Source organism: Ovis aries, chromosome 22, assembly GCF_016772045.2.
Source record: "Ovis aries strain OAR_USU_Benz2616 breed Rambouillet chromosome 22, ARS-UI_Ramb_v3.0, whole genome shotgun sequence".
Classification (NCBI taxonomy): Eukaryota; Metazoa; Chordata; class Mammalia; order Artiodactyla; family Bovidae; genus Ovis; species Ovis aries.
In genome coordinates, this window is record NC_056075.1 from 2,030,780 (window position 1) to 2,102,868 (window position 72,089).

Here is a 72,089-nt window from a genome sequence, read left to right on the forward strand (position 1 = left end):
AATTTAATTTAATTAAAACAATAGATAAAATACTTTAAAAATAGCATTTACAGACTATTTAAACTAAATTCTCTTATAGATTCTTTAAAATAAGCTTTAAAAATAAGAAATATAAATTTTCAAAGGATATTAATTTATATTCATTGCATGTATCTGAAATTATTGTTATGTCAGGCTGGAAGAAGTACATTTATTATAAAGAATTCCACAAATTTAGCAGCCTACTTGGTAAATGACACTAGCTATTTCTAATTCTTCAAATATGTAAATAAATATATTTAACTCTATTCCTGAAGATTTAAAAATAGAAATATTTTTTTAAAAATCTAAAATTTATTAACTGGAAAAAAGTTATTCTTATTTGCAACTTGTTTCTCACAAACATTGTGAAATCAAATTTTAAGCCTTATCAAATAATAATTATATTCTGCATAAACAGCATTAATTTTAGTAATAAAGGTAAATTTTCCAAACTTCCCTTTTTGAAAATAGGGACATCTCACTGGCTCTGTTCCCTTTAGCAGTTATTAGATTGAGGAAAGCACCATTTTGGAATTCAGAACTGGTGTCTGGGATCAAAATGAACACAGCATAATGATAATGTTGGATAGTTATAGTTCCTAGTGAGTTAGAATGGGGCTTGAATTGCTCTGAGATATGACAGGGCCATATCACCAATCACATTAAAGTTCATGTCACTGGGGCATAATTCGTGAGAAATCCTGGCATAGATTTCAAATACCATTTATAATATCTAACTTCTAGAGATTCAAAATCAAAAACCCTTTCAAAAGTTTTTTTTTTTTTTTTTTAAACAAAATTGTCTTAGAAGTAAGTGATTTATGGGGGTACTCGCTAAGGACCAGTTTGGAAAGAATTTCTTTTAAACACTCTGATGCTAATTATATCATGAATTATATTGTTATGGTCTGATAGAATCTCTCAGATTTTGAGTTTCTGAAACGCTGAATTTCTGTTCAAAAAGATATGACTGATAATTTAGGGTTTATTTCCTAATTATTAACCAGAATGTTTTGTACCTAGCATCCAAAATAAAAACAAACAAGTGAATAAAGTTATAAATTGAAGTTCCTATCAGACTTTGAATTTAATGCCTACTTAGTTATGTTAAATGGAGATAAGTTAAATGGCTGGGATTATTAAAAGTAAACAAAATGATATAATAATTGAAGTTAATGATAAAAAAAATCTTGTAGTTTTTTCATAGTACAACATTTTCATATAATGGAACAGTAAAAATTGAGGTAACTACCTCAAATAATAACTGTAGAATTAAAACATAGTAGAATCAGTGTTAGTGACTATAAAACTCATGAGGAAAAAAAGAGTAAGGAAGGAGAGTCATTGATATATTAAAGTTTATAATATTGATCTAAAAGTATATATTTATGATTCAAGAACTTGGTATGGTATCTGTTCAAGGAGAAAATTTCTTTTAAATAGTGACAGAGGAAGTATTTACTTCTGCTTTCTATTGGCACACATTAATTTATTATGCAACCCAAATTATTTCCCCCAATCTGGGATACAAGTAAAAATGCCATTGCCTACATACTTATATTTTATTCAGAACCACATTAGTGAGTAATTCTCAGATTATCTGAATAATTCAATTTTTTTCAGTAATGATTCATGACATTATGCTCACTGAGTAAACAGGCATACTAATTAAGAAACTATATATGCTATGCGTAGTATACTCATTTCACTATATTGATTCTTCCGATTCATGAACATGGTATATTTCTCCATCTATTAGTGTCCTCTTTGATTTCTTTCACCAGTGTTTTATAGTTTTCTATATATAGATCTTTAGTTTCGTTAGGTAGATATATTCCTAAGCATTTTATTTTTGTTGTTGTAATGGTGAATGGAATTGTTTCCTTAATTTCTCTTTCTATTTTCTCATTATTAGTGTAGAGGAATGCAAGGGATTTCTGTGTGTTGATTTTATATCCTGCAACTTTACTATATTCATTGATTAGCTCTAGTAATTTTCTGGTGGAGTCTTTAGGGTTTTCTACATAGAGGATCACATCATCTGCAAACAGTGAGAGATTTACTTCTTCTTTTCCAAGGTGGATTCCTTTTATTTCTTTTTCTGCTCTGATTGCTCTAGCCAAAACTTCCAAAACTATGTTGAATAGTAGTGGTGAAAGTTGGCATCCTTGTCTTGTTCCTGACTTTAGGGGAAATGCTTTCAATTTTTCACCATTTCAATGTAATTCCTATCAAGCTACCAACAGTGTTTTTCACAGAGCTAGAACAAATAATTTCAAGATTTGTATGGAAATACAAAAAATATCGAATAGCCAAAGCAATCTTGAGAAAGAAGAATGGAACTGGAGGAATCAACTTGCCTGACTTCAGGCTCTACTACAAAGCGACAGTCATCAAGACAGTATGGTACTGGCACAAACATAGAAATATAGATCAATGGAACAAAATAGAAAGCCCGAAGATAAATCCACGCACCTATGGACACCTTATCTTTGGCAAAGGAGGCAAGAATATAAACGGAGAAAAGACAATCTCTTTAACAAGTGGTGCTGGGAAAACTGGTCAACCACTTGTAAAAGAATGAAACTTTGTAACACCATACACAAAAATAAACTCAAAATGGATTAAACATCTAAACATAGGACCAGAAACTATAAAACTCCTAGAGGAGAATATAGGCAAAACACTTTCCGACATAAATCACAGCAGGATCCTCTATGATCCACCTCCCAGAATATTGGAAATAAAAGCAAAGATAAACAAATGGGACTTAATTAAACTTACAAGCTTCTGCACAACAAAGGAAAATATAAGCAAGGTGAAAAGACAGCCTTCTGAATGGGAGAAAATAATAGCAAATGAAGCAACTGACAAACAACTAATCTCAAAAATATACAAGCAACTCCTGCAGCTCAATTCCAGAAAAATAAACGACCCAATCAAAAAATGGGCCAAAGAATTAAACAGACATTTCTCCAAAGAAGACATACGGATGGCTGACAAACACATGAAAAGATGTTCAACATCACTCATTATCAGAGAAATGCAAATCAAGACCACAATGAGGTACCATTTCACATCAGTCAGAATGGCTGTGATCCAAAAGTCTACAAGCAATACGTGCTGGAGAGGGTGTGGAGAAAAGGGAACCCTCTTACACTGTTGGTGGGAATGCAAACTAGTACAGCCACTATGGAGAACCGTGTGGAGATTCCTTCAAAAACTGGAAATTGAACTGCCTTATGACCCAGCAATCCTACCGCTGGGCATACACACCAAGGAAACCAGAACTGAAAGAGACACATGTACCCCAATGTTCATCACAGCACTTTTTATAATAGCCAAGACATGGAAACAACCTAGATGTCCATCAGCAGATGAATGGATAAGAAAGCTGTGGTACATATACACAATGGAGTATTACTCAGCCATTAAAAAGAATACATCTGAATCAGTTCTAATGAGATGGATGAAACTGGAGCTGATTATACAGAGTGAAGTAAGCCAGAAAGAAAAACACCAATACAGTATACTAACGCATATATATGGAATTTAGAAAGAAGGTAGCGATAACCCTGTATGTGAGACAGCAGAAGAGATGCAGATGTATAGAACAGTCTTTTGGCCTCTGTGGGAGAGGGAGAGGGTGGGATGATTTCGGAGACTGGCATTGAAACATGTATAATATCATATATGAAATGAAACGCCAGTCCAGGTTCGATGCATGATACTGGATCCTTGGGACTGGTGCTCTGAGATGACCCCGAAGGATGGTATGGGGAGGGAGGAGGGAGGGGGATTCAGGATGGGGAACACGTGTATGCTTGTGGCGGATTCATGTTGATGTATGGAAGAACCAATGCAATATAGTAAAGTAATTAACCTCCAATTAAAATAAATAAATTTATATTTAAAAAAGAAACTATATATGCTAAAGCTATACGCATGTTTGGAATTCATAGGAATAGAATCTGACCACTAGATCTTTAATTCATAGTGGGCTCTGTTTTACTTTTCTTGCATTTATGGTCACTCAGAGGAGAGGGAATTTTGCCTTTTACTAGCTTCATACTAAATGTTAGACTTGGAAACGTCCCAGTGTTTTAGAATCTCAAGAGTAAAAGAAGTATTTTAGTTTCTCTTGTTTAGGCACTCATACAATGCTTACAATTTTTCTGGTGATTTTATGTAGGTTTCTTGAATATTTTCAGTAATTGTAAACCCATGGCCATCAATGTAAATTCATTGTTTTTCTAAAACTCATATTACTCGAATTTATGCATATTCCATGATCTCTTTTTCTCGATTTTTCTTTTATTGTGTAAAATACACTTCACAAAACTTTTGCCATGTTAACCACTTTTAAGTATATGATTCAGTAGTATGAAATGCATTCATATTCTTGAACAGTGATCACCATCATCCATTTGCAGAATTATTTTCATCTTACAAAACTGAAGCTTTGCACCCAGTAAATGATAACTCCCATTTGACTCTGCCCCATGACCTGGCAACCACCATTCTGTTTTCTGTCTCTATGATTTTGACTATTCTAGGTACTTCATATAAGTGTAATAATGCAGTATTTGTCTTTTTGATTGCCTTATTTCCCTTAGTATGATGTCCTCAAGGTTGTATTGCAGCATGTCAGAATTTCCTTTTTTTAATGTTGAATGATATTCTACTGTATGTTTATACCACAGTTAGCTTATTCTTTTATGTACCTTGTTTTAGCTATTGTGAATAATATTGCTGTGAACATGTGTACACACATATCTCTTGATCATGGTTGATGTTCAAGACCTTGCTTTAAATTATTTTGACTACTTATCCAGAAGTGACATTGCTGGATTATATCATAATACTATTTTAAATTTTTTGATTAACTGCCATACTCTTTCTTATCAATGCTTCATATTTCACATACTCACCAACAGTTGTTATTTTTATTTATTTTTCATAATAACAGCCTAATGAGTGTTAATGGTATCCTTGTTGTTCTGATTTTCATTTCCTTGATGATTAGTGATGCAGAACATCTTTTCACATGTTTATTGGCCATTAATATATCTTATTTAAAGAAATGCCCATTCAAGTGTTTTGTTTTGTTTTTTGCTTCTTTATGAATCAGTTTTAGGAGTTCTCTATATATCTTGGATATTAATCATTTATCATATATATGATTTATAAATATATTTTCTCCCACTCAGCCTTTTCACTCTATTGATATATTTAATTTTTTAATAAATATCAATTTGTCTATTGTTTTTTTGCCACCCATGTCTTTGGTGTCATATCCAAGCTCATGCCCTTTCATTTTAAACCGTGAGACTTCCTTTAGGGCTTCTTGCAAGACAGGTCTAATGATAATATATTCTTTCAGTTATTGTTAATGGGCTTCCCTGGTAGCCCAAACAGTAAGGAATCTTCCTGCAATGTGAGAGAACTGGTTTGATCCTTGATTTGGGAGGATCCCCTGGAGGAGGGCATGGCAACCCACTACAGTATTCTTGCCTAGAGAATCCCCATGGATGGAAGAGCCTGGAGGGCTACAGTCCATGGGGTCACAAAGAGTCAGACACCACTGAGCGATTAAATAGAGCACATCATTTAACAGAGAATGTCTTAATTTCTTCTTATATTTGAAAGACCACAATTTTGCTGGCTATATAATTCTTAGTTGAGATTTTTTTTTCTTCCTTTACCATCTTGAATATATTACCTCACTGATTTCTGGTCTCTAAACTTTCTGATGAGAAAGCTACTGATAATCCTTATATATGAAGAATCACTATATTCTTTTTCTGCTTTCAAGATTTTCTTTTTATTTTATTTTAGTTTAGTTTACTTTACAATATTGTATTGGTTTTTCCTATTCTTTTTCTGCTTTCAAGATTTTCTTGTCTTTGCTTTAAAATACTTTCTTTTTTAACTTTTAACTTTTAAAAATTATTATTTATCTTTTTTTTTTTTTTACTTTACAATATTGTATTGGTTTTGCCATACATCAACATGAATCTGCCACAGGTGTACATGTGTTCCCAATCCTGAACCCCCCTCCCACTTCCCTCCCCATACCATCCCTCTGGGTCATCCCAGTAATGTGGGTTCATTTGAGTTCATTCTACTTGGTGTTCATTGAGCTACATAGATATTTATGTTCACATCTTTCATCAAAATTGGAAAGATTTTGCCCATTGTCTCTTCATATAATCTCTCTGCCTCTTTCTCTTCCTCTTGTCCTTGTGGCAGTCCCACAATACATATGTTGGTCTGGTATTCTATAAGTCCTTCAGGTTCTGTTCACATTTCTTCAGCCATTTTTCTTTCTGCTTCATAGAAAATAATTTCTGAATTGCTATATCAAGTTCATTGACACTTCTTTCTGATCAAAATTGCCTTTGAATCCCTCTTGTGCATTTTTATTTTTGTTATTTACATTTTTCAGCCCTAGAATTTTGTTTGTTTGTTTCCTTTAGGTTTTCAGCCTCTTTATTATATTTGGATTTTGCTCATACATCATTTTCATAGCTTTCTCACTTCGTTCTTAGTTATTTGGATATTTTTAAGAAGCTATTTTAGAGTTTTTAATCTAGTATATCTGTTACCTTGTCTTCCTCAAGGACAGTTTCTATTGGCTTATTTTTTTCCTATGATCGGTCCATATTTCCTTGGTTTCTGGTGTATGTTTTGTGATTTTTCTTGAAAACTGAACATTTGAAACAAGTAATAACCCTGAAGTCAGACCGTCCTCATTTCCCAGAGTTTATTGATTTTAATTTAGTTTTGTTCCATTTTTAACTGATGCAGTTTGTCTCTGTACTGAATAAACCTAAGGTTTTCTTAGATCCTTTCTGAGGTTGTGCCCTTCCCTCAGCATGTATAGTAAACATCGAATTTACCTCATATAGGTAAATTATATGTCCTAATATTTATTGTCTTACCCCCAAAATAGGAAAACCTGGGGGGGGGTGGGTAGAATAAAGTAAGAAAGGAAGGATACCAGCCCCTACATCACTTGGAAGTCACTCCAGTCAAAGGGAAGTGTTTGAAACAGTGAAGGGTGGGGAATGCAGTAATGGCTGCCCACTTCTGTGACTGCATCTTCATGATGAGAATTAGCAATCAGTGATAAGAACAGAGATCCTCAATACTTGTAAGACAGAGTCCTTATTTCACACTCTGCTTCCTGAAAGCTACATGCAAACTTCTCCAGGAATATATGCACAGCTGCCTGCAATTGGACTAGAAGGTAGAGAACACTATCCAAGAGCTAAGAGCTGATATTGACTAAAATTAAGTGAAATTTACCACCCAAAATTTCCTCTAGAAGTTAAAAGTCTTTCAAGGACCCTTGATTTCCAACATAATTACTGCAGACTGTTCTGCCAGTATAGTTGTTGTCTAAATGGGGAAGATGAATTGTTAGTGCTTTCCATTCCACTACCATCCCAGACTTCAAATTGTTTGGAATTAAATTCTTAAGTATATAATGGGGGGATAATGATAGATACTTTGTCCTCCCAGGATTAACATAACGATGAAATGAAGTAATGCATGTAGCACACCAGTTCTTTTCAGTCATTTAGTCCTTTCTAACTCTTTGTGACAACAGGGTCTGTAGCATGTCAGGCTTCCTTGTCCATCACCAACTCCCAGAGCTTGCTCAAACTCATGTCCATCAAGTCAATGTTGCCATCCAACCATCTCACCCTCTGTTTTCCCCTTCTCCTCCTGCCCTCGATCTTTCCCAGTAACAGGGTCTTTTCCAATGAGTCAGTTCTTCACATCAGGTGGACAACATATTGGAGCTTCAGCTTCAGCATCAGTCCTTCCAATGAATATTCAGGACTGATTTCATTTAGGATGGACTAGTTGGATCTCCTTGTGTCCAAGAGATTTTCAAGAGTCTTCTCCAACAACGCATTTAAAAAGCAACAGTTCTTCAGTTCTCAGCTTTCTTTATAGTCCAACTCTCACATCCATACATGACTACTGAAAAGACCATAGCTTTGACTAGATGGACCTTTGTCAGCAAAATAATGTCTCTGTTTTTTAATACGTTATCAAGGTTGGTCATAGGCATTCTTTCAAGGAGCAAGTGTCTTTTAATTTTACGTTTGCGGTCACCATCTACAGTGATTTTGGAGACCAAGAAAATAAAGTCTGTCATTGTTTACCCATCTATTTTCCATGAAGTGATGGGACTGAATGCTGTAATCTTCATTATTTGAATGTTTGGTTTTAAGCCAGTTTTCATTTTCCTCTTTCACTTTCCTCAAGATGCTCTTCACTTTCTGCCATAAGTCCATGTAGTACAAAGAAAGTATAGAATAAAGAGATATATATCTCTATGGTATCATTTTTATTATCTCTAGTGTGGTAGATAGTATTATTATTATTCACAAATATTTGATTCCCCTTTGATATTAGACTTGATAATGTGCTGTCTTTAACCAATGAAATATGGATGGAATTGACATGTGTCTATTCTGGAGAGAATCTTTAGGAGCAGTATGAGGTCCTATTTCCTATTTCTTCCACCATCATGACCATCAATGTTGTGAAGCCTAAGTCCTAGAATAAATATTACGTGAAATAGAGTCACTGCCAACCTACAATAGAATTGTCACATGTGCAAGAGGAAAGCCTTTTCTTTGTAAGTCAAAAAGACTTCAGAGCTTGTATATTATTACAACATAACCTATTCTATTGTTAGTGATACAACTTATCTTTCAACAACTACTTACAACTAACATAGAATTTTTGTTACTCTACGTCTGCCACAAAATAAGGGAGCAAAGTGTCCTCATCTATAGTGGCTTCAGAAAATTTCAAATATAATATGAGATTAGGAAGGACTTCTTTGACGGATTTCAGAATATGTTGACCACAGACACATTGTATCTATGAAATATTCCCAGGTAGAATCTATTAACCACTTACAAATTACAAGCTGGATATTTCCCTCTTGTTGAGAAAGAAGCAAACTAGGCAAATCCAGTTTATGAACGTTCAAACTACTATGGGAAATCTCTTAATGTGTGGTAGACCTCAGCAGAATGAACTTTTAAAGTTAAATACTTTCCTTATGGTAAACTAAAGAATTTTAGAAACTAAAGTCCAACTTTTAAGGTAGCAAGAATAGTTTCAACTTAGAGATAAAACCAGAATATTCTATAAAAAATTTAAGTGGAAGAGATGTAATAACAGAAGAAAAATAGTAATAAATAGCATTTATTGAACATTCAGAATAGCCTGGTTTTGCCTTTCATTATATCATTCAATTATCTCTGGAAGTATAGGAATTAAATATCTTAAAATCTAATTTTGTAGATGAATTAAAGCTTAAAACAGTTATGGAAATTGTCTAAGTTTATATAACTGGCAAGTAGAAGATTGAAGATACGTGCCCAAGGCTATCTTACTTCAAAGTTAAGATCTTCTTTATTTACTTGCTACATTTACTGTTTCTCTAATGTAGGACAGTACGTTAGTCTGATAATTAATGTATTTCCTAAAAAGGATCAGATAGATTAGTTTACCAAAGCTCTCCTTTAGGAGAAAAGTTTATTATAATTAATGGCAACCCACTCCAGTACTCTTGCCTGGAGAATCCCATGGAAGGAGGAGCCTGGTAGGCTATAGTCCATGGGGTCGCAAAGAGTCGGACACGACTGAGCGACTTAACTTACTTTACTTACTTGCATTTTTAAAAGGTCTTTTTCTGCTGCATAAGAGTTAAATAAAAAAGTGACTCCATCTGGTGTGCAAAGAGGAAGCCCATCATTAAATTCAGTATTTCATGAGAAGCCGTATGAAATTTATATCCATTATATAAAAATATTGCTTTAGAACATAGATATAGATGGGCGTCCCACGTGGCACTAGTGGTAAAGAACCTGCCTAACAATGCAGGAGACATAAGAGATAGGTTGGATCCTTGGATAGGGAAGATCCCCTGGAAGAGGGCATGGCAACCCATTCCAGTATTCTTGCCTGGAGAATCCCATGGACAGAGGAGCCTGGCAGGCTGTGGTCCATAGGTCACAAAGAGTTGGACATGACTGAAGAGCTTCAGCACACACGCACACAGTTATAGATATAGATGCAGACATATAGAAAAAAACATGCCCTGGTAGTTTATTCTTCTCTATCAAATACACATTCTATATGGATGAAAACAATGTCAAATAATCTCTTTCAATGTTGCTACACTCTATTTCAACCATTGTGAATTATTCTGATAATTAAAGTATGTTAACCCGAAATCCTTGGAAGAAAAGTTATGACTAACCTAGACAGCATATTGAAAAGCAGAGACATTACTTTGCCAACTAAGGTCCTTCTAGTCAAGGCTATGGTTTTTCTAGTAGTCATGTATGGATGTGAGAGTTGGACTGTGAGGAAGGCTGAGCACTGAAGAATTGATGCCTTTGAACTGTGGTGTTGGAGAAGACTATTGAGAGTCACTTGGACTGCAAGGAGATTCAACTTGTCCATTCTGAAGGAGATCAGCCCTGGGTGTTCTTTGGAAGGAATGATGCTAAAGCTGAAATTCCAGTACTTTGGCCACCTTATGCGAAGAGTTGACTCATGGGAAAAGACTGTGATGCTGGAAGGGATTGAGGGCAGGAGGTGAAGGGAATGACAGAGGATGAGATGGCTGGATGGCATCACCGACTTGATGGACGTGAGTCTGAGTGAACTCCGGGAGTTGGTGATGGACAGGGAGGCCTGGCGTGCTGTGATTCATGGGGTCTCAAAGAGTCGGACATGACTGATCGACTGAACTGAACTGAAATGAATCTGAAGTCACCTGAATAAAAATATTAAAGTACCTTTTAATTTCTCTTTGTTTTGTTCACTCCTTTATCTTCAGTACTTTGAATTGTACCTGACATACATTTTATATATATATATATATATGTGTGTGTGTGTGTGTGTGTGTGTGTGTGTGTGTGTATATATATACACACATATGTTTATGTTCTTAAAAAGTTTGTAATATAAAATTCTGCTAGAAAAAAAAGCTTATGAAAAACTTGATGGATGGAACAGCTGAAAGCATGCATGAGGATATTTCATGAGAGACTGTCTTCCGAGGGAATGACCGATAATTCATTCTTGGAGCAGTTGTTTTAAAAGGTGGGAGAAAAGAGATGGGGTTTAAAACAGCGGTAATCAAAGGTTTATCTCTGGAAGAGCTGTGATAATCAGTCATTTATTCCAGTTGTCCCTTTCTGCTTGTATACTGCAATTTACCTCAGAATAAAACAATGTATAAAGAAATGAAAATAAATACCTTGGGAGAACTAAAGAATGGTGAGTGTTGCCATCACAAAATAAAGTACTCTTTGTGTTGTATCAGAGAAAATAAGGCACATCCTTCCCGCTTGTTCCCTGACCTCAACAAAAAAGTAAGCCTCCTTTACAATGACGTCATCTCATGTGGATAGAGGAGCCATTTAGTTTTTGTATTCATTGGTAAGACATTCTGAGAAAAGGAACTATTATATACCACAGCGAAGGAATGACATTCAAGCTTGCTAGGTAAATCTACCTTTAAATATAAAAGCAATTTAGTATATCCAGGTTAAAAGAAACTCAACAATATATAAAAGAAAGTTAAACTGCTCTGGAAGAAGCACAGGAAGATTAAACAAAACAAAAACCTAATTATTAGGCTTAGAGGAATTTGAAAAATTGTTACATTGTAATAGAAGATAGTAAGCTATGAAAAAGAAAAAATAATACACAATAGGTATGAAAAATTTTAAGTATAATTTAAATATTTTAACTGGGATGAACTAAAGCTAAAGAAGAGAAATTTCTAAGAACACAGATCAAATAACAGCTTAAAATACATATAATCCCCAATAATTACCATTATACTAATAACATTTCTGAAAAGAAAATAACAAGATAAAAAATAAGATAAGAAAATCTAGAGAAACAACCAAGGATATCTACAAAGCCTAAAAAGAGCCATACATTTTTAGATGTAGACAATATAAAAATCACACCTACACTCACTATGATTAAGATTTTCAAACACCAGAGGGGAAAAAACCTAAAACAAAATCTGGATAGAAGTTATACCCCAAAGGATTAGAATTACCCACCTAGGATTTTTGACTGCAATGAGGGCTTCCCAGGGGGCACCAGTGGTAAAGAACCCTCCTGCCAATGCAGCAGAAATTAAACTTGGGTTCAATCTCTTGTTCAGGAAGATCTGCTGCAGAAGAGTATGGCAACCCACTCCAGTATTCTTGCCTTGACAATCCCATAGACAGAAGAACCTGGTTGGCTATAGTCCATAGGGTCATAAAGAGTCAGACAGGACTGAAGAGACTTAGCATGCATAATGAGCTAAATCCTCATAATTCATAGCAGGAGTCAATTGAGATTGTTGAAGGAAAGAGAAGAATAAGTATATTATTTAGTGTATGAAAAGTAATCATGAGAAAAATTATTAATAGTTGCAAGCACTTGCCTCTGAGATGAAGCTATAAGTATGAAAGGAAGCTGACAAGTGGTATTTCTCTCATTTTAAAACCTGTATTGCTCAATTGTTTAAACTGTGATGGGAATGAATTTATTTGTTTTTGTTTTTTTTTTTTTTGCTTTTATTTTTTTTATTTTTTTATCTTTTTTTTTTATTTTTTCTTTTTTAAATTTTAAAATCTTTAATTCTTACATGCATTCTCAAACATGAACCCCCCTCCCACCTCCCCTCCCCATAACATCTTTCTGGGTCATCCCCATGCACCAGCCCCAAGCATGCTGCATCCTGCGTCAGACATAGACTGGCGATTCAATTCACATGATAGTATACATGTTAGAATGGCATTCTCCCAAATCATCCCACCCTCTCCCTCTCCCTCTGAGTCCAAAAGTCCGTTATACACATCTGTGTCTCTTTCCCTGTCTTGCATACAGGGTCGTCATTGCCATCTTCCTAAATTCCATATATATGTGTTAGTATACTGTATTGGTGTTTTTCTTTCTGGCTTACTTCACTCTGTATAATCGGCTCCAGTTTCATCCATCTCAACAGAACTGATTCAAATGAATTCTTTTTAACGGCTGAGTAATACTCCATTGTGTATATGTACCACAGCTTTCTTATCCATTCATCTGCTGATGGACATCTAGGTTGTTTCCATGTCCTGGCTATTATAAACAGTGCTGCGATGAACATTGGGGTACATGTGTCTCTTTCAGTTCTGGTTTCCTCAGTGTGTATGCCCAGAAGTGGGATTGCTGGGTCATAAGGTAGTTCTATTTGCAATTTTTTAAGGAATCTCCACACTGTTCTCCATAGCGGCTGTACTAGTTTGCATTCCCACCAACAGTGTAGGAGGGTTCCCTTTTCTCCACACCCTCTCCAGCATTTATTGCTTGCAGATTTTTGGATCGCAGCCATTCTGACTGGTGTGAAGTGGTACCTCATTGTGGTTTTGATTTGCATTTCTCTAATAATGAGTGATGTTGAGCATCTTTTCATGTGTTTGTTAGCCATCCGTAGGTCTTTATATAAACCATTGAATGGTGAATTTATTTGTTTAAAAATATTATTTATATAAAGACCTTTTGATACTGAGTAGCTTGAACACACTGAGTTAAGATTTCCCACTTGGAAAATAGATGAATAGCAAAATGTTGTTTAAATGTATAAGTGACAGGAAAAAATATGCTGTTCTTTATAAAATCAACTCTGACACGTTCATAAAAAACTCACCTGAACTTAATTACTGCTGACTGGATGATAACTGGCAGAATGATGTCAATCTATATCTTTGGACAAGGCCAGTAATAAGACCAGTAAACCAAGAGGATAAAAATTGTTTCTATGTCAGTGGCTTCTAATAGGCATAAAATTGGACTGAAAATGTTTATAACATTAAGGTCAACACTGTAGTCTGTTTAAAAACAGAAGCCCACAAATTCCTAGTTTAAGGACGTTTTAGTAACCCACTGTGCTAAACACAGTCTTATAATTTAAAGGAATCAGTATTTTTAGACAGATAATTATCCAGCTGTAAAGGGGAATTCACTCAATGCCTTTGAAAAGTTACCACAATCTGAGGTTTTATATTTGTGCAGATCAGAGTTTTACTAGAATTTGTGGGAGATTGTGAAAAAAGCTATGGAAATTAAATCCCAACTGAAATTGCCTTTCAGTTGGCTGAATAAATTTGTTATCAATTTTGTCCTTCTATAAGAATGAAAGGTTAATGTAAACAATCACACAGCTTTCATTTTTAGGTGGAGAATATGTAATACACAAATGCTTTAATATGTTTCTCCCTCAAAATATGATAGTGGTTATATATCAACTTTATGTGCTATTACGATTGGGACTATATTATTCCACAATATTTTTGCTTGCAAGACATTTACAGTACTTTCTATTATGCATTCTAGGCTGCCTTACTTGTATGGAGAACTACATATTTTGGAGGCTAAAGAAGAAAAAAAATCTATATCAACTGACACAGCATGAAAAGGGAGAGATGTAAGTAGTTATTTTTTCTCTTTTATTGAGTATAAAATTAAAAATACATATGGGTAAACTCAAGTTTATTATTAACAGTGCAACAGTAGGTTTTCAAAGGATATCCTGATGAATGATAGCCCCATGTTAGTTAGTTAGCGGTGACAGAACAAATGCAATTCTTAAATTTCTTAAAATTATTATCAATATATTTTACTCATATAAACTTTATCAAAGATTTTCTTCTGTATTTTTCAAGCAACATTGTTGTGGAGTAGGATGAAAACAGAAGGAATTGTTTGAAAACTTCTGTAATGTAATTATTTCATCCATATATGCTCATATAACTGACAAATATTTATTTGTGTGTGTATATACATGTATGCATTCATTAAGTGCAAACTATTATGAATTTCCATTCCAGTTGTAGAAATTATATTTGTAATTATAGCTATCATTAGACACTTACCTGCAATTCTCGAAATCACTAACTGCATTGCCTTTTCTTTCACTAAAGAGATCTACTATAGTAGTTCTCTCAAACATCATGCAATCAGTAATGAATAAAAAAAATATGTCCCCCAAACTCCCACTAATTTGAAATATACATGCACCTCAGCGTTGAGCTTTTCAGTCACTTAGTTGTGCCCGACTCTTTGTTAGCCCACAGACCCCAGCATGCCAGGCTTCCCTGTTCATCAGCAACTTCTGTAGCTTATTCAAACTCTTTTCCATCAAGTCGGTGATGCCATCCAACCATCTCATCCTATAAGGTGGAGTCTAGGAGGAAAATTGAAGTTTCTTCTTGTATTTATAAACTATTATTGATAAGAAAAGTTCAAGTCTATAAAGGTTATTTGTCACTAAACTGGAAAAAATAAAATAAAAACTTTGACCTGGAAGTCAGAAACTTTTTAGGATAGTACTGCCACACTTGACATATATGATTAATGATAATAATGTACCAAGAATTTACCTGAGGGTTCTACACTACATGTGTCATCTCACTGATATGTTACAAATTATTTTTTCTCAGGATGTTTGTTACTAACTTGTTTTACAGGTGACAAATCTAGTTTCATAGAATTAAGCAAATTGTCAGGGGCCATACACTGAGTAGCAGAACTAGAATTTGAACTGGTGTTTGTCCAGTCTAAAAGTCTGCATTCTTAAATAGTACGCTATACTCCCCACAAGGACATATCAGCTTCTATGACGCATTTATTTTATGAACTAGATTCCTGATCTTGGAAAAGCACGTTACCTTCGTTCTCAAAAGTGATTTTTTTTCAATTAAAAATTTTATTTTTTAAAAAGTGCATTTTAATGTATGATACAATCACATACTTCAAAATTGAAACAATAAAAACTTGTACAATGAAGTTTCTCTCTACTCTGGGTTTCATCTGCTCAGTCTCCTTTTCCCAAAGTCACAGGCAGGAAACCAGGAATATCAGTTTCTTATGCATTTTTCCAGAGTTCCTTTACATACATACAAGTAAATACAAATATGTATTTTTATTTTTATCCATTTTTAATAAAACGGTAGTATAATGTATACATGATGCCCGTACCCTGGGTTGGCATGTTTTCTGCACAGAAAACTCAGGAAATAATTCATAGAGGATTTCATGGAAATATCAAAGATTTCTGGAATATGTGTTCTTTATATGTACTTATCTGCTTAACAATTATCTGAGGTAAATAATCTGAGGCTGAACTCCCCCAGCCCCTGAGTAGGCTTCTGAGACTTTCTCCCTTCCCACCAACTTGCTTACATTTCTTGAATAGAGATGAAGTATAATATTAAGCTACCAGGCTGCTCCATCCATGGAATTTTTTAGGCAAGAGTACTGGAGGGGGTTACCATTTCCTTTTCCAGGGGATCTTCCTGACCTAAGGATCAAACCCAGGCCTCCCACATTGCAGGCAGACACTCTACCATCTGAGCACCTGGGAAGCAGTGGAATATTAAGCTGCAGAAACAGAATTGAAGAGGTAAAATTGCAACAAAGAAAAACAAATAATAACAAATTTCTGGCATTAAATATGAAGAATATTTCTATTTTCTGTAACACAGTGCAGCTGTGGACATAATTTAAAATGTCTTCATTCTAATCATGTCAGGATGAATTTTATGAATGTAGGCCATCATCACTCCCACTCCTGTTGCCTGCTCCCAATCTGTGCTGCTGTATAAGACTTTAATGTGGGGGGGCCCTTCTCACCAAGATGCTCCAGGTGCCCTCCCAGTCACGTGCCCTGAGGCAAAGACCCAGAGTAGGTTATAGGAATCAGTACAGATTAGGAAGAGGGCAATCCATTTGCAGTATAAAGTGTGAGTTTTAATCCTGGCTCTGCCTCCTATTAAATAAGTAATCTTGTCAATTCACACAGTTTTATAAAGTTTTATAGGCACCAATATTTTCATTTGTTAATGAAGCTGATCATTTCCATCCTCCCTTCCCTGCTAGGTAGTGGGTAGTACCAAACATGAAGTGTTAAATTACTAGAGCTAATCAATGAATATAGTAAAGTTGCAGGATATAAAATCAACACACAGAAATCCCTTGCATTCCTATACACTAATAATGAGAAAATAGAAAGAGAAATAAGGAAACAATTCCATTCATAATTGCAACAAAAAGAATAAAATACTTAGGAATATATCTACCTAAAGAAAGTAAAGACCTATATATAGAAAACTATAAATCACTGGTGAAAAAGTGAATTTTACAGATTAATTTTAGTAGTGAAATTCCAGATGTTGTCAAGATAGAATATAGTTATTATAGTGAGTATGATTCTAAAATGTGTGGATTTCAGTTATTAGTACAGGCTATAGGAATATACTTGATTCAGTCTCTGTCTGGGTTGTCGGCTCATGGTAGCTCTTTTCAGCTTTTACCAAAGTGCACCTGCATAGGCAGTGTCTCAGACAATACTATGGATTAATTAGTGTGCATTCAGAGCTTCTGAAGACTTTGGTAACCTCTATGATTGTATTGTATATTTCTTCTGGCATTATGAGGTTAAAATAACTGTTAGAAAAAGAATAGTATTTTCTACTTTTCTCAATATTGTTAAGGATGTGCAAATTAAGGTAAGGCCTGGTAGAGCTTTGAAATGAAATGACTTTGGTGAAGTATGCAGCTATCCCCTAAGGTTGCATGGATGTTTTGACAAATACTTTCAGTGTCAGGCGAAACTGGAAGAGTACACTAACAATAATAGCTAATGGAAAAAGTTATAAAACTAAGAGGTAATATTTCAGGTGTTAGACATTCAGGTGAACCTTGCTAAACACCCTATTCCTGGGATCCTACCTCATTCCTGTTTGTTTCTGAACAGCAATTCTCACCCATCCTCTAGCTTTGCTAATAATTTATACTTTCTATGGCTTCAATTATTCCTTAGAACTAATCATACACCACTCAAACGTAGCATACCAAGTTGGCAGTGCTTTTTTTAAACCTTAATGTTATTTTGAAAAATTCACATGAATGCAAAACTTTTGAACATTTACTTTAAGAAAATGCTATACGGTATAGAACATCCCCATGGAAAAGTAATGAAAAAAGCAAAATGGCTGTCTGGGGAGGCCTTACAAATAGCTGTGAAAAGAAGAGAGGAAAAAAGCAAAGGAGAAAAGGGAAGATATAAGCATGTGAATGCAGAGTTCCAAAAAATAGCAAGAAGAGAAAAGAAAGCCTTCTTCAGTGATCAATGCAAAGAAATAGAGGAAAACAACAGAATGGGAAAGACTAGAGATCTCTTTAAGAAAATTAGAGACACCAAGGGAACATTTCATGCAAAGATGGGCTCGATAAAGGACAGAAATGGTCTCGACCTAACAGAAGCAGAAGATATTAAGAAGAGGTGGCAAGAATACACAGAAGAACTGTACAAAAAAGATCTTCACGACCCAGATAATCATGATGATGTGATCACTAATCTAGAGCCAAACATCTTGGAATGTGAAGTCAAGTGGGCCTGAGAAAGCATCACTATGAACAAAGCTAGTGGAGGTGATGGAATTCCAGTTGAGCTGTTTCAAATCCTGAAAGATTGTGCTGTGAAAGTGCTACACTCAATAGGCCAGCAAATTAGGAAAACTCAGCAGTGGCCACAGGATTGGAAAAGGTCAGTTTTCATTCGAATTCCAAAGAAAGGCAATGTGAAAAAATGCTTAAACTACCGCACAATTGCACTCATCTCACATGCTAGTAAAGAAATGCTCAAAATTCTCCAAGCCAGGCTTTTGCAATACATGAACCATGAACTCCCTGATGTTCAAGCTGGTTTTAGAAAAGGCAGAGGAACAAGAAATCAAATTGTCAACATCTGCTGAATCACTGAAAAAGCAAGAGAGTTCCTGTAAAACATCTACTTCTGCTTTACTGACTATGCCAAAGCCTTTGACTGTGTGGATCACAATAAAATGTGGAAAATTCTCAAAGAGATGGGAATACAGGACCATCTGATCTGCCTCTTGAGAAATCTGTATGCAGGTCAGGAAGCAACAGTTAGAACTGGACATGGAACAACAGACGGGTTCCAAATAGGAAAAGGAGTACGTCATCCTGCTTATTTAACTTCTATGCAGAGTACATCATGAGAAGTGCTGGACTGGAATAAATGCTAGCTGGAATCAAGATTGCCAGGAGAAATATCAATAGCCTCAGATATGCAGATGACACCACCCTTATGGCAGAAAGTGAAGAGGAACTAAAGAGCCTCTTGATGAAAGTGAAAGTGGAGAGTGAAGAAGTTGGCTTAAAGCTCAAGATTCAGAAAATGAAGATCATGGCATCTGGTCCCATCACTTCATGGGAAATAGATGGGGAAACAGTGTCAGACTTTATTTTGGGGGGGCTCCAAAATCACTGCAGATGGTGACTGCAGCCATGAAATTAAAAGACGCTTACTCTTTGGAAGAAAAGTTATGATCAATCTGGATAGCATATTCAAAAGCAGAGACATTACTTTGCCAACAAAGGTCCATCTAGTCAAGGCTATGGTTTTTCCAGTAGTCATGTATGGATGTGAGAGTTGGACTGTGAAGAAAGCTGAGCACCGAAGAATTGATGCTTTTGAACTGTGGTGTTGGAGAAGACTCTTGAGAATCCCTTGGACTGCAAGAGATCCAACCAGTCCATGCTGAAGGATATCAGCCCTGGGATTTCTTTGGAAGGAATGATACTAAAGCTGAAACTCCAGTACTTCGGCCACCTTATGCAAAGAGTTGACTCATTGGAAAAGACTCTGATGCTAGGAGGGATTGGGGGAGGAGGAGAAGGGAACGACAGAGGATGAGATGGCTGGATGGCATCACTGACTCGATGGCAGTGAGTCTGAGTGAACTCCGGGAGTTGGTGATGGACAGGGAGGCCTGGAGTGCTGCGATTCATGGGGTCGCAAAGATTCAGACATGACTGAGTGAATGAACTGAACTGAACTGAACTGAACTGAACTGAACTGAACTGAACTGATACAATATAATGAACATATGAAAGGGTAGTTTCTGATTAAATACTATAATTTACTTTCAAGAAATATATGTTATGAATCAATTGGACAGAAGTAAACTTTAGATTAGAATGGTAATTACATTGCTCAGACCATTTGAAATGACTGTCAGGATGTGCAATGAAATTTGTGCATGTCATAAAGGTGATTATCCTGCATCTAAGCTCTAGCAAGTTTGGACTTCAGATGCTCTCTTTGATATTAAGAAATTTTTCATTGACAGAAGATAGGCTAGGAGAAAGGGTCTCAAATGTGCAAGCATGTACAAGATTGAGTTGTGAAAGATTACAGAAAAAGTTAATACTGTTACAATTCAGAGATTTCATTTGGATAAGTAGAAGTTAAAACAATATTTGATAACAATTTAACATGTAGGGAACTATGTAATTTATAATACATAATTTATAAATAACTAAACCACTGAAAGGTTTAGTCATATTCAAGAATGAAATATAATTCTGTACCATCAGACGATGGGACTTTGTACCTCTGCCTATGTCCTCATAACCATTATTTTTCTCCTATATGAGATTGAAGAAAAAAAAACTAATAAAGACTCACTAAATATAATTGGAGAATAATTGAGAACTGGAGTAGAAATGTAGGCAATAAATGTAGGATAAAAGACCTAAGGATGTTTTGTACAAATGGTTAAGAGAGATAGATACAGGCATTCATAGTTAGAGAAATATGGAAGATTTGTGGGACACTGTGGAAATGAACAATATTTGGAAAAATTGTCAGAACTTAGAGAACGACCATAGGTTTAACTTTAAAATTTTGAGCATGTAGAATTTTTGACAAAGCACTAGAAAAGCCTAAGTCTATTAAAATGGCAACTGCACTCATTTCACTTTTTAGCAAAGCAATGCTCAAAATTCTCCAAGCTAGGCTTCAACAGTATGTGAACAGAGAATTTCCAGATGTTCAAGCTGAATTTAGAAAAGGCAGAGGAAATAGGATCAAATTGCCAGCATCCACTGTATCACAGTTACAGCAAGAGAATTCCAGAAAACAAACAAACAAACAAACAAACAAACATCGACTTCTGCTTCACTGACTATGCTAAAGCCTTTGAATATGTGAATCACAATGAACTGTGGAATATTCTCAAAAAGAGGAGAACACCAGAACACCTTATCTGCCTCCTGAGAAATCTGTATGCAGAACAAGAAGCAACAGTTAGGACCAGACATGGAGCAACAAATAGACTGTTTCCAAATTAGAAAAGGAGTATGAAAAGTCTGTATAGTGTCACTATATTTATTTAACTTATATGCAGAACACATCATATGAAATGCTGGGCTGGATGAAGCACAAGCTGGAATCAAGACTGCTGGGAGAAATACCAATAACCTCAGATATGCAGATGACACCAGCCTTCTGTCAGAAAGCATAGAAGAACTAAAGAGCCTCTTGATGAAAATGAAAGATGTGAGTGAAAAGGCTGGGTTAATTCAGCATTAAAAAAGCTAAGATCATGGCATCCAGTCACATCACTTCCTGACAAATAGATGGGGAAACAATGGAAACAGTGACAGGCTTTATTTTCTTGGGCTCTAAAATCACTGCAGATAGTGACTGCAGCCATGAAATTAAAAGAAGCTTGCTCCTTGGAAGAAAAGTTATGACAAATCTGGACAGAATATTTAAAAACAGAGACATTACATTGCCAACAAAGGTCCATCTAGTCATTCACTGGCTTTTCCAGTAGTCATATATGGATGTAAGAGTTGGACTTTAAAGAAAGCTGAGCGCTGAAGAATTGAACTGTGAATTTGAACTGCAGTGTTGGAGAAGACTCTTGAGAGTCCTTTGGACTGCAAGATAATCAAACCAGTCCATCCTAAAGGAAATCAACCATGGATATTCACTGGAAGGACTGGTGCTGAAGCTGAAACTCCAATACTTTGGCCACCTGATGTGAAGAACTGACTCATTTGAAAAGACCCTGGTGTTGGGAAAGATTGAAGGTGGGAGGAGAAGAGGATGACAGAGGATGACATGGTTGGATGGCATCACTGACTTAATGGAGTTGAGTTTGAGTAGGCTCCGGGAGTTGTTGATGGACAGAGAAGGCTGGCGTGCTGGAGTCTATGGGGTTGCAAAGTCAGATGTGATTGAGCCACTAAACTGAACTGAACTGAGTCAGAATTGAACAATTGTGTATAATATTAATAAGTAGACATTAAAGGTCTAGTTTTCACATTTAATGTCATTAAAATACAAACACCATTTTTCAGTTTTCAAATAGTCTCTTTAGGTAAAGGCGAGATTTTCTATAGTATCAGATAATATCACATTTATAGTTTCTCACCCTTTTGAATATTCTTACTCAAAATTTAGTGGCAGCCAACTTTTTGAAAATAGTGATACATTAGCAAAACTAAATGTAGCTTGTCACATTTGAGTTGAAAAATGATAAAGATAATTGAAATAAAATAAAATGGATAAAATATATTTAAAAAACAAATATTTCATTTAATACAGTTAGTGTATATACAGATGACTGAACAAAGAATTTGAGGTACATGTATACAATGGAAAGTGTGTGTGTGTGTGTGTGTGTGTGTGTGTGTGTGTTAATCGCTCAGTTGTATCTGACTCTTTGCAACTCCGTGGACAGTAGCCTGCTAGGCTCCTATGTTTATGGAATTTTCCAGGCAAGAATACTGTAGTGGGCTTCCATTTCTTTCTCCAGGGGATCTTCCCCATCCAGGTAATGAACCAGGGTCTCCTGTATTGCAGGCAGATTCTTTACCATCTGAGTCACCAGGGGAGCCTTAATGGAAAGTATTCAGCCATAAAATGGAATGAATATTAGTCAGTTGAACTGAGGTGAACTAACCTGGAGGCTGTTATACAGAGTGAAGTAAATCACAAAGAGAAAAATGAATATTGTATATTAACACATATATATGGAATCTAGAAAAATGATACTAATGAATCTATTTGTAGGGCAGGAATAGAGGCACAGATACAGAGAACGGACATGGGCACAGTGGGGAAGGAGAGGGTGCAAGAAATTGAGAGATATTGAAATATATACATTACTATGTATAAAATAAATAGCTAGTAGGAAGTTGCTGTATAACAAAGGAAGCTCAGCCGGGTGTTCTTTGATGACCTAGAGGGCTGCTATTGGGTGGGGGGAGGGAAGGCTCAAAAGGGAGGGGATATATGTATACTTATGGCTGATAAATGTTGTATGGCAGAAACCAACACGACACTGTAAAGCAATTATCCTCCAATTAATAATAAGGAAAATTATTTTAAAATTATTAATAAATAAATGTGTATGTGCAAATGTGCTCAGTCATTTTTGACTCTTTGCAACCCCATGGACTCTAGATCACGAGGTTCCTCTGTCCATGGAATTCTCCAGGCAAAAATACTGGAGTGAGTTGCCATTTCCTACCCTGTGAGTTATTTCCAACCCAGAGATTGAACCTGTGTCTCTTTTGTCTCCTGCATTGGCAGGAGGATTCTTTACCACTGGTGCCACCTGGAAGCCCAATAAATAAGTAAACTTTAACTGGGTGAAGGTCAATTTAAAATCTGTGTTAACTGAACAAACACCTCCTAAATCCTTGGAACTAGTGACTGTTAATTTGGAGGGCAAAGAGAGATTTTGCTGAAGTGATTACAATAAGGATGTTGCAATGGAGGATTACCCTGAATTATCTAGTGGACTCTACACATGATCACAAATGTACTAATAAGAGGGAGGCAAAGGAAAAGCTGACTAAAAGACAGAATGCAATGTTAGACCTAAAATGGAGAGAAATTTTAAGATGTTACTCTGTTGACTGAAGATGAAGGTGCCATGAGTCAAGAACCTAAAAGCTTCACTAAGGGCTGGAAAAGGAAGCACTTCTGACCTCTGGAGAGAGCTCGGTCATCCTGACACCTGGCTTTTGGCCCAGCAGAACTGATTTCTGACTTCTGGACTCCAGACATGCAAGATAATATATTTGTGTGTTGTTGTTGTTGTTGTTATTATTTTTGTCACCAAATTTATAAAGAAATTGTTACAATAGCAATAAGAAATTCATAAAAATCCTTGAATATAATTGACTTTAAAAGTCAAAATGTTCTTAAGATTTAAAAAAAAAAAAATAGGTCTTCCAGAGGGCCATTCTAAGTGATCTATAATTTATAAAACTCTCTCTTTTACACATTTCACTTTGTAATCTCAGTTGCTAAAGTATCACTGTTTTTTGAGTGTATAATTTGTTTTATTAATGTATTCCATAGAATGACTCAGCCTTGGAACGGTTTGGTAAAGGACTAAGTCAGAAGCAACATTATCTTTAGCAATTAGCAATTGATTACTGAGTATTTGTTGAGCATATAATATGTGCATAGAACGATCATATTTATTTCCACAAAATAAATAGGAAACTATATAATCTAATTTGAAGGAGCAATTAATGGTTGTTTAATCCACTTCTATGGTCACCTAGAACATGTAAACCTAGTGTAGCCTTATTTCTATGTGTTCATTAAAAGGAAACTCACTACTTCACAGCTTATTTTATTGTTTGTGACCTCTAATTAATAATAAAAATGTATTTGCAAAGCCACATTTTCCTTCAAACACTTTTCAGAGTTTAATTCCTATCTTGTTTTATAGAATTTGCAGAAACCTACTATCTTCTAGGTTTATACCATTAAGTATCTGGAAGAGGACTGTGTCCATGGAATTAATTATTCAGTTTAGTTCAGTTCAGTCACTCAGTCGTGCCCGACTCTATGCGACCCCATGAATCACAGCACGCCAGGCATCCATGTCCATCACCAACTCTCAGAGTTTCCCAAAATCATGTCCATCGAGTCGGTGATGCCATCCAGCCATTTCATCCTCTGTTGTCCCCTTCTCCTCCTGCCCCCAGTCCCTCCCAGCATCACAGTCTTTTCCAATGAGTCAACTCTTCACATGAGGTGGCCAAAGTACTGGAGTTTCAGCTTTAGCATCATTCCTTCCAAAGAAATTCCAGGGCAGATCTTCAGAATGGACTGGTTGGATCTCCTTACAGTCCAAGGGACTCTCAAGAGTCTTCTCCAACACCACAGTTCAAAGCCATCAATTCTTCGGTGCTCAGCTTTCTTCACAGTCCAACTCTCATATCCATACATGACACTGGAAATACCATAGCTTTGACTAGATGGACCTTTGTTGGCAAAGTAATGTCTCTGCTTTTGAATATGCTATCCAAGTTGGTCATAACTTTCCTTCCAAGGAGTCTTTTAATTTCATGGCTGCAGTCACCATCTGCAGTGATTTTGGAGCCCCCCAAAAAATAAAGTCTGACACAGTTTCCACTGTTTTCCCATCTATTTCCCATGAAGTGATGGGACCAGATGTCATAATCTTCCTTTTCTGAATGTTGAGCTTTAAACCAACTTTTTCACTCTCCACTTTCACTTTCATCAAGAGGCTCTTTAGTTCCTCTTCACTTTCTGCCATAAGGGTGGTGTCATCTGCATATCTGAGGTTATTAATGTTTCTCCCAGCGATCTTGATTCCAGCTTGTGCTTCTTCCAGCCATGGAACTTTCTCATGATGTACTCTGCATATGAGTTAAATAAGCAGGGTGACAATATGCAGCTTTGACGTCCTCCTTTTCCTATTTGGAGCCAGTCTGTTGATCCATGTCCAGTTCTAACTGTTACTTCCTGACCTGCCTATATTAGGATAAATTTCTAGATCATTTAACTTCTCCTTTAGGTAATATGTTTTCCAGATCCATCACTATTTCCACTATTATGAAAGCAACATTGACAAGGAGAAGGGCTTCTCCTCTTGTGCTATATCCTTCCCATCTATTCTCCTGATAGAAATTAGACCACAATTTTAAGGAAGTATATTGTTCAATAGGAAATAATAAATATTAGAGTGACATTTGTGAAAGCAAAACTCCTAGTTAACTCTCTGTTACAATTAAAGCCCTTTATGTGGAACAAAAATGCGAATTTATTTTCATGGCAAGGACTTTAAGCATCTCTTACCCCTTACCTTCTTAATTGTATTCCCTGGCACTTCCTGCCAACCATTGTCTCAGCATTGCTAAATTACCTACAGTCTGCCAATAAATCATGCTCCATTACACAAATATATGAGTCATACTTTTACCTGTGCTTGAAACAAATTTTCTCTATTGAATAATTCTTCGATCAAGGTTCATAAAAGGAACAACTGCTCTGTGAAACTTTTTCTGATCCCTCCAGAAGGAGGAAAGGACTTGTTTCTTATACCCATGGGTATATCTCTGATAACACACATGACTTGTGTATGTTTTAATCCTTTCTTAGACTGTGAACTTCTTGAAGGAAAAACCATGCTTTTCTTTTTTACAGATACCCATATGGCCTGATATATTATGCATGTTCAACAAACAATTATTCAACAAAAAAATCTTTTATCACTTACTCAAAATATTAGAGTTGAAGGTGTAGTTCTTCTGGTAATAATTTTCATCTGCCATGATTACAATTTAAGACATTGAGTCTTAAATTTAAGACAAGGAATGAGTACAGTTTGCACAAGTGATTGATTACCTAGGGTAAGGCTCATTTGTTAAATATCATAAAAGCAAAGGTACCAGATACAAGTTATTTGGCCAACCCTGGACTACACAGCTATAGGTTTTATCTCCTCTGAGTCAGAAGACCTGGTTTCTTCATTTGAATTTATTGCCCTCTTAACATCTGCAATTTCTGGTTTATTTTTTTCTGTTCATAGTCTTCTGGCTCCAGTCCCTTGACTTATTTATTTATTATTATTTTTTTTTTTTTTTACTTTCCTTTCTATTGCCTAAATCTGCCTGGTGTTGAAATCTCTTTTTATCATTCTGACTATCTTGATGTTGTCACACTCAAGAATACTGTATTTTGTTGACTTATTCATATTGTGTTGAGTTGTCAGCTTTTAAATTCATTTCAAGAATATTTACTGCATGCTGCTTAGTATCTCATATCCCTGGAGAAGGAAATGGCAACCCATTCCAGTATTCTTGCCTGAGAAATGGGCTACAGTCTATAGGGTCACAAAGAGTTTGACATGACTTAATGATGAAACAAAACGATGACCAGACATAGAAGTAGTAACAAGCATAGTAAACATATTTAATGAGCAAGGATAGATTAACCAAGAAATAGACAGATGAGGCAAAAGTATCTTTCAAGAATAAAGGTACTAATGAAGTCAGGTAGGCAGGCCAGACTCCAAATATGTAAGAAATATTACAGTGAGATCCATAAGCATGTGAAAAGTTAGCAAGAATAGCCATAAGAATCATAATAGCATAATGCCAGAATGCCTGCAAGGTGGTTGGTTTGGGGCCTCTAAGTATTAGGCATTACTTGACAAAAAGTAGAGACTCTATTGACTAAGCTTTGATCTTCCATATTTTGTATATAAATAAATAGTTTCAGCATTACGTGGTAGCTTATAAAAATGCAAATGCTTGGACCTCACCCTGGAACTGAATCACAACAGATATTTTAACAAGATCCCCAGAGGGGTTCTGAGAACGACTGTGCTAAGGTATTTCTGACAAGCAAATTCTAATATGTAAAACTTTCTAGATAACTGAGTGTCTAATTTGGAATATGTTGTAAGGCTTAAACAGGAGTTTTGTCCTGCAGTCCTTCTCCATTAGAAATCTAATTCCTAATTCATGGGAGAAAAAAAGTGAAAGAATAAAAAGCAAGGAATACAATAGCTAACAAAATTCTTGCTTCCATGAAGACTATAGTCAACTGGGAAAAGGTCATAATTAAGTAAACACAGTAGAGTTTGCAAAGCTACGTTGAGTGAAGAACCCAGAATATTTCTGGAGCTCATATCAGTGGCCACCTAGTGTTCTCCACTCTATCTAAATGCTGTGGTCAGGCATGCATTGCAAGTTCAGTTCAGTTCAGTCACTCAGTTGTGTCTGACTATTTACAACCCCATGGACTGCAGCACACCAGGCTTCCCTGTCCATCACCAACTCCCAGAGTTTACTCAAACTCATGTCCATTGAGTCGGTGATGCCATCCAACCATCTCATGTTCTGTCATCCCCTTCTCCTCCTGCCTTCAATCATTCCCAGCATCAGGGTCTTCTTGAATGAGTCAGTTGAATGCATCAGGTGGCCAAAGTATTGGAGTTTCAGCTTCAGTATCAGTCCTTCCAATCAATATTCAGGACTGATTTCCTGTAGGATGGACTGGTTGGATCTCCCTGCTGTCCAAGGGACTCTCAAGAGTCTTCTCCAACACCACAGTTCAAAAGCATCAATTCTTCGGTGCCTACCTTTCTTTATACTCCAACTCCCTTATCCATACATGACTATAGGAAGAGCCATAGCTTTGACTAGATGGACCTTTGTTAGCAAAGTAATGTCTCTGTTTTTCAATATGCTGTCTAGGTTGGTCATAACTTTTCTTCCAAGGAGCAAACATCTTTTAATTTCATGGCTGCAGTCACCATCTGCAGTGATTTTGGAGCCCCCAAAAATAAAGCCTGTCACTGTTTCCATTGTTTCCCCATCTATTTGCCACGATGTGATGGGACCAGATACCATGATCTTAGCTTTCTGAATGTTGAGTTTTAAACTAGCTTTTTCATTCTCCTCTTTCACTTTTATCAAGAGGCTCTTTAGTTCCTCTTCATTTTCTGCCATCAGGGTGGTGTCATCTGCATATCTGAGGTTATTGATATTTCTCATGGCAGTCTTGATTCCAGCTTGTGCTTCATCCAGCCCAGCACTTCTCATGATGTACTCTACTTATAAGTTAAATAAGCAGAGTAACAATATAGAGCCTTAATGTACTGCTTTCCCAATTTGGAACCAGTCAGTTGTTTCATGCCCAGTTCCAACTTCTGCTTCCTGACCTGCATACAGATTTCTCAAGAGGCAGGTCAGGTGGTCTGGTATTCCCATTAGTATTAATGGTAATATTGCCATTAGCTTCTTTTTTTCTGTTCTGCATTTGTGGTAAATATTTCCAGGTGATTAAAGAGTCTTTTCAAAGAGCATGGGCCTCCTGCCATTAAACCCTGTTACCACCAAGTATGAGTTATATGGAATTGGCAAAACACTTAGTCATTCCACCTGAGACTCAATTCTTGTAATAATAACTATGCTGGGTTTCTGTAAAGGTTAAATAAATTAATCTTTTAGAAGAATTTAGTAAAGCAATGTTCAATGCAACCACTCAAAAATGTAAGCTATTGCATTTTTAGTGGTAAGACAGAATTATAGTATATAATATTAATAATAATGATAGGTATCCCTTATCTCCTATATTTTAGGGGTCGTACCTGTCAAAGATGTCTCATAAATTAAGTAATCATGTGCCATGTATATAATTCTTAATCAGCTATAGAAATTAAACTCTTTTTAGGGTCCTTGGACATACTAGGGTCATAATATTGTGTTTCTGAGATCAGTTTATTACATATGAAATATAGCAATTACCATCTTTTTTATAATCTTACTTTAGCATTAACTAAGATATTGTATGTAAGCACAGAGCAATGTATATGGGAAGCATGCAAATGCCTAGATGCTATCATCAATCATCATCATAATCATTGTCATATCTCCTCTCTGGCAGTCTGGCTCCTTGCACTATTTCATTTTAAGAATTTCTTGTATGGGACCTCCCAATAACCCAATCAAGTGGCCCATTTTCAGTCAATAGCAGTGGTCTACTTTTTGAAAAAATCACTTATAGCTGGTTTCAACTGTCAGTTTATTTTTACTTATTTTCTGACTCATCATCCTCCTTCATCTCTTATGTAATCGTTTCCTATAATTTTTCAACTTTTTACCTCAAAAATACCACCTATTTCCAAGGTATTAATATTTATTATATATTATCCACATGTCTAGAGTAGATCCATATGCTAAGGACTGTAAGCATTTCCAAATCCATAAGAGAAAATTTCCTCCTGCACATCCAGTAAGTACTTTAGACTAAATATACCTTATTTTACTAACACACACTCTCCTTGGAAATTTTTTTTTACTTTTTCAATACCACCATTATCTCAATACACCCAGCTTTTCAACATAATTTAATCATTCAATCAATCCTTTTGACTATTCTTTAAAACTAGCTTCCATATATATCCATTTTCCTCCAGTGTAACTAATAGAAAATAGAGGATTCCCACCAGTCAGACGACGGGACATGGAAGCAACAGCATGATTCTCAAGACTTCCCACAATGTATCACTGTGGTTGAAGATCACATTCTCCAAGGGAGAACTGCCTACAGATGAAAGGAAGAGGTGTATTGAAGCAATAATTGCATATCATAGCAGATAAAACTATGAATCTAAAATAAAATATACATCACTTGAAATCCTAACTCCATTCCCCACACTGCTTAAATATGTGGCATCATTAGAAAGTTACTAATCTTTCTGATTCTTATTGGAAATTGGGAATTCTAATAATGCTTATCTCACATAGGTTTTGTACCTATTAAACAAAATAATAAAGGGTTTATTGCATAACATACATTCAACAAATGATAGCTATTATGATTACTGCCACACATTTTTATTGTTTGTTTAAATAATTATAATTAGTGTTTACACTTTTAACCTCTATTTTAATTCCCACCCTCACCCTGATTAGAAGAAGAGGGGCTTGGCTGCCCTGTTTCTGTGGGTATCAAAAGTGGTGCTCTAACTCTTATTTACTTTTTGATCCAAAAAAACTTCCAAGACTACCAGATGAAACTCCCTAATGACTCTTTTCACAGATATCTATTCTCATTTCCAGGCATGTAAGGAGAATAGCACCTTCCTAAAACAGTTAGGGCACCAACAGTTCAGTTATAAAAACCTTCTGCATAATTTCACCAGTAAATGAGACTTTGAACTGAGTGTTGGTGAAGTGGAAGCATAAATGTCAGTTTTACTTCAACAGTTAAAGCGTAACGACACCTCTGAAAGTAAACAATGTGTGACAGAAGGGAAAGTTTATTTTCCTGAAGGCAGACAGTTGATAAAAATAAAATGCTTTTTGCAGGTCTAATGATTTTTCAACTCACAAAATTCCACGTGCTATACAGACTTGTCAAACACATGACTAAGTCACTTTTTTCAAATTTCCAGAACCATATAAAGCGTCACCTAAGGCATCTGGGTTCTAGAATCATCTGGGTTCATACCTTGATGTCTATTGTGTATAGAAAAAGCTATCCAACTATGATTTGAACACAGCTTTTACACACTTGGCAAAAAAGGTGTCCCACTTGAATTAGCTATTTTTCAGACTAGTAACAATTTTTTGCATCGATTTTCTTAATTTTTATTTTATATTGGAGTATCATTGCAGACTAATAACAATCTTAAACTAACCTATAGATTATGATAAACAGAAAATAGAAACAAAAATAGCTCATTTGTTCTAAAAGTATAAATGGCTAATAATTAATTTATTTAAAGCAATCATTATTCATAGTATAAAAAATAGCCAATAAATTGGCATATTGAAACACAGTGACAGGAAGTAATCTATTTGGAATAGCAATATTCTTATTTTTAGATTAATTTAGTAAAACATAGCATATGGATAAAATAAGCAAGAAGTCTGTACCTATAGTGAATGTGATAACTCATATAATGAAATTTTTATTTCATTTATTTTGGGAAAAATTCAATAAAATGGATATATGATTTCACAAAGTTTAAAAACTATAATTAGGTGATTTAATATTAAAGTATTTATTGTGTCTATGCTGAGTACTTTATGGAGGTAAACAACATACAATTTTGTCTTTGGGAAATTTTAGTCTATTTGCAACATCAGATACATATATTCACAAATTAATAAAAGGAAAAGTAAATAATATTTGGCAGTAATTCTATAATACCTGAGTAATGAAAAATAAATGCTTAATGAAAGGTAAAAGTCAGCATTACTATTAATACATTCAAGATTTCAGAGAGGGAATTTTTGTCTTTTTCTTGGCAGATAGAGCCCAAGTTGTGAATTAAATGAGACAAAAAATTTGGATAAATGGATAAATGTCAAATTTCAGAATAATATTTGGGATGCATATATGACTCTGTTTTTCTCTTACTGCCTGTAGAATTCCAGTCTCTTTAGAATTTTCTAGATCCTTATTGAAATTCTGGGTTTATCTGTTCTGGCGCATTCATTGGATTCATGTGGGGCACATATCATGGGGTCATAGAAAACAGGCCAGCATGTAATACAATTTTCAATCAGCCTTCTCTGTCCTTCTTTAGGAATAAGTAAATGTATGTGCTCCTCACGAGTGGAGTCATCTTTCCACAGTCCTTCTGTTAGTCACACAGGCTTCCAATCAGTCAGGGGATTTGACTTCCCTGTCAGATCCTAAAGCCAGTGCACCCAATATGTGACTCAAACCACTGACTTTCCAGAGAGGGTCTCCATCCTTGTAATCTCCCTCTTCCTCTGAATCCCCTCACAGGGGCACAGGTCCTGAGCAGATCACTTCTCTTATCTTCGAACAGAATTCCGCATGGATCTTTCCTACAGCTTTCAGTGCACAGGAATCTTCCTGCCAGTTCCCAGTTGTTGTCAGTGACAGTTGTTCATCTACGTAATGTATTTTTGATGCGTTAGTGGAATAAGGTGTGTTCCTGTCCTCCTACTCTACCATCTTGATCTCCCTTCCCTTTTACAGCTTTTTTGAAGAGGATTTTCAGAGTCCTTTATCTTAAAATTTTATTGACCTTAAGTGAAGAGAAGTCGCTTAGTCATGTCCAACTCTTTGTGACCCCATGAACTGTAGCCTGCCAGGATCCTCCGTCCATGGGATTTTCCAGGCAAGAGTACCGGAGTGACCATTTCCTTCTCCAGGACCTTACAGGAACTTTTTTTTTTTTTTTAATGTAGAATTTTATCTTACCTCTTACTTGGCTTTGGTTTGATACCAGCCTTATGGTTGAACATAACTTTATCCATCCCAATTTATTTTAAAGAGCTTTAATCATGTTTTTTTTCTCAAGAAATTTGCCAGGATTTCTTTTTTTTTAATTTAATTTATTTTAATTGGAGACTAATTAAATTACAATATTGTATTGTTTCTACCTTCTTAAGTAAACAAAAACCTCTCTTTTTGCTATATACAGTGGTCCATTCTTAGTTTTCATCTTTCTTAATCTATCACCAGCATTTGATAGTCAATCCCTCTTTATCCTCCTTAAAAACTTTTATTATTTGTCTTCCAGTCCACCAAGCTCTCCTATTTTTCCTTTAACAAACTGCCTTTTCCTTCTGCCGTTTCTGAAATGAGTTTTCTTCATATGACATTTTAATCATGAGCTTTGATCTATGAATCTCTTCATTTTTCAGTTTCCACTTATTATTTTGGGGATCTTAACTAGTTCTATGATTTAAATATTATAAAGGCATTTTATACTTAATTTGTTCTAAACTAAGAATGCTAAATTCCCCTCTCCATATTTCTTATTCTTTCAGTTTCCTTATGGTAAATGTATTATTTCTGCTTTTTGGACAAAATCTTTGGAGTCTTGATGGCTTTGATAGGTGTAGAATGAAAGAAGAGGAAATAAATAAATTATCAAGTGATTTTTTTTTTCATCTAGACCCTGGTGAGATCTAATGATTAATTCTTATCCTACAAGAGAATTCTTTCTTATGCTTGTGATGTTTCATCCAGTATTAATGTCCCTCATTCTTAAGGATGCCATTTAAACTACTGAGCTTCCTATTCCCACATCTCCTAATAACAATTTCCCTCCTATTTAGGCAACATGTCCCAATGTAGAGTACAACATAAATAATGTTTTCAGATAATTACAAGTGCATTTCAATCTGCTTAACTGAGATAATAACCATGTCATTTTGATTGATGAGCTGAGATATTCATAGAGCTTTAGTCACATTCATTACAATTCCTCTACTTTATTCTAACAAAGGATTGGTCTTACTTTTTGTATGGAATTTGTTCATAGTGCCATTTCAATCCCAAATTCTTTGAAATTATCATTCTTTTTCACTTACATAAATCTGACATTATTCAAGAAGCTCACTAACTTGTTTTGTTTCTTTTTAATATAAAATTGGGCTTTAAAAAATCGCATGACACATTTCTTTTAAATTTATTTTTAAAATTAATATAAATCAGTTCCTCTGGGTAAAAAGATATCATTCTTTCAGTAACTCTATTTATAATAATAAAATCCTACTTAGTATTTTTGACTAGTTCTACAATATAGCATAGACAGGAAAAGAGCAGTAAACAATGACTGCAAAGCAAGAGCAATCAAAATACTGTTTTCGTTGGGTGAATTAGAGTTTTCATTTAATCTGCAGAAATATCTCGCACACATTTCTGGTTTTTCTATTCATTTTAATCACCCATTTTGAAGGCAAGTAGCCATGGAGTCTGCTGCAGTAAAATTGCTAAGTTATGTATGTAGGTATGTATATAAATTAAGCAATGGTATATAATAAATCTTATTTGAATAGGACACTTAAGCCTAAGTTCTATGGATATGTAATAATAAAATTGAATAACACCAAAAAAAAAAGGATGTCTTTTCTTTTCTCAGTTCCTCACACAAGTGGGGGCCAAGTCAAAAGAATAGCTATAATATTTTTATACATGCTGAACTCTAATTTTCACAACAGGAAATTTGAGCATCAGTTATAATCGCACAGAGGATAAACTCAGAAAGATGGCAGACCCAACTACTCATGATTATGAAGCAGGAATAAAGGACAGAATATACTATCTTTCAAAGAATATCAGTTCAGTTCAGTTGCTCAGTCGTGTCCAATTATTTGCAACCCCATGAATCGCAGCACGCCAGGCCTCCCTGTCCATCACCAACTCCCAGAGTTCACTCAGACTCACGTCCATTGAGTCAGTGATGCCATTCAGCCATCTCATCTTCTGTTGTCCCCTTCTCCTCCTGTCCTCAATTCCTCCCAGCATCAGAGTCTTTTCTAATGAGTCAACTCTTTGCATGAGGTGGCCAGACTACTGGAGTTTCAGCTTCAGTATCATTACTTCCAAAGAAATTCCAGGGCTGATCTCCTTCAGAATGGACTGGTTGGATCTTCTTGCAGTCCAAGGGAATCTCAAGAGTCTTCTCCAACACCACAGTTCAAAAGCATCAATTCTTCAGTGCTCAGCTTTCTTCACAGTCCAACTCTCACATCCATACATGACCGCAGGAAAAACCATAGCCTTGACAAGATGCACCTTTGTTGGCAAAGTAACGTCTCTGCTTTTAAATATACTATCTAGGTTGGTCATAACTTTTCTTCCAAGGAGTAAGCGTCTTTTAATTTCATGGCTGCATCACCATCTGCAGTGATTTTGGAGCTCAAAAAAATAAAGTCTGACACTGTGTCCACTGTTTCCCCATCTATTTTCCACTAAGTGATGGGACCAGATGCCATGATCTTTTTTTTCCTGAATGTTGAGCTTTAAGCCAACCTTTCCACTCTCCACTTTCACTTTCATCAAGAGGCTTTTAGCTCCTCTTCACTTTCTGCCATAAGGGTGGTGTCATCTGCATATCTGAGGTTATTAATATTTCTCTTGGCAATCTTGATTCCAGATTGTGCTTCTTCCAGCCCAGCATTTTTCAGGATGTATTCTGCACATAAGTTAAATAAGCAGGGTGATAAGATACAGCCTTGAAGTACTCTTTCTCCTATTTGGAACCAGTTTGTTGTTCCATGTCCAGTTCTAACTGTTGCTTCCTGACTTGCATATAGGTTTCTCAAGAGGCAGGTTAGGTGGTCCTGTATTCCCATCTCTTTCAGAATTTTCCACAGTTTATTGTGATCCACACAGTCAAAGGCTTCGGCATAGTCCATAAAGCAGAAATAGATATTTTTCTGGAACTCTCTTGCTTTTCGATGATCCAGTGGATGTTGGCAGCTTGATCTCTGGTTCCTCTTCCTTTTCTAAAACCAGCTTGAACATCTGGAATTTCATGGTTTATGTATTGCTGAAGACTGGCTTGGAGAATTTTGAGCATTACTTTACTAGCATGTGAGATGAGTGCAACTGTGCGGTAGTTTGAGCATTCTTTGACATTGCCTTTCTTAGGGATTGGAATGAAAACTGACCTTTTCCAGTTATATAAATATATACAATACTATATAATATACTATATATAATATGTAATATAAAAAAATTTATCATTTCTGTTCAAGCATATGATAAATCATAACACTGAACAAAGAATATATATTTCTAATTATCCAGTGTTTGTATACAAAACTAATTTGTCAAAATTTACAAAACAATCATAAGTTTAATAAAATTAATGTTCTATTTACCTTGTTATGTAGGTTGGTGATCATTTGGCACTTCACTGACCCCTATGTTTTATTTTTTAACCATAGTTTAAATTTGTTCATTTACTTTTCATTGTCTCCTATATTTAAGAACTCTTTTATGTGGTATATTGTGAGTGATTTTTGTACCAGCACAAAGGAAGAGGAATCAGATCCACTTCTGGGTATTTATGGGTAAGTAACATTTCTAAAGATAGAGAATTGCATTATTGACTAATAGGAACAGCATTAACAAGGACACAGAGGAATCTAAGGTTGCTCAGGAGATTTAATATATACTGGTTTGGCTAGCGCTACGAGTATGATGAGATATAGTGACATATGAGAAAATTCATGTGTGAGATAAGCCAATCCTTTTTAAAGATGTAAAGGGTACTTTTTTTTTTTTTTCCTATCATTTCCCCATAGGAACTTAATGTCAAATCTCTCACAAAAACTGAAAATAAAATATTTCATATTTTCTTAGAGGTGAGACAAAAATAATTTTCTCATGCTATTAAGAAAAAATTATCCATGGCTTCCCAGTTAGTTTCTATGATTCTCTCAAGGTCGTATATTGACATAGCTGGCTTAGAAATAGAGCCAAAATTTCCTTAATTGGATTGCTGCTCTTTTCTTTAAAAAGATGTCATTGGGCTGTGCAGAATAAAGGAGAATCCACGTAGAAAATTACTGAATAGTTAATGGTGAAGATAGCAGATACTTCCTCCTTTCTTGGGTTGATGTTGTCAGCTGAAGGAATATGAAGTGACTTCACAAGAAGACACCATACTCTGAGGTACATTCTTTTTTTTTTTTTTCCAGCCTGAAATAAAATATTGATAACAACAGCAAAATAGTCAGGTGTTTACCACATAATCCCATGTTCACAGAAAGCTGACTTGCCTGGACACCTGTCCCAGCAAGGTCAAACATATTCTTTCCCTAGCACTTGGGAATTAAGGTATTAGAAGACTGAGAAAAAAAGTTCATGTAAAGTTAGGGCAATAAGTGGTATCATAGCCAGGTAAAATCATGTGTAAGATAAAATTACAGGCACTGAGGGTGAGGAAACAAGCACAAGTGGGATTGAGAAATTGTTCAGATAAGGGGAGAATTGATTAGATCTACAGAAAGAACTGGTGACCGAGAGGGATGGAGATGGAGTCTATGGTAGCATCCCATTCCTCAGATGGATTTCACCCAAGGTCCGGCAATATTAAATTTCTCCCTAAGGGGGAGGATGATATTTATGAGGACTATCATATTATATTTGAGTAGCACTGATCTTGGATATTTGCAGCAAAAGACACTGTAATTAGAAAAATCACATGATTATCAAATTGCTTTCATATCTCTGACACTACTTTCTTATAACTCTACTTTGACTATACTACTTCATATTTTGAATAGTGACTGTTTTTTCCTCCTGTGTTTTGCTTCTTCCTCCTTCTTCTAAACAAACTTCCCTAACAATTTAACATATTTAGAGAAAAACTATCCATTTTGCTCTGTTTGGCCTCACAGACATTACCATAAGGTAATGGTAAATGCATCAATCTGTCATATCACTATGATCAGAGGGAAAGATCCAGGATTACTCCTCTGCAATTAAGCCCTGCATCAACAATTACTCTTTTTCTAACTATTTGAAATAAACATCATTCATCTGAATGTCTGACTAAATTCGGAATGACTCGGCAGTTATTCTGCATGGATTTCCTTTACCTCTTCATAATTTCATTGTTGGAAATAGTGAGAAAGAGTAAAATAAGTATAGGCAACATTCTGTGGCAACAGATACAGATATCACTTGTTTACTAGCCAGGGTTTTTTGTCAAGATAATAAACTATTTAAACCTTTATAACAAATTAATATAGAGCATATATATTTTAACTTCAAACCCCTGCTCCTATCCCCTCTCCTCCTCTCTTTTTTTCCTTTATCTGTACACACGAACACACACACACACACACACACACACATACACACACATAGTTAGTGAAAGGGAAAGCACTTAGAAAATACATATCATGACCATCCAAAAATTACTGTAATTAAGAAGGCTTGCTACACCTGCTGCTAAGTCGCTTCAGTCGTGTCCGACTCTGTGCGACCCCATAGACAGCAGCCCAGCAGGCTCCTGCATCCCTGGGATTATCCAGGCAAGAACACTGGGGTGGGTTGCCATTTCCTTCTCCAATGCATGAAAGTGAAAAGTGAAAGTGAAGTCGCTCAGTCGTGTCCGACTCTTAGCGACCCCATGGACTGCAGCCCACCAGGCTCCTCCACCCATGGGATTTTCCAGGCAAGAGTACTGGAGTGGGGTGCCATCGCCTTCTCCTCCTATACTTAAACAAGGCAGGAATCATTGTTAAGCTTCATAATCCACATCAAACTACAGGTAGCTTCAAACTCACTGCTATCATGGACTAAATGTCTATGGCTCCTCCCTGCCTCATGTGGTGGTATTTAAAGATACTACCTAGAGAAGTAATTTATTAGATGAGTTCATAAAATGGGGCCCTTTATGATGGGGTTAGTAGTCTTATAAGAAAAGAGACCAGAAAGCTTGCATGAAGTCTCTCTCTCTGTTGTGTTAAGACATAATGAAAAGGTGACCAACTGCAAGGTAGGAAGAAAACCCTCACCAGGAATCAAACTGGAAAGCACTTTTGGTCTTAGAATTTCCAGCCTCCAAACCTGTGTATGAGAAATTAGTTGTTGTTGTATAAACCACACAGTCTATCATTCTATTATGGTAGCCTGAGCAGGTTCACCAAATATTTTCACCCATGCTGTTCCTTGTAACTCTCTATGAATGATACGAATTATTAACCCTGAATATTTTCTTAGAATCGACCTCATATATTTTAGCTATGAGCCTTTCAGCTTACCCTGGGTGCTCAGACAGTAGAGTTCGCCTGCAATGTGGGAGACCTGGATTCATTCCCTGGGTTGGGAAGATCCCTGGAGAAGGAAATGGCAACCCACTCCAGTACTCTTAGCTGAAGAATTCCATGGACAGGGGAGACTGGCGGACTGCAATCCATGGGGTCACAGAGTTGTACACAACTGAGTGACTAACTTTCACTTTCACTTTCAGATTTAATCTAAACATAAAATTTCTTTCTTTGAACTTGTGGCATAGGGGTGAGGTGCTTCTTTGGGGTGAGGTGCTTCACTTGTGGGGCAGCATACCTTCTGTGGTGTCAGAGTTGCCAAAGATGGCCCAAGTTTAGTGCTGCTTCAGTTGAGATTAAGTGTCTCTTTTTCTCATATTCTCTTTTCTTCCATCCCATTTCTCTCCACATATCATCTCTGAACACACGCATCCAAATCTTCCTGTTTTATTTAGACTAGATGATTTTTAACTTAATTATCAATAATTTGTGGCTTTTATTTTATTTTCTGGTTTTATTATTGTTGTTGTTTAGTCGCTAGATAGTGTTCAACTGTTTTGTAACCCCTGGACTATAGCATGCCAGGCTCCTCTGTCCATTGGGATTTCCCAGACAAGAACACTGGGGTGAATTGCCATTTATCTTCTCCAGGGTATCTTCCTGATCCAGGGATCAAACCCATGGCTCCTGCACTGGCAGCAAGATTCTTTACCATTGAGCCACCAGGGAAGCCCATCTTTCTGATTTATCCTTTGTTTATTCATGGATAACCATAAGGTCTGAGAATAGTTGAAAGGAAGTCACTTAGAATGCTGATTTAAGAATTCAGTGAGCCCCAAATGCCAATCAATACTTGAAATATGATTTCATCCCACAGATAATTTTTTTTATTTTTATAGTCTTTATAATTGATTTGACACTTTATTATATGCTGTGCTTTGTTAGCTGACATTTTTTTCATTTAGTTTGTGTCATTTTTCTCATTGCATGGCAGAAATTTGAGAGAGGTAACTGTGCCCCACATGACACTGGTTCTCTTACAATCTTGATATAATGCCTCATATGTTTGGCAGTTATTCCATAAATTATTTTTGAGTTGAATTTATCAAGGTATCAGTTGTACTGCTATGTTCAACCTAGAGGGGTGGGATGGGGATGGAGGTGGGAGGGAGGTTCAAAAAGAGGGGATATATGTATACTTATGACTGATTCATGTTGTGGTTTGACAGGAAACAACAAAATTCTGTAAAGAAATTATCCTTCAATTTAAAAATAAATATGAAACTGGAGCTGATTATACAGAGTGAAGTCAGAAAGAAAAACAGCAATATAGTATACTAACACATATATATGGAATTTAGAAAGATGGTAATGATAACCCTGTAGGCGAGACACCAAAAGAGACACAGATATATAGAACAGTCTTTTGGACTTTGTGGGAGAGGGAGAGGGAGGGATGATTTGGGAGAATGGCATTGAAAAATGTATAATATCATATAAGAAACAGATCACCAGTCTAGGTTCAATACAGGATACATGATGCTTGAGGCTGGGGCACTGGGATGACCCAGAGAGATCCTATGGGGAGGGAGATGGGAGGGTGGTTCAGGATTGGTAACACATGTACACCTGTGGTTAATTCACGTTGATGTATGGTAAAACCAATACAGTATTGTAAACTAAAAATAAGTAAAAATAAAAATAAATAAATAAAATGTTAAAAAATTAATTAATTTGAGCTACTACTATACCTACTTTAGCAAGTTTACTTCAATTCACTCTCAGCATTATTTGGAAATTCAAGAGTTACATTATTGCCCACCACCACTACATATTTCATTTCCACAATAGTGAAACCCAAATATGTGAAGTGGATGTTGAAGAGCTGCAGTTTAGGAGTCAGACAAGTGGGTTTAGAGCTCAGCATTTTTCTACAAAACTTTCTCTAACTAAGATTTTTATAAGAAATTATATACAGAGCCATTTTCCTTGGGGAATATTTAATCTAAAATTGTAAAAGGCATATTGGAGTTGAGTTTCTTTGCCTCTTTTCAGAAAAGTGGCAGAATATGGTTGAACAAAAAATAATAATAATAATAATAATAACAGAAGCATTTTTAGTGGCCATTCTTCTCTGCTATTTTGCTACTCAAGAAGAAAGGAATGCTTTATAAAGAGAATTATACTTTTAAGGCATTTATATTGCCATTATTTTTGGAAGAAAGAAATAAGGGCTTCTTTTTATTTTCTTGGCAAGCAATGATTTGAAAAAATTAACTTTGGATTTCAGAGGTTATAATTTAATTATTATTACTAAATTATTAATAAATACCCGTTCTGATTTTCACCTCCGTTAATGAACAAATATATCAGTTTTGCACTATCAAGCATGTATTTACAAAGTACATTGCCAGCTTGAGGCCCTGATTAAAATAATCGCTTTACATTTTACTGCTCCAAAAATTAATCTTATGGAATGAGCTTACTAATTTGAAGCTCAAAAAATACTGTCTCAGCATCTTGAATCCACTTTAAAAAATAGTTATATAATGTAAAACTAAAAAATGATATTAGGAATGATATTACAGCCCTGAAATTTTGATTTTGTCATAAAAAGAAGCATCCTATTTTTATAACCCTAAAATGTTAGCTTCTATTCACTAAGCACATACACACATTCACACATACTAATTTATTTTAAAAGTTAAAAAAATTAGATTTTAAGTGCATTAGCTTATTAGAATGCTGTTAGTTTCCAAAACAATGACCACAGAAGAGTTTGATTTAATTTAAATTGATTCTGTATAAAGTATTGGCTGGAGTATGATTTAAGTTTTTTCAATACATGCAGCAGTTATACTATAAATGGTATTAAAGTTAGTTTCTGCTTGTTTGTGTTAATTCTAAGATTGTGACTAGATATAAAGTCTTTTAAGACCTGAGACATAAAGTTTAATATCTTTCTAAAAGTTCCAGGATTTATCATCAAAAAAGTGGCCTACTATGAGAAACAAGTCAGTTGATTCCTTTATCTCAAGTATTTTAGACTAAAACTAATAAATTTTGCTGTCCTCGAAAGAACTTGGAGTCTTCAGTTAGTAGATTCTGGAGGCCAATTTCTAGACCTCTCTCCATTACTAGCTACTAGGTCATGGAACATCTGTGGTTCTGGGATTTTCAGAGTAGGTGATCTAGTGGCTGTCATTTCTAATTATATTATTAGACATTAGAAATAGATCTTGATGTGTATCTTATCTCTATTATTACTTGCATAAAACCCTAGAAAAATTACTTAAATGTTAAAATTCAGTTACTTCCTTCATTAAATGTGGATGATAAAAATAGCTTGTCTATGAGAGTGTGTTTTTGGTTTGTATCCCAAATCTGGCATTTAGCAGTTGCTGTATCAATGAACAAGTTCCCTAATTTCTGTGTGCTCTAGTTTCTCCATCTGTAAAATGGGATAATAAAAATACTTAGCTCTTAGAGTTGATATGATAATTAAATGAATTAATGTGCATAAAGTATTGTAAACTCTATGTGGCCTGTATTAAATATGCATAAATGCAATCAATAACTAACTCTTTGAGAGAATAAAGCAGATGGTAGATGTGCAACATCTAGCCAAGTGCTTAGTTTATAATCCTGCTGCTGCTGCTGCTAAGTCACTTGAAACTGGTCTGACTCTGCAACCCCACAGATGGCAGTCCACCAGGCTCCCCTGTCCCTGGGATTCTCCAGGCAAGAATACAGGAGTAGGTTGCCATTTTCTTCTCCATGGTTCATAATAAATGCACAGTAAATATTTATCATTATTATTAGCTTTTTGTACTGATTATGCTGAGTATTCTTTATAATATTAACAACAAGTAAAATACTCCAGTTTCTCAGAAATTTATCTTTAATAAATAAAATTATAAAAATAATTTAATCAAAATTACACATTAAGAATATATTATTATCTAATTGGGTTTCCCTGGTGGCTCAGATGGGAAAGAATCTGCCTGCAATGTAGGAGAATAGGATTCAGTTCCTGGTTTGGGAAGATACCCTGGTGAAGGGCATGGGAATCCACTCCAGTATCCTAGCTTGGAGAATCTCATGGACAAAGGAGCATGGTGGGCTAGTCCATAGGGCCACAAAGCACTGGGCACTACTAATACTTTCACTTTTCATTATCTAAAAAGGGCTACCCAGGTAGTTCAGAGGTAAAGAATTCACCTTACAAGCAGGAGTCATGGATTCAATCCTAGAGTGAGAAAGATCCCCTGGAGAAGGAAATAACAACATACTCCGGTATCCTTGCTTGGGAAATCCCATGGGCAGAGGAGCTTTGTAGGCTACATGGCAGAGTCCATGGGGGTTGCAAAGTGTCCAACGTGACTTAGCAACAAAACAACAAAATACCTCAATAAGGTTTACATTCCACATGAAATCTTAGCAAAATTAAATAGGTTTTCTTATGCTTAACAATAATACAATAAAATTAAATTCTACAATTATTTTTGACAAATTGCTAATTCCCATCTCTTCATTTCCTGGTATTTTATTTAGGAGAATGTACTAAGTTTTCTATGTTCCTTCAGTAGAATTATAATAGCACCTTCTAAAATTGATTTTTCTTTCTAGAGAAAATCTTCAGTATTATAATTTATGGAAAGAAATCTTCATATATTTGTGATTATAACTTTTATATCCTACCTCTCTTTTTAACTGTCTTTATTACCTAAAATGAAGTATTAAAATTAGAATCTTTGATGATCCAGCGGGTGTTGGCAATTTGATCTCTGGTTCCTCTGCCTTTCCTAAAACAAACTTGAACATGTGGAAGTTCACGGTTCACGTATTGCTGAAGAATGGCTTGGAGAATTTTGAACATTGCTTTACTAGCATGTGAGATGAGTGCAATTGTGAGGTAGTTTGAGCATTCTTTGGCATTGCCTTTCTTTGGGATTGGAATGAAAACACATTTTCCAGTCCTGTGGCCACTGCTGTTTTCCAAATTTGCTGTCATATTGAGTGCAGCACGTTCACAGCATCATCTTTCAGGATTTGAAATAGCTCCACTGGAATTCCATCACCTCCACTAGCTATGTTCATAGTGATGCTTTTTAAGGCCCACTTGACTTCACATTCCAGGATGTCTGGCTCTAGGTGCGTGATCACACCATCGTGATTATCTTGGTCGTGAAGATATTTTAGGTATAGTTCTTCCATGTATTCTTGCCACCTCTTCTTAATATCTTCTGCTTCTGTTAAAGCTGGCTTTAGAAAAGGCAGAGGAACCAGAGATCAAATTGCCAACATCGGCTGGACCACGGAAAAAGCAAGAGAGTTCCAGAAAAACATATATTTCTGCTTTATTGACTATGCCAAAGCCTTTGACTGTGTGGATCACAATAAAATGTGGAAAATTCTGAAAGAGATGGGAATTCCAGACCTCCTGACCTGCCTGTTGAGAAACATATGCAGGTCAAGAAGAAACAGTTAGAACTAGACATGGAACAACAGACTGGTTCCAAATAAGGAAAAGGGTACATCAAGACTATATATTGTCACTCTGCTATTTAACTTATATGCAGAGAACTACTTATATGCAGAGAACATCATGAGAAAGGCTGGAATGGATGAAATACAAGTTGGAATCAAAATTGACAGGAGAAATATCAATAACCTCAGATATGCAGATGACAACATCCTAAAGGCAGAAAGTGAAGAATTAAAGAGCTTCTTGATGAAAGTGAAAGAGGGGAGCAAAAAAGTTGGCTTAAAGCTCAACATTCAGAAAAATAAGATCATGGCATCTGATCCCATTACTTCATGACAAATAGATGAGGGAACAGTGCAAACAGTGACAGGCTTTATTTTGGGAGGCTACAAAATCATTGAATACTGTGACTGTAGCTATGAAATTAAAAGACACTTGCTCCTTGGTTAAAAAGCTATGAAAAGTTAGACACCTTATTGAAAAGCAGAGATATTCAGTTCAGTTCAGTACAGATCAATTGCTCAGTCATGTCCAACTGTTTGCAAACCCATGAATCACAGCATGCCAGGCCTCCCTGTCCATCACCAACTCCCGAAGTTCACTCAAATTCATGTCCATCGAGCCAGTGATGCCATCCAGCCATCTCATTCTCTATCATCCCCTTCTCCTCCTGCCCCCAGTCCCTCCCAGCATCAGTGTCTTTTCCCATGAGTCAACTCTTCGCATGAGGTGGCCAAAGTATTGGAGTTTCAGCTTTAGCTTCAGTCCTTCCAATGAAAACCCAGGACTGACCTTTATTTTCATTTCATGGCTGCAATCACAATCTGCAATGATTTTGGAGCCCCCCTAAAATAAAGTTTGACAGTATTTCCACTGTTTCCCCATCTATCTGTGATGAAGTGATGGGACCAGATGCCATGATCTTAGTTTTCTGAATGTTGAGCATTAAGCCAACTTTTTCACTCTCTTCTTTCACTTTCATTAAGAGGCTTTTAGTTCCTCTTCACTTTCTGCCATAAGGATGGCATCATCTGCATATCTGAGGTTATTGATATTTCTCCCAACCATCTTGATTCCAGCTTGTGCTTCTTTCAGTCCAGCGTTTCTCAGGATGTGATCTGCATATAAGTTAAATAAGCAGGATGACAATGTTCAGCCTTGACGTACTCATTTTCCTATTTGGAACCAGCCTGTTGTTCATTGTGTAGTTCTAACAGTTGCTTCCTGACCTGCATACAGGTTTCTCAAGAGGCAGGTCAGGTGGACTGGTATTCCCATCTCTTTCAGAATTTTTCAGTTTATTGTGATCCACACAGTCAAAGGATTTGGCATAGTCAATAAAGCAGAAATAGATGGTTTTCTGGAACTCTCTTGCTTTTTCCATGATCCAGTGGATGTTGACAGTTTGATTTCTGGTTCCTCTGCCTTATCTAAAACCAGCTTGAACATCTGGAATTCATAGTTCACATACTGCTGAAGCCTGGCTTGGAGGATTTTGAGCATTATTTTACTAGCATGTGAGATGAGTGCATTTGTGTCATAGTTTGAGCATTCCTTATCATTGCCTTTCTTTGGGACTGGAATGAAAACTGAACTTGGCCAGTCCTGTGGCCACTGCTGAGTTTTCCAAATTTGCTGGCATAGTGAGTGCAGCACTTTCACAGCATCATCTTTCAGGATTTGAAATAGCTCCACTGGAATTCCATCACCTCCACTAGTTTTGTTCATAGTGATACTTTCTAAGGCCCACTTGACTTCACATTCCAGGATGTCTGGCTCTAGGTGAGTGATCACACCATCAGGATTATCTGGGTCATGAAGCTCTTTTTTGTACAGTGCTTCTGTGTATTCTTGCCACCTCTTCTTAATATCTTCTACTTATGTTAGGTCCATAATATTTCTGTCCTTTTTCAAGCCCATCTTTGCATGAAATTTTCCCTTGCTAACTCTAATTTTCTCACAGAGATCTCTAGTCTTTCCCATTCTTTCCCATCCTTATTTCTTTTCATTGTTCACTGAAGAAGGCTTTCTTATCTCTCTTGCTATTCTTTGGAACTCTGCATTCAAATGCTTATAGCTTTCCTTTTCTCCTCTGCTTTCACTTCTCTTCATTTCACAGCTATTTGTAAGGCCTCCTCAGTCAGCCATTTTGCTTTTTTTACATTTCCTTTCCATGGGGATGGTCTTGATCCCTGTCTCCTGTACAATGTCACGAACTTCTGTCCATAGTACATCAGCCACTCTATCAGATCTAGTCCCTTAAATTGAGCAGAGACTTTTCCTGCCAACAAAGGGCCCTCTAGTCAAATCTATGTTTCTTCCAGTAGTCCTGAATGAATGTGCGAGTTGACTATAAAGAAAGCTGAGCACCGAAGATTGACCCTTTTGAATTGTGGTATTGGAGAAGACATTTGAGAGTCCTTTGGACAGCAAGGAGATCCAACCAGTCAATCCTAAAGGAAATCAATCTTGAATATACATTGGAAGGACTGATGTTAAAGCTGAAACTCCAAATATTTGGCCACCTGATTGGCAGAACTGACTCCCTGGAAAAGACCTTGATGCTGGGAAAGATTGAAGGTGGTAAGAGAAGGGGATGACAGGATGAGATGGTTGGATGGCATCACTGACTCAATGAGCATGATTTTGCATAAACTACAGGAGTTGGTGATGGACAGAGGGGCCTGGGGTGCTGCAGTTCATGTGGTCACAGAGTCGGACATGACTGACCAACTGAATTGAACTGAACTGAACTGAACTTCTTAATATATCAGAGTCCATTTGTTACCAAATAATAATATAGCCTTTGACCAAAATAGATGAAAAAGTGTTATTCTGCAGTATTCACAGTTTAGTTCAGTTCATTTCAGTAGCTCAGTCTTGTCTGACTCTTTGTGACCCCATGGACTGCAGCACCCCAGGCTTCCCTGTCCATCATTAATTCCCAGAGCATGCTCAAACTCATGACCATCGACTTGGTGATATCATGCAACCATCTCATTCTCTGTCATCTCCTTCTCCTCCTGCTTTCAATCTTTCCCAGCATCAGGGTCTTCTCCAATGAGTTGGGTTTTTGCATCAGGTACCCAAAGTATTGGAGCTTCTACATCAGTTCTCCCAACAAATATTCAGGACTGATTTTCTTTAGGGTTGACTAGCTTAATCTTCTTGCTGTCCAAGTGATTCTAAAGAGTCTTCTCCAACACCACAGCTCAAAAGCATCAATTATTTGGTGCTCAGCTTTCTTTTTGGTCCAACTCTCACATCCATACATGACCACTAGAAAAACCAGAGCTTTGACTATCTGGACCTTTGTCGTTAAAGTAATGTGTCTGTTTTGAAATACACTCTCTAGGTTTGTCATAGCTTTTCTTCCAAGGAGCAAACATCTTTTAATTTCAAGGCTGCAGTCATCATCTGCAGATTTTGGAGCCCAAGAAAATTAAATCTGTTACTGTTTTCATTGTTTCCCCATCTATTTGTCAGGAAGTGATGGGGCTGGTTGCCATGATCTTCATTTTTTGAATACTGAGTTTAAGCCAGCTTTTTCACTCTCCTCTTTCACTTTCATCAAGAGGCTCATTAGTTGCTCTTTCCTTTCTTCCATAAGCATGGTATCACCTACATATCTGAGGTTATTTATATTTCTCCAAGCAATCTTGATTCCAGCTTGTGCTTCATCTAGCCTAGCATTCTTCATTATGTACTCCATATATAAGTTAAATAAGCAAGGTGACAATAGATATCCTTGATGTACTCTTTTCCCAAGTTTGAGCCAGTCTGTTGTTGCATGTCCAGTTCTAACTGTTGCTTCTTGTTCTGCATACACATTCCTCAGGAGGCAGGTAAGGTGGTCTGGTATTCCCATCTCCTTAAGACTCTTCAAGTTTTTTAATTAACAGATCAAAGGCTAGTTAAAACATATCTTATAGGCAATAAATGATGTAGCCAAATAAATTCTGGGGGGGGGGGAAGATATGGTAATTATATTTTAAAATCATTATGTATTTTTGGAGATATCAGGAAGTTTTGTTAGAGCAATTTAATTCAATACATAAATACTAAATAAACAATAGTTAATGGACAAGGAACTAAACATAAATGAGATTAAATAAATAAAGAACTAAATATAAGCTGACCTGGTGGAAATATTGTCTGAGTGATAAGAGCCTTTAAGAAAATTGACTTTGGGGGGTGGTCCTAAGATAGTACAGGAATAGTATGGGGAGACCACTTTCTCCACCACAAACTTGAAAGATTATTTGAACACTGAGCAAATACAACAAAACAACTTCTGAACCCTGGTGGAGAACACCAGGCACCCAGAAAGGCAGCCCATTTTCTTCAAAAGGAGGTAGGACAAAATATAAAAGATGAAAAGAGAGACAAAAGAGTTAGGGATGGAGACCCATCCCAGGGAAGGCGTCATAAAAGAAGAGATGTTTCCAAATATCAGGAAACCCTCTCATTGGTCTCTGGGGAGTTTTGGAATCTCAGAGGGCGACATATCCAGAAGGAAAAAATAAATAAATAAAACCCACAGATTATGTGCCTAACTGCAACACCCAGTGGAGAAGTAGCCAAGACACTCATGTCCTCCACCAGCAAGCAGGGGCTGAATAGGGAGGCTTGGCTGCATTGCTTAGGGTAAGGACAGGCCGGAATGCCCTGAGGGCAATCTGAGGGAGCTAACGTGAGATAGCAACCCAAGCTGTGTGATAGCCAGAGAGAGAAAAATAAATAAATAAATAAGGAAAGAGAGAGAGAGAACTTTCCTGTGAAAAGCTCTAACCTAAGGCACTGCTTGGTCGCTCACAGAACAAAGAACTGAGCGAATACCAGAGGATAGCTAGCAACAACGGGCCACCCCATCCCCCTCCAGAGGCAGAGAGGCAGGCGGGCGAAAGCCAGAGCTGGAAGATGAGGAGCAAACTCAGCCCCAGAAATGGCATCCTCTACCAAACTGTGAGTAGGCTCCCAGTTCCTGACCAAGTTTTCCTGGGGGCCTGCACAGTTGACATCTACCAGGAGTATAGCAGCCAGAGATCAGCTCCCCAGAGGAGACACATGGCACACCTGAGACAGCGCTCCCACTGCACACCCAGGAAATCTGTGACATTCCCCACACACGCCAGTGTTATTTGTTTGCAGCATTTCTCCCTCCCCACTGCACATTTGAACAAGTGAGCCTAAAATAGTGGCCACCCTCGCCCCCTTGTGTCAGGTCAGAAATTAGATACTGAAGATACTTGCAAACAGAAGAAGCCAAAATAAACAAAGAAGAGGGAATCTCTTTGGAAGTGACAGGTTCAACAGATTAAAATCCTGTAGTTAGTTAGCATTGGCTACATTGGAAGGGACCTATAGACCTTGAGAAGAAGTATAAGCTGGAACAAGGAACTATTTGAAACTGAACTGACCCCACATTGCCCTCAACAGCTCCAGAGAAATTCCTAGATATATTTTACTATTATCATTTAAAATTTTTAGGTTCTTGATTACCCTTTTAATTTTAATTTTAAAACCTATTACCTTGCAAAAAAAAAAAGACCTTATTTTTAAAGCAAATTTCATATTTTTAAAAAATGACTTTTGTGGGTTTTTTTAAAATATTGTATTTTTGAGAGTCTAACCTCTACTCTCGATTTTTAATCTTTGCTTTTTGGTATTTGTTATCAATTTTGTACCTTTAAGAATCCAATCTTCAGTACCCATTTTACGTAGGAGTGTAATTACTGGCTTGATTGCTCTCTCCCCCTCTGACTCTCCTTTTTCTCCCCCAGGCCGCCTCTATCGCCTCCCTCCCCTTTCTCTTCTTTACTTAACTCTGTGAATCTCTTTGGGTATTTGGGCTGTGGAGAACACTTAGGGAACTGATCACTGGCTAGATTGGTCTCTCTCCTTCTGACCCCCCTTCTTTTCCTCCTGGGCACCTCTATCTCCTTCCTCCCTCTTCTCTTCTCTATGTAACTCTGTGAAGCTCTCTGAATATTCCAGACTGTGGAGAGCAAATAGGGAATTGATTACTGGCTAGATTGCTCTCTCCTCCTTTGATTCTCCCTCTTCTCCTCCTGGTCACCTCTGTCTCCCTCCTCCCTCTTCTCTTCTCCATGTAACTCTGTGAACCACTCTGGGTGTCCCTCAGTGTGGAGAATCTTTTCATCATTAACATAGATGTTTTATCATCAGTGCTGTATGGATGAAGAAGTGTTGAGGCTACTGTAAGAATAAGACTGAAAGCCAGAGGAAAGAGGCTTAAATCTGAAACTTAAGAACACCAGAAAACTCCTGACTCCAGGGAGCATTAATTGGAAAGAACTCATCCAAAAGTCTCCATAGCTACACTGAAACCAAGCTCCACCTAAGAGCCAATAAATTTCAGAGCAAGACATATCAAGCTAATTTTCCAACAACACAGGAACATAACCCTGAGCACTAAAATACAGGCAGTCAAAAGTCACATCAAACCCATAGACACCTCAAAACTCACTACTGGATACTTCATTGCACTCCAGAGGGAAGAGATCCAGCTACAACCAACAGAACACTGATGCAAGTTTCCCTAACCAGGAAACTTTGACAACCCACTCATCCAACCCCACCCACATGGAGGAACCTCCACAATAAAGAACCACAAACTTCCAGCATACAGAAAGGCCACCCCAAACACAGCAACCTAAACAAAATGAAAAGGCAGAGAAATATTCAGCAGATAAAGGAACATGATAAAAGTCGACAAAACCAAACAGAAGAGGAGGAGATAGGGTATCTACCTGAAAAAAGAATTCAGAAAATGATAGCAAAAATTATTCAAAACCTTGAAAACAAAATGGAATCACAGATAAATAGTCTGGAGACAAGGACTGAGAAGATGCAAGAAAAGTTTAACAAGGACCCAGAAGAAATAGAAAAGAGTCAATCAATAATAAATAATGCAATAACTGAGATCAAAAGCCCTCTGGAGGGAACCAACAGTAGAATAACTGAGGAAGAATTTAGGGTAAGTGAGGTAGAAGATAGAATGGTGGAAATAAATGAAGTAGAGAGGAAAAAAGAATTAAAAGAAATGAGGATAACCTCAGAGACCTCTGGGACATGTTAAACGCCCCAACATTCAAATCATAGGAATACCAGAAGAAGAAGACAAAGGAAAGTTCATGAGAAAATATTTGAGGAGATAATAGTTGAAAACTTCCCTTAAATGGGGGAGGTAATAGCCAGCTAAGTCCAAGAAATCCAGATAGTCCAAACAGCATAAACCCAAGGCAAAACACCCCAAGACATATAGTAATCAAATTAATGAAGATCAAACACAAAGAACAGATATTAAAAGCAGCAAAGGAAAAACAACAAATAACTCACAAGGGGATTCCCACAAGGATAACAGCTGATCTCTCAATAGAAACTCTTCAAGCCAGAAGGGAATGGCAAGACATATTTAAAGTGATGAAAGAGAAAACCTACAACCCAGATTATTGTACCTAGCAGGGATCACATTCAAATATGAAGAAGAAATCAAAAGCTTTACAGACAAGCAAAAGCTGAGAGAATTCGGCACCACCAAACCAGCTCTTCAACAAATGCTAAAGGATATTCTTTAGACAGGAAACACAGAAAAAGTATATAAACTTGAACCCAAAGCAACGAAGTAAATGGCAATGGGATCATACTTATCAATAATTACCTTAAATGTAAATGGGTTGAATTCCCCAACCAAAAGACAAAGATGGCTGAATGGATACAAAAACAAGACCCCTATATATGCTGTCTACAAGAAACCCACCTCAAACCTAGGGACACATACAGGATGAAAGTGAAGGGCTGGAAAAATATATTTCATGCAGTGGAGACCAAAAGAAAGCAGGAGTAACAATACTCATGTCAGATAAAATAGACTTTAAAATAAAAGCCATGAAAAGAGACAAAGAAGTACGCTACATAATGATCAAAGGATCAATCCAAGAAGAAGATATAACAATTATTAATATATACACACTCAGCATAGGAGCACTGCAATATGTAGGGCAAATGCTAACAAGTATCAAAGGGGAAATTAACAGTAACACAATAATAATGGATGATTTTAATACTCCACTCACACCTATGGATAGATCAATTAAATAGAAAATTGGCAACAAAACAAAAACATTAAATGATGCAATGGACCAGTTAGACCTAATTGATATCTATAGGACATTTCACCTCAAAACAATGAATTTTGTCTTTTTCTCAAGTGCACACAGAACCTTGTCCAGGATAGATCACATCCTGGGCCATAAATCTAGCCTTGGTAAATTCAAAAAAATTAAATTCATCTCAAGCATCTTTTCTGACCACAATATGGTAAGATTAGATGTCAACGACAGGAAAAAAAAAAAAGAAAGAAAAGTGTATGGAGGCTAAACAACACACTTCCAAATAACCAACAACTCACAGAAGAAAAAAAAATGCATAGAAAAAATGAAAATGAAAACACTACAACCCAAAACCTATGGGACTGAGTAAAAGCAGTGCTAAGGGGAGGGTTCATAGCAATACAAGCCTATCTCAAGAAACAGGAGAAAAATCAAATAAATAAATAATCTAACTCTACACCTAAAGCAACTAGAAAAAGAAGAAATGAAGAACCCCAGGGTTAGTAGAAGAAAAGAAAACATAAAAATAAGGTCAGAAATAAATGCAAAAGAAACAAAGGAGACCATAGCCAAAATAAACAAAGCTAAAAGCTGGTTCTTTGAGAAGATAAACAAAATAGACAAACCATTAGCCAGATTCATCAAGAAAGAAAGGGAGAAGAGTCAAATCAACAAAATTAGAAATGAAAATGGAGAAATAACAATAGACACCACAGAAATACAAAGGATCATAAGAGACTACTATCAGCAACTACTTGTAAAAGAATGAAACTATAACACTTTCTAACACCATACACAAAAATAAACATAAAGTGGATTAAAGATGAAAATGTAAGACCAGAAACTATAAAACTCCCAAAGGTAAACGTAACCAAAACACTCTCTGACATAAATCACAGCAGGATCCTCTATGACCCACCTCCCAAAGTAATGGAAATAAAAGCAAAAATAAACAAATGGGATCTAATTAAACTTAAAAGCTTTTGCACAATGAAGGAAACTATAAGCAAGGTGAAAAGACAGCCTTCAGAATGGGAGAAAATAATAGCAAATGAAGCAACTGACAAAGAATTAATCTCAAAAATATACAAGCAGCTCCTGCAGCTCAATTCCAGAAAAATAAATGATCCAATCAAAAAATGGGCCAAAGAACTAAACAGACATTTCTCCAAAGACATACAGATGGCTAACAAACATATGAAAAGATGCTCAACATCACTCATTATCAGAGAAATGCAAATCAGAGGTACTATCTCACGCCAGTCAGAATGGCTGCTCTCCAAAAGTCTATAAACACTGGAGAGGGTGTGGAGAAATGGGAACCCTCTTACTCTGTTGGTGGGAATGTGAAATAGTACAACCACTATGGAGAACAGTGTGGAGATTCCTTAAAAACTGAAAATAGAACTGCCATATGACCCAGCAATCCCACTGCTAGGCATACACATTGAGAAAACCAGAATTGAAAGAGACACATGTACCCCTATGTTCTTTGCAGCACTGTTTATAATAGCCAGGACATGGCAGCAACCTAGATATCCATCAGCAGACGAATGGATAGAAAGCTGTGGTACATATACACAACAGAATATTACTTGGCTATTAAAATTAATGCATTTGAATCAGTTCCAATGAGGTGGATGAAACTGGAGCCTATTATACAGAGCAAAGTAAGTCAGAAAGAATAACAACAATACAATGTATTAACACAAATATATAGAATTTAGAAGATGGTAATGATGATGCTATATGCAAGAAGCAAAAGAGACACAGATGTAAAGAACAGAATTTTGGACTCTGTGGGAGAAGGCGAGGGTGGGATGATTTGGGAGAATAGCATTGAAACATGTACATTATCATATGTGAAATAGATCATCAGTCCAGGTTCGATGCATGAGACAGGGTGCTCAAGGCTGGTGCACTGGGATGACCATGAGGGATGGGATGGGGAGGGAGGTGGAAGGGAGGTTCAGGATGGGGACCACAGGTACATCCATGGCTGATTCATGTGAATGCATGGCAAAAACCACCACAATATTGTAAAGTAACTAGCCTCCAATTAAAATATTTTTTTAAATTTATAAAAAGAAAGTGAACCTTCATTTTTGAATGAATTTATTAAAATCATAATCAATTTTTCACTTGAGACAGTGAAAGAGGAATCTTCGAAGGGATGCCGCATAGCAAATAGCTTTAGGCTCTGCAGTACTGACAGAATAAATGAATCATACGTATTCTAATTGTCTTCCAAATATAGGGATATAAAAGTCTTGATAAATTTTAAGTTCTAAAAACTACCTGTGAAATCATAACTCCTATAATCAAGGTTTTGAAAGCAAATGATCAGAGATTTAATTTATGTGCAAGACAATGATCCTAATAATTTATGGATTTAATAGGATTTAATGTCTTTTTTCCTCACCAATTTCACTTGCATTATCTCATCTAATAATCCCTGAGACTTTGTGTATCCAGGATAAATTTACTGACATTCATTATCATCTTGGTTACCTAGACTAACAAATTTAAGGAAAAGATTATGCAATTTACCTGAAGTCACAAAAATGTTAGAGTTCATATCACAATCCTAAATCTGTCTTTGAGATTTTTTTTCTATTATCATGCTGTTCTTTGCTTGTTTATTTAAGAAAATCTAATGATATTGCCATGTTGTTTGATTCAGGTAAAAGAGAAATTAGTTTCATAATTCCCCTGCTTGTGACTCTATTGTTTAGGGACACTTTTATTAATTATTAATTAAAGGTTAATATGGCATTTTATGACCTTTCAAACATTTTTTTTAATTGGGAACTATAACCTAAAATCAAAAACCTGAGTAAAAATAGAACACTGATTAATGTATATTTTAAAACTATATTTCATATTATTTCTCCATTAAGAGATTCATTCTAAAAATATTTATTAAAAAGTGATAAATGTGAAAATTTTAATCAAAAATGTGAAAGAAGAAACAAATATTTACTTCCCAATCAACCATCCTTGTCTCTGCCACTCTATCGAGATAATCAGAGTTACCAACTTCTGTGAGACTTTCTAGAAAATTTATGTTTACTTCTTGGAAGGAAAGTTATGACCAACCTAGACAGCATATTGAAAAGCAGAGACATTATTTTGCCAACAAAGGTCTGTCTAGTCAAGGGTATGGTTTTTCCAGTAGTCATGTATGGATGTGAGAGTTGGACTGTGAAGAAAGCTGTGTGCGAAGAAATGATGCTTTTGAACTGTGGTGTTGAAGAAGACTCTTGAGAGTCCCTTGGACTGCAAGGAGATCCAACCAGTCCATTCTAAAGGAGATCAGTCCTGGGTGTTCTTTGGAAGGACTAATGCTACAACTGAAACTCCAGTACTTTGGCCACCTCATGCAAAGAGTTGACCCATTGGAAAAGACTCTGATGCTCGGAGGGATTGGGGGCAGGAGAAGAGGGGGACGACAGAATGAGATGGCGGGATGGCATCACCGACTTGATGGACATGAGTTTGAGTGAACTCCAGGAGTTGGTGATGGACAGGGAGGCCTGATATGCTGCAATTCATGGGGTCGCAAAGAGTTGGACACAAATGAGCGACTGAACTGAACTGAACTGAAACATATACAAAAATATTCATTGGTACATACTTTATGTCTATTTAATATTCAATTACTACATAGATACTTTTAATCATGAATATTTCATCACTTTGGTTTTACATAATTTAGTATAGTGCTTCTTTATTATGTAATTTGATACTTAGCTTTAGAACACTATTTCTTTAATCTTTTTTCAACCTCATTTGGAGTTCCATTTCAGATTAGTTTATCCATTTCTTCCTACAAATTTTGGAAAAATATTGAATTAATTTTGGATTCATATCCTTTTTTCACTTCTCTCCTTGATCTAAACTCATCCTCTAGGTGATATTATTCAGTTTCTTGCCCTTAAATGTCATATGTAGAATCACTCCCAAATTAATATCTCCAGACCTGACATGTCTACCAAACTCTAGCTTGACAAATACCATGAATTAGTTAGACTCTCCCCTTCAATATCTAAATGTACTCTCTACCTGAACATATTAAGACAGAATTCTTGATTCCCACTCTCAAACCTGGTCATATTAGTGTTCACACCATCGAATAAGCAGCAACTCTAATGTAGTAGTTGAAATTAAAAAAAAAAAACCTTGGAAACACCCTTAACTTCTCCCTTTCTCACATTTCATAGCCAATTCACTGACGAATTATTTCTGTTCTACTTCCAAAACACACCTAGGATTCGACATCTTCTTGATGAAGGCCAAAGAGAAGAGTGGAAAAGCAGCTTAAAACTCAACATTCAAAAAACTATGATTATTGCACTTGTTCCCGTCACTTCGTAACAAATAGAAGGAGAAAAAAAATGGAAACAATGATAGATTTTATTTTCTCGGGCTCCAAAAACACTGCGGATGGTGACTGCAGCCATGAAATTAAGACATTTGCCCCTTGGAAGAAAAGCTATGACAAACCTAGACAACATATTCAAAAATCAGAGACATCACTTTGTTGACAAATGCCCATCTAGTCAAAGCTATGTTTTGTTTTATTTTGTTGTGTTTTGTTTTTTCCAGTAGTCATGTATGGATGTGATAGTTGTACCATAAAGAAGTCTGAGCACCTAATAATTGATACTTTCTAACTGTGGTGCTAGAGAAGACTCTTGAGAGTCCTTTGGAGAGCATGAAGATCAAACCCATCAATCCTAATGGAAATCAACCCTGAATATTTTGAGGACTGATGCTGAAGCTGAAGCTCCAATACTCTGGCCAACTGATGTCAAGAGCCAACTCATTTAAAAGACCCTGATGCTGGGAAAGATCAAGGGCAGCAGGAGAAGAGGGCAACGGAGGATGAGCTGGTTCGTAGGGCATAATTGACTCAGTGGACATCAGTTTGAACAAACTCAGAGAGAGTTTGGAAGTAAGGGATTCCTGGTGCATTGAAGTCCATGGGTTCGCAAAAAGACACAACTTAGTGACTGAACAACAACACTGTCACCTAACCTCAAACTCATTATCTTATGGAGGGTAAGAAGAGTTGAGTTATAGTGAAGATTAAGCTTTCTCTACCTCTACTGGGCTTTACTGAAGACAGGAGTGATGGTAAAATGAGGAAGATTGAAGATCTCATAAGCAAATTTGAAGGCCTTTTGGTGTCCATGGTTAGGTTTTGACCGTTTACTAAGAAGTATCTCCTGACAAGATATTAGCAGAAAAAATGGTAAGAAGTATAATTTCCTTCCTGGAACATTTAAAGATTCATTCTAGTTTTGTAATTACAGATTATTTAGTCAGGTTCCAGTATGAAGCTTGAGAAAATAAGGCATCTAATCCATTTGCTTCTTCTGTTCAGAGTCTTTGAAGTTAACTGAATAAATGTCTTCACATGATGTTCGTATTAGAAATAATCTGCAGTAGGCTCCGCTGCAGTGATCTTCAAAGTATTTGTGCCCCAGGTCTCAATTATACAGTAGTTTACAGGTTATAGAATTGTTTCACATTCTTTATCATATCTTAATTTACTTATTTGCTCTTTCAATCAGATTAATGTATTGATTTCTTGGGATCTCTGGTAAACTTTGCTTGTTCATTGAGATAAATTACAAATAAGGCCCATACAGGCTCTCTCTTCACTGAGCTCAGATTTTCACTCAATTAACCTTTACTTTCCCTATAGTATACAACTTCTAAATCAACTAATTTTTAAAATGTGCATTGTATTTTTTTTTCCTGTCTAATTTTCCTGCTGACATTTTCTCTGCTAGAATGCTTTTCTCTATGAAAGCAGCAAGATGAGCAAAGTTATTTGTTATGTTGTTTAACATACAATTCTTGCTCTACTAATCTCAAGGAAGATCACAGAGGTCCAGAGGAGCAGATGTATCTATAAGTGTTCAGTAACCAACACTGTCTTATTGAGCCTTCTCATGTAAAAGAAAAGAGTACAGTCATTCCCCTTGAAATATGATTGTTGTTCTAGGATTGGCAATAAATTTCTCAGGAGCTACACTGGGCCCAGTACAGAGTCATAAGAATGTTGTACACTTGGTTAAATTTGATAGATCAATCAAAGGTAAAATATTAGAAAGTCAGTTCATCCAAAACCAGCAATCCAACTGGAGCCATCTTGTCCCAGGAACAGCTTCACTTAAGTTGATGCTTTATCTCTCTACCTCTCTCAAACAAATAATACTTCAAATTAGTCTATTTTGTATTCTTTTGTCAAAGACCAAAGAGTTTGTTAAGAGTATTTTTTCTCTTCCTCTTTTTCCAAGGTTAGAATTTTCCATTTTTTTTCTTATTTCCTTTTCCTTTTTCTCAGAAACATTTATATTTGTATAGAGTTGCTACATTTTCTCCTGAATATATTTTCTTTTGAGTAAAGCAGGGAACTATAATTAGGGATCCAAGGTTCCAGGGAGTCAGCGATTCTATAAAAATATCAAGTAAATAAATTTCAATTTATACTATTTTCAAAAATAAGGCACTTGTTTGGAGATTAGTCAGTTACCACAAAATGTACATAAATTACATTTATCAATTATTCTATCCATCCAATTAATAGACAGTTTACAATTAATAGATATTTTACTATTCTAATCACTTTTATATATATTATACTATAAATAATCTGCAGTCTAGCTGCTGGCAGAACATACTGTTGCAGAAAATTTACTTTATATTCTGCAAGTGTGTTTATATAACATTAACAAGAAAATAATTATACTATATAAAATGTACCTGTAAATATTCCTTTAAGTGTAAATTCATTTACAACACTGTTAATGAGCTAATTAGAAGCCAATTACGAATGAATGATTTTAAGTATAATGATTACAAACAAAAAGCCTCAGAGATGGGAGAACTAGTTGTAAAACCTGGTAATTAAAAGAAGATGGACTATAGCCCACTAGGCTCCTCTGTTCATTGAATTCTCCAGGCAAGAATACTGGAGTAGGTAGCCATTCCCTTCTCCAGGGTATCTTCTTGACTCAGGGATCGAACCTGGATCTCCTGCATTGCAGGCTGATTCTTTACTGTCTGAACTACCAGGAAAGCCACAAACTAGAAGCTGGGGTATCATATGAGTTTCAAGAAATGATAAATAATCTGACAAATGGTTGGACAATGAAATGTCTTCCCACATAGGACAGAGATGAATACCAGTAATAATTTTGCCAGTGTCAAGGCCCATTTTCACCTTTGGTTAATTTATGTTATGAACTGAACTGTCCACCCAAAACTCATATGCTGAAGATTTAACCTTCAGCGTGATGCCATTTGGAGATGGAGCCTTCAAGAGGTAATTAGGTTTAGATGAGAGCATGAGAGTCTGGCCAATGATGGGAATTAGTAGCTTTGTAAAAGAAACTAGGGAGTTTATTTTTTCCCTCCATGTGAGAACCCTGTGAGACATGGCCTTCTGCAAACCAGGGGGAGAGCCTTTACCAGAACTTAACTTTGTTGGCACTCTGATCTTAGACTTCAGCTTTCAGAGCAGTAATGGGGGGAAAAAAAAGCCTGACATTTAAACCACTTAATCTATGGTATTTTGCTATGGTAGCTTGGCTTGACTAATACAACTCAGATACATAATCATGACTTCCCCACACAGTAGGACTAGCTGGTTTTAGAATCTGCCTGTACATTGTACAATATTAAGCAAATTATTTATTTGATTTTTTTTTTTTTTACTCTGAGTGAAAGATTCAGAACCCTGGAAAAATCATATTGTCTAATGAATAACTCCTACAATATCTGATGTATTACTATTCTTTTATCCTTCACATACAACACACACACACACACAATTTTCATGTAGATGCTTTCTGGAATATATCACTTTGTGCTCAGAATCTTTAATGGTGTTCAGTTGCTTAGAAGATAATATCAGTCTCTATTTTATGTTAAAACCACTCCAAAATCTCAACTCAAAATATTTTTATAAATCCATCATCAATTATTCTCTTAAAGAATTATAACAGGAGCATGAAACTTATCTTACATGCAACTATGCAAAATAGAGATTAGTGCTTTGGAGATGTCCATGTAGTTTCCTTATCTCCCAATCTTGGTCTCATTTGGGCTGAAAACATGTAGTTAACTCTGAACAATGGGGAGTGAGCAAAAATGGCATGTCTAACTTCTAGAAAAAAACAATTAAAAATTAATGTAAATCAAACTTTAGTTCTCAATATAAGGATATTGAAATTTACTACTCCATCCTAATAAACAAGTAAAATGCTTAATAGACTGGAAAATCAACAACTGTTTGGGGATTCATAAGAGAGGAAAGAATACAGGGCAAATCTCTGTCCCAAGATTGGAAAGATAGGTATATACATAATGCCATGGTTGTAAAAAGTTAATAAACAGAAACCTCAGTTAAATACAGTTGGGGTTGCAAAGACTCGGACACAACTGAGTGACTGACCTGAATTGAGGAGACTAGAAAGGAGAGCTTGTATGAAGAAGGAATAAGGAAGAAGAAGGAAGAAAGGAAGAAAGATTCTTCTTTCCTGGCAAGGACCCGACCAATGAAAGTCATGGATTCTTTATTATGGCCCCTCCAACTTCCTTTTTCTCTCTATAAAAGAGTTCTCCTTCCCTTGCGGTGTAGGGGAATTGCACATGGTTTCAGACCCTATATTGCAATTCTCTCCTAATCCCAAATAAATCCATACTTTCTGGAGAAATATCTGGCAGTCTCTCTGTTTCAGGTCAACATGATTTACAAGAGCAGAGACTCACCACATTAACTAGTGCTGGGGTAAGAAAACCTCAACTGTAATTAATGAACTGCTGATGTTTCAGTGAGGACAACCTTGAAAACCTCACAATATTATGAGATTTACCTCCAGGAGATGGACCAAATTCCCCCAGTAAATATCAGGGGGGGGGGGGGGGAAAGTCTTCTTGGGTTTCTAGCAGGTAATGGGAAAAGAAAACATTTTGAAATAGGTCAAAGCACTCTGTTCACAACTAGAGATGCCCTCAAGGTGAAATAGCTAACAAAGTCTAAAAATTTTGTTCTATGGGGAAAGAAAATACAAGAGCCTTCTGAAGCTCTAGCCATACTGTCCCATCTAAGTACAGAGAATAAAACTGAGATTATATTCTTTGTAGCAGAGATGGAGAAGCTCTATATAGTCAACAAAAACAACATCAGGAGCTGACTGTGGCTCAGATCATGAACTCCTTGAATGAATGAAGCAGGGCAAAGACTAACAGAATTTCGCCAAGAAAATGAAAAATAGATTTAAGGACCTAATCTAATAGTTAGAGTGCCTGATGAACTGTGGAATGTGGTTTGTGACATTGTACAGGAGACAGGGATCAAGACCATCCCCATGGAAAAGAAAGGCAAAAAAGCAAAATGACTGTCTGGGGAGGACTTACAAATAGCTGTGAAAAGAAGAGAGGTGAAAAACAAAGGAGAAAAGGAAAGATATAAGATCTGAATGCAGAGTTCCAAAGAATAGCAAGAAGAGAAAAGAAAGCCTTCTTCAGCGAACAATGCAAAGAAATAGAGGAAAACAACAGAATGGGGAGAGAAAATTAGAGATACTAAGGGAACATTTCGTGCAAAGATGGGCTCGACAAAGGACAGAAATGGTCTGGACCTAACAGAAGCAGAAGATATTAAGAAGAGATGGTAAGAATACACCGAAGAACTGTACAAAAAAGAGCTCCATGACCAAGATAATCACGATGATATGATCACTCAACTAGAGCCAGACATCTTGGAATGTGAAGTCAAGTGAGCCTTAGAAAGCATCACTACGAACAAAGCTAGTGGAGGTGATGAAATTCCAGTGGAGCTCTTTCAAATCCTGAAAGATGATGCTGTGAAAGTGCTGCACTCAATATGCCAGCAAATTTGCAAAACTCATCATTGACCACAGGACTGGAAAATGTCAGTTTTCATTCCAATCCCAAAGAAGGGCAATACCAAAGAATGCTCAAACTACTGCACAATTGCACTCATCTCACATACTAGTGAAGTAATGCTCAAAATTCTCCAAGCCAGGCTTCAGCAATACGTGAACTGTGGACTTCCTGATGTTCAAGCTGGTTTTAGAAAAGGCAGAGGAACTAGAGATCAAATTGCCAAGATCCACTGGATCATGGAAAAAGCAAGAGAGTTCCAGAAAAACATCTATTTCTGCTTTATTGACTATGCCAAAGCCTTTGACTGTGTGGATCACAATAAACTGTGGAAAATTCTGAAAGAGATGGGAATACAGACCACCTGACCTGCCTCTTGAGAAATCTATATGCAGATCAGGAAGCAACAGTTACAACTGGACATGGAACAACAGACTGGTTCCAAATAGGAAAAGTAGTACGTCAAGGCTGTATATTGTCACCCTGCTTATTTAACTTATATGCAGAGAACATCATGAAAAACACTGGGCTGGAGAAAACACAAGCTGGAATCAAGATTGCCGGGAGAAATATCAACAACCTCAAATATGCACATGACACCACCCTTATGGCAGAAAGTGAAGAGGAACTAAACAGACTCTTGATGAAAGTGAAAGAAGAGAATGAAAAAGTTGGCTTAAAGCTCAACATTCAGAAAGCAAAGATCATGGCATCCAGTCCCATCACTTCATGGGAAATAGATGGGGAAACAGTGGAAACAGTGTTAGACTTTATTTTTTTGAGCTCCAAAATCACTGCAGATGGTGACTGCAGCCATGAAATTAAAAGACGCTTACTCCTTGGAAGAAAAATTATTACCAAACTAGACAGCATATTCAAAAGCAGAGACATTACTTTGCCGACTAAGGTCCGTCTAGTCAAGTCTATGGTTTTTCCTGTGGTCATGTATGGATGTGAGAGTTGGACTGTGAAGAAGGCTGACCACCAAAGAATTGATGCTTTTGAACTGTGGTGTTGGAGAAGACTCTTGAGAGTCCCTTGGACTGCAAGGAGGTCCAATCAATCCATTCTGAAAGAGATCAACCCTGGAATTTCTTTGGAAGGAATGATGCTAAAGCTGAAACTCCAGTACTTTGGCCACCTCATGCGAAGAGTTGACTCATTGGAAAAGACTCTGATGCTGGGAGGGATTGGGGGCAGGAGGAGAAGGGGACGACAGAGGATGAGATGGCTGGATGGCATCACAGACTCGATGGACATGAGTCTGAGTGAACTCCGGGAGGTGGTGATGGACAGAGAGGCCTGGTGTGCTGTAATTCATGGGGTCACAAAGAGTCGGACACGACTGAACTAACTGACATTTTTCTCTAGATTCCAATTTGGGAATACTAACTCCTTTTGAACATTATCAGTTTCTATTCATGAGATCAGTATATTTTGTTCTCAGTCTCACCTGGCTTTTATGTTTATTGAACTGACTATATTTTTAAATCCTGTCTTTTGAATACATCAGAAGTCTTATAGCAGACCCAACAGGGAGTTACTTATTGGTCCTGCATGCAATTAGCCAGTTGAAAAGGAGGAAGGTTGCTTCTTTACAAAATATATGTTCATCTCTGGAGTTTAAACCTCTGGGAATCAAGCAGTCTTATTCTTACTCATTCCTTTTTTTTTTTTTTTTTGCTATAATGAAGCAGACAGAACATCCATGGAATTCCATGACAGACATCCCCAGCTGACTTGGTCTGATGCTGATCAACAAGGAGCCTCACTAAGTATAAACCCTTTTCCAAACTTAGAAACTAAGTTAATTGGAGGGTCACATTTTTTCATTCCCTTGCTCTGTAGGCTCAAAAACATTGGAAAGACAACAACAGGCTAAACTATGCAAAGAGATCCTGGGCTAATGCTTTCACAGTGTGGCTTATCATCAACATTGCCAATGGGGATTTTGTAAATTATCTTTCTGGAAATCAAGGACTGTCTGGAGTGAGTTACCAAGAACTCGTAGCAGTTGCAATTCTTTCTGGTACATATTTTAGGGTGGCTCTGTTGTTATAGCTATGAAATGATCCAAAGCCCCAATTTAAAAATATCCCTTATAACCACTTCCCATCTTATTTATTTTCCCAACAAGCATTTCTCCTTCTTCCAGGGCAACATCTACATTTTTTTTGTGGCAAATTTATCACAAAGTTAATCATCCACACTGGTACATTTTTGCAAGTTTAACGGGACATTTATCATTATACCAAGACACAGCCAAAAATTAAAATTGTGGTGATAAGTCATCTTAACCTTTGAAGAATCTCTCTTCCATTGTCCTTTATTTCCTATTCTCTGATCTCCAGTAATACTTTGATTTTGTTTCCTACCCTGGTTCTTCTGCTTTTCCTTTTATTAAAGTAACTTGAGTTATAGCTCCTTCCTATTACCTTCATGAAAGTGAACTAGTGAGGTTGTTCAAAATTTTTCAAAAATTTCTAACCATTCACTTATTTATCCAGTTAAATATTAAAAGCCTTCTCATTTAACTCTGCCAGTGATCAGGGATCTAATTCTGAGCAAGTTCAATTTCTGCTTTAAGGCACTCATGAAGTAGATAAAACACACACACACCGTAATTTCATGAGATGTCAGAAGAGGTAAAAAATAGTATATCATGAAAATTGAGAGGAAAGCAAATAATCTCAATTGCAGAGGCTAAGTTCAGATTTCTAGAGCAAATGAAGTCTATTATATTAATTAAAGATAAGAATTGGTCAAAAAGAGGTCATTCTAAGTGATGAAAACAAATATTGTGTGTTCAAGTTTTTAAGTTTAAGGCTGGAAATAGCAAACCTGTTTTTGCGAATTACTCCAGTGGTCATATTAGTTTCAGTTAAAAAAAATTTTTTTCTAATATTCTACTCAACCCTGTCCTGATATCAAATGGTTCTATTACATAGTAGAATCATAGCCCTGCTGTTAATCTTAAGGAAACCAATCAATCACAATGCATATCAAAACCTTCATGTAAAACACTGTCTAAAATGACTTCAATATTTTTCTCCTAAGTAGAAGGCCATACTCTTCAAAATAAAGTGCTTGTTGTTGTTTAGCTTTTAATTATATCAGACTCCTTTGCCATCCCATGGACTACAGCCTGCGGTCCATGGGATTTCTCAGGCAGAATATCAGAGGGGGTGGCCATGCCCTCCTCCAAGAGATCTTCCCTACCCAGGGATTGAACCTACATCTCCTGCTTGGCAGGTGGCTTTTTTTTTTTTTTTTTTTTTTGCCACTGAGCCACCTTGGAAAGATTTAAATATGAGCAAAGTACTAAAACCAAACAAACAAACAAACAAAAACCTTTAATTTTGTCTTTATGATGGCAGCTATGGCTGAATCAGTTTATCTTCAGTTATTAAGTGTGGTGGCTCCAGAAAAAAAAACTGTCTGGCTTTGAAACTTAATTTCATTAACCTCTTACTAGCTCTGTACTTTCATTAAAGTCTACATGCCTCAGTTTTCTAATCTGCAAAATGTGGCATAAAAATTGCTTTTTATCACAGTTCAGTTCAGTTCAGTTCAGTCGCTCAGTCGTGTCCGCCTCTTTGAGACCCCAGGAATCGCAGCACGCCAGGCCTCCCTGTCCATCACCAACTCCCGGAGTTCACTCAGACTCATGTCCATCGAGTCCGTGATGCCATCCAGCCATCTCATCCTCTGTCGTCCCCTTCTCCTCCTGCCCCCAATCCCTTCCAGCATCAGAGTCTTTTCCAATGAGTCAATTCTTCGCATGAGGTGGCCAAAGTACTGGAGTTTCAGCTTTAGCATCATTCCTTCAAAAGGAATCCCAGGGCTGATCTCCTTCAGAATGGACAGGTTGGCTCTCCTTGCAGTCCAAGGGACTCTCAAGAGTCTTCTCCAACACTACAGTTCAAACGCATCAATTCTTCAGTGCTCAGTGATGATTAAATAAATTAAATAAATTAAAACCTTAAGGTCTTTAAGAATTGTACTTGTTATATATTAAGTGCTAAAAAATTAACAGTCATTATGAGAAATGATATCAAATTATTTAATAATTGTTAAGTTGTACTGGCTGAGCTTCAACCTTTATCATTAGTTTGTTAATGATGATAATGATGATGACAGTACCATCCACTCAATGATTTATAGTATCAAATACTGTTGTAATTTGTCTGACATTGAATTTTCCTATAATCAGAAGCAACATAAAGGACTTGAGTGCTAGTATTTTTATTTGGGAGATGATCAAGGAAGCACAAGTGATGAATAAAGGAAAGTGATGCAAAGAAGGAAAAAGGACCAATAGCACATGCTAGTGAGTGGTTACTACTCTTAAGTTCAGTCCTACTCTGGACCCTCTGTGAAGCTTAATTAGAATATTTCAATGTTGTCTCAGAACTCACCCAAGATTTAGAGGCTGAGGCATTTATCCACTGACTTCTCCATAGTGGTTGAAAGTCTTGTCTGGAACCATTATACTTTCCTACAGTTCTGCAGTGCAAGAGGTCAACATTTTGAACTGGACTCAGTTGGGGTTAGGGGCTTCCCAGGTGGTGCTAGTGATAAAGAACCTGCCTGCCAATGCAGGAGATGTAAGAGACACAGGTTCTATCCCTGAGTTGGGAAGATCCCCTGGCGGAGAGCATGGCAAAAAAGCCCATGGACAGAGGAGCCTTGTAGACTACAGTCCATGGGGTCACACAGAGTTGGACACAACTGAAGTTACTTAGCACACACACATGCACAACTGAATTAACAATAGCTTATTCAGTTTACCCAGCATATCCAAGAAACTGAAATATTTTATCACAAAGTAGAGGAGTAATATAAAGAGCATTTTGAGACTCAAGCAGTTCCAAGGAAGAACTTTGGCTAATTAGTTTTCACATGAAGCAGCTCCACAAAAGTATAATATAAAGCATGTACTCCCCGAATGTTAATTATTACTAGTATTAAGGAAGAGAACAGATATAGAAACAATCATTCTTTAGCAACAGGATACCTTTGTCTTAAAACTGTGTATAGCCAGCATTGTCCTTTATCTCCAACAGATATTTGTCCAAAACTCTTAAATAACTGGCCACTTTTAATTGGCCTCATCCATCTCTCTCCCCATGTTTTTTATTTTATCTCCTCTAATAGACTGTGGAATAATGAGGTTTCTTTTACCCTTCCACATCAGAACTTAGTAAGTGCCTAGGATGCTATATTTTAGTCATGGTGAAGGAAGGAAGGGAAGAGCATACAAATTCAAAGAGAAATAGTATTTTAAATAATGTCTTACAATTATTGTAAGATGTTCTTTAAAATACTATGAATACCGTGAACAGAGAATTCCATGGACAGAGGAGCTTGGTGGGCTACAATCCATGGGGTCACAAACTGAGTGACTAATACACACTTCCTTCAAAGAAATACAACCTTCCCTTGCCTACATATATTGAACGCTTTTTATATGTCAAATATTTTATTTTATAATTTCATCATATTTATCATCCTGGTGTGTATGAGTTTTATTAGCTTTATTTTATAAATGAGATAATTGAGACTTGAATAGGATAAATAGTGTACTCAAGTTTTCACAGGTAGAAGGTAGTATAGCCTGAGTTTGAAGTTGTGTGACTCTTTACTCTGAAAAGTCCCAATGTTTATTCAAATTGTTATGCTGCCTCTGAAGAAAAGAAGAGGAAAGCTTAGAAAAGGTTGGTAAAGCAGGAGAAGAAGAAGAATGAAGGAAGGAAAGAAAAAGAAATGGAAGGAAAGACAGAACAGAGGGAGGGAGGGATTAAAGGATCAATTCTGAACTGGCCTAGGATTCAAGACAAAGTTTTCTTTTATGTAAAAAAGCTTGTCACAGACTTAAATGATTCTGTTTTGCATCTGAACTAAAAAGGTTTCAGAAGAAATCATGGGAGATGAAAAGAGCAGTTTCCCAAAACATCGTCTTGGAGTTTTTAGTTTAGAGGGTGTTGTATGTTGTTTACCTCTGAGATAGAATGTGATTTCTATGTTTGATATAATTAGAATGGCATGTTCATTTAATTAGACTAGTACCATGACATTGGAGAGAGGAAAAAAAAAAAAAAGAAAGAAAGAAAGAGAGAAACTAAACAATCATGAGATTAAAATAGAAATATTTTCAGATTTTTGTCTCTCTGATAGTTTAGTTCCAGGGTTGTTTTGCTAAATTTCTCAATTTAGAACAAAGATTTAGATTTCAAACAAGTTCCAAGTGCTCAATTCACTTCCAGGGTCTAAAATTGCCTGTTTCACACTTGTTCGTGTCATGGTTGATTTATGGTTTTAATTTTCAACAGATTTTAAGAGTTTTCAAGAAAGTATCTTTGAGATCACCCATGTTTGGGATTTGTTTTGCTCCAAACCTCTTTGCAAATTGAGGATATTTACTTTTTCAAAAAGATAAAGCAAAGTTAATGTTTTTCAGTGTGGGTAACCATTTCAAATGTCATCATAAGTTTAATACATCCATAATAACTGTGTCCACTCTCTGAGAAAACTTGGAGGGTGTGAGACTTGTAATTTTTAGAAATAGTTTCTATTAAGAATAAAATACTTATAAAGTTTGGATGTATTTGCAAATGATTCTTTGGATAACGGATTCCCTTCACAATTAAGACCAGACATTAAGAAAAGTTTTCCATTCATTTTTACAATCATTACTGTAGTGAAACCACTATATACATTCTTCTACTGTGAAAAAAGAAAAATTAAGTTAAAAGAAGAGACAGAGGGATAGTGAAGTATAGAGGAAAAATTTTAAAGTGTCTTTTTGAAGATAGCTCCACTCATTTGGAAGACAATTAAAAGTCTCCCTAAATATTCACAAATATAATTCCTTCTCCTTTGATGTTACCTTAAATCTTTATTTGGAAAATGTGACACAGAGAAACTGGATGACTGATTTCTCAGTAATTATGTGAATTATTTATATTTATTCATTTTATAAACATTTGCTGGATGCTTACTACATAAAAGTAGGCATTCATTTCACAAGCTAGGAAGGTAATGCTCAAAACCCTGCAAGCTAGGCTTCAATAGTACGTGAAGCAAGAACTTCCAAACATCCAGTTCAGTTCAGTTGCTCAGCCATGTCAACTCTTTGACATTCCATGGATTGCAGCACATCAGGTCTCCCTGTCCATCAAGGAGCCTATCAATTAATGTCCATCAAGTCAGTGATGCTATCCAACCATCTCATCCTCTGTTGTCTCCTTCATTTTTAAATCTTTCCCAGTATCAGGGTTTTTTCATATGAGTTAATTCTTCATATCAGGTGGCTAAATTATTGGAGTTTTAGCTTCACCATCAGTCCTTCCAATGAATATTCAGGACTGATTTCCTTTAGGATGGACTGATTTTATCACCTTGCTGTCCAAGAGACTCTCAAGAGTCTTCTCTAACACCACAGTTCAAAAGCAGAGACTTTCTTTTCCTAGGCTCCAAAATCACTGCAGATGGTGACTGTAGCTGTGATATTAAAAGACACTTGCTCCTTGGAAGAAAAGCTATGACCAACCTGGACAGCATATTAAAATGCAGAGACATTACTTTGCCAAAATTACTAGTCAAAGCTATGGTTTTTCCATTTGTCATGTATGGATGTGACAGTTGAACTATAAAGAAAGCTGAGTGCTGAAGAATTGATGCTTTTGAACTGTGGTGTTGGAGGAGACTCTTGAGAGTCTCTTGGACTGCAAGGAGATCCAACCGGTCAATCCTAATGGAAATCAGTCCTGAATATGCACTGGAAAAACTGATGGTGAAGCTGAAACTTCAATACTTTGGCCCTCTTATGCAAAGAACCAACTTTTTGGAAAAGACCCTGATGCAATGAAAGATCGAAAGTGGGAGGATAAGGGACAACAGAGGATGAGATTGTTGGACGGCATCACCGACGTGATGGACATGAGTTTGCATGTCTCCGGGAGCTGGTGATGGACAGGGAGGTCTGGCATCCTGATGGCAATGGGATGGCAAAGAATTGAACACGACTGAGCAACTGAACCAACTGAAATGACTGAGAAGAATTCTGCCACAAGAGGGTGCAAGAACTATAGAGCAGATACACCCATAAAAGGTTGGAGAAAGTCTCAGAATATGTAACAAGACCAGTGAAAAGTGTCCTTCATGTGAAGTCAGGTATTAAAGATTGGAGAGGTGACTGCTGCTTCAAATTAAAAAACAACAATGCAAACTCCAATATATAAATATGGAATCAGGAAAACATGATATCAACAAAATATCAACAAAAGATCACAATAATCATCCTGTAACCTGTCTCTTGAAAAATCTGTATGCAGGTCAGGAAGCAGCAGTTAGAACTGGACATGGAACAACAGACTAGTTCCAAATAAGAAAAGAAGTACATCAAGGCTATATATTGTCACCCTGCTTATTTTACTTATATGCAGGGTACATCATGAGAAACACTGGACTGGAAGAAACACAAGCTGGAATCAAGATTGCTGGGAGAAATATCAATAACCTCAGATGTGCAGATGACACCACCCTTATGGCAGAAAGTGAAGAGGAGCTAAAAAGCCTCTTGATGAAAGTGAAAGTGGAGAGTGAAAAAGTTGACTTAAAGCTCAACATTCAGAAAATGAAGATCATGGCATCTGGTCCCATCACTTAATGGGAAATAGAAGGGGAAACAGTGGAAACAGTGTCAGACTTTATTTTTGAGGACTCCAAAATCACTGCAGATGGTGATTGCAGCTATGAAATTAAAAGGCGCTTGCTCCTTGGAAGAAAAGTTATGACCAACCTAGATAGTATATTCAAAAACAGAGACATTACTTTGCCAACTAATGTCCATCTAGTCAAGGCTATTGTTTTTCTTGTGGTCGTGTATGGATGTAAAAGTTGGACTGTGAAGAAGGCTGAGCATGGAAGAATTGATGCTTTGGATCTGTGGTCTTGGAGAAGACTCTTGAGAGTCCCTTGGACTGCAAGGAGGTCCAACCAGTCCATCCTGAAGGAGATCAGCCCTGAGATTCCTTTGGAAGGAATGATGCTAAAGCTGAAACTCCAGTACTTTGGCCACCTCATGCGAAGAATTGACTCATTGTAAAAGACTCTGATGCTGGGAGGTATTGGGGGCAGGAGGAGAAGGGGACGACCGAGGATGAGATGGCTGGATGGCATCACTGACTCAATGGACATGAGTCTGAGTGAACTCCGGGAGTTGGTGATGGACAGGGAGGCCTGGTGTGCTGCGATTCATGGGG